The following is a 72,089-nucleotide window of genomic DNA, read 5'->3' as shown; positions in this document are numbered from 1 at the left end:
TCCCATTGGTCTATATTTCTATTTTTGTGCCAGTATCATACTGACTTGATGACTGTAGCTTTGTAGTATAATCTGAAGTCAGGAAGGTTGATTCATCCAGCTCCATTTTTCTTTCTCAAGACTGCATTGGCTATTTGGGGTCTTTATGTTTCCATATGATTTGTGACATTTTGTTCTAGTTCTGTGAAAAATGCCATTGGTAAGTTGATAGGGATCGCATTGAAAATCTGTAGATTGCATTTGGTAGTATAGTCATTTTCAAAATACTGATTCTTCCTACCCGGGAACGTGGAATATCTCTCCATCTGTTTATGTCATCTTTGATTTCTCTCATTAGTGTCTTATAATTTTCTGTGTACAGTCCTTTTGTCTCCTAAGGTAAGTTTGCTGCTACTGCTAAGTCGCATCAGTCATGTGCAACTCTGTGCGACCCCACAGATGGGGTCTAATCCCCTGTCCCTGGGATTCTCCAGGCAAGAACACTGGAGTGGGTTGCCATTTCCTTCTCCAGTATATTAAAGTGAAAAGTGAAAGTGAATTTGCTCAGTCGTGTCCAACTCTTCACGACCCCATGGACTGCAGCCTATCAGGCTCCTCCATCCATAGAATTTTTCAGGCAAGAGTACTGGTGGGGTGCCATTGCCTTCTCCGTAAGGTAAGTTTATTCCTGGATATTTAATTCTTTTTGTTACAATGGTGAATGGAATTGATTCCTTAATTTTATTTCTGATGTTTCATTATTAGTATACAGAAATGTAAGTGATTTCTTTGTATTGATTTTGTATCCTGCAACTTTGCTAAATTCACTGCTCAGTTCTAGTAATTTTCTGATACTATCTTTAAGGTTTTCTATGTACAGTATCATGTCAGCTTCAAACAGTGACTGCATTACTTCTTTCCGATCTGGATTCCTTTTATTTCTTTTTCTTCTCTGATTGCTGTAGGTAGGACTTTCAAAACTATGCTGAATAATAGTGGTGAAAGTGGACACCCTTGTCTTTTTCCTATCTTAGGTGGAATGCTTTCAGTTTTTCACCATTGAGAATAATGTTTACTGTAGGCTTATTATAATTGGCATCTACTATGTAGAGGTAGGTTCCTTTAATGCCCATTTTTTGAAGAGTTTTAATCATAAATGGGTACTGAATTTTGTCAAGGGCTTTTTCTGCATCTATTGAGATTGCCACATGGTTTTTATCTTTCAATTGTTTAATATGGTGTATCACATTGATTGATTTGCATATATTAAAGAATTCTTGTATCCCTGGAATAAACCCAACTTGATTATGGTGTATGAGTTTTTTGATGTGTTGCTGAATTCTGCTTGCTAAAATTTTGTTGAGAATTTTTGCATCTATGTTCTTCAGTGATATTGGCCTGTAGTTTTCTTTTTGTGTGTTGTTTCATCCGGTTTTGGTATCAGGGTGATGGTGGCCTCGGAAAATGAGTTTATAAGTGTTCCTTCCTCTGCAATTCTTTGAAAGAGTTTTAGAAGGATAGGCATTCTCTCTTCTCTAAATGCTTGATAGAATTCTCCTGTGAAGCCATTTGGTCCTGGGCTTTTGTTTTTTGGGGAGGTTTTTGATCACAGCTTCAATTTCAGTGCTTGTAATTGGGTTGTTCATGATTTCTATTTCTTCCTGGTTCAGTCTTGGAATGAATTTTTGTAAGAATCTGTCCATTTCTTCCATGTTATCCATTTTATTGCCATATGGTTGTTCATAATAGTCTCTTATAATCATTTGTATTTCTGCATTGTCTGTTGTAACCTCTCCTGTTTCATTTCTAATTTTGTTGACTTGATTGTTCTTTCTTTATGAGTCTGTCTAAAGGCTTTTCAATGTTTAACTTCTCAAAGAACCAGTTTTTACTTTTATTCATGTTTAATGCTGTTTCATTTCTTTTTCATTTATTGCTGCTCAGATCTTTATGATTTCTTTTCTTCTACTTTTTTTTTCCTGTTTTTGTTCTTTTTCCAGTTTTTTTGATGTAAAGTTAGGTTATCTATTTGATGTTTTTCTTATTTCTTGAGGTAGGATTGTATTGCTATAAACTTCCATCCTAGAAATGCTTTTGCTGCATTCCACAGTTTTTTTTTTTAATATTTATTTTCATGTATTTATTTATTTGGCTGCTCCAGGTCTTAGTTGCTGCATGTGGGATCTAGTTCCCTGACCAAGGATTGAATCTGGACCCCTTGCATTGAGAGCATGGAGTCTTAGCCTCTGGACCACCAGGGAAGTCCCCATCCCACCGTTTTTGAGTTGTTGTGTTTTCATTGTCATTTGTTTCCAGAAATTTTTTTATTTCCCTCTTGATTTCTTCAGTAACTTGTTGATTATTTAGAAATGTGATGCTTAATCTCTATGTGTTTGCATTTCTTATAGCTTTTTTCTTGTAAGTGATATCTAGTCTCATACCATTGCGGTCAAAGCAGATGTTTGATATGATTTCAATTTCTTAAATTTAGTGAGGTTTGATTTGTGACCCAAGATGTGGTCTACCCTGAAGAATGTTCCATATGTACTTGAGAAGAGGAGTATTCTTCTGCATTTGGATGGAATGTCCTGAAGATATCAATGAGATTCATTTTATCTAATGCATCAATTAAGACTTGGGTTTCCTTATTAATTTTCTGTTTTTATAATCTGTCCATTGGTATGATTGGGGTGTTAAAGTCTCCTACTATTATTGTGTTACTGCCAATGTCTCCTTCTATTATTGTGTTACTGTCAATGTCTCCTTTTACATGTTAGTATTTATCTTATGTATCGAGATGCTCCTATATTGGGTGCATAGATATTTACAATTGTTATGTCTTCCTCTTGGATTCATCCCTTGATCATTATGCAATGTCCTTCCTTATCTCTTGTAATATTCTCTATTTTAAGGTCTATTTTGTCTGATATGCCAACTGCTAGTCCAGCTTTCTTTTGCTTCCTATTTGCATGGAATATATTTTTCCATCCTTTCACTTTCAGTCTATATGTGTCTTTAGGTCTGAAGTGGGTTTAGTGCATATAGACAGCATATATGTGGGTCTTGTTTTTGTATCCATTCAGCCAGTCTGTGTTTTTTGGCTGGAGCATTTAGTCCATTTTCATTCAAAGTAATTATTGATATATATGTTCCTATAGCCATTTTCTCAATCATTTGGGGTTGAATTTTTATATCTTTTTTCTTCTCTTGTATTTATTGATTATATATAAGTCCCTTTAACATTGTTGTAAAGCTGGTTTGGTGGCAATGAGTTCTCTTAACTTTTGCTTGTCTGAAAAGCTTTTTGTTTCTTCATCAATTTTGAATGAAATCTTTGCCAGATATAGTAATCTTGGTTGTAGATTTTTCCCTTTCAGTAGTTTAAATATATCCTGCAATTCCCTTCTGGCCTGCAGAGTTTCTGCTGAAAGATCAGCTGTTGAGTGTACGGGGTTGCCCTTGTAGGTTACTTGTTGCTTCTCCCTTGCTGCTTTTAATTTTCTTTCTTTGTGTTTAGTCTTTGTTAGTTTGATTAGTATGTGTCTTGGCATATTTCTCCTTGGGTTTATCCTGTATGGGACTCTTTGTGCCTCTTGGACTGAATATTTCCTTTCCCATGTTGAGCAAATTTTCAACTATAATCTCTTCAAATTTTTTCTCATGCTCTTTCTTTTTCTCTTTTTCTTCTGGGACCCCTATAATTCGAATATTGGTGCATCTGATATTGTCCCAGAGGTCTCTGAGACTGTTCTCAGTTCTTTTCATTCTTTTTACTTTATTCTGCTCTTCGAAAGTTATTTCCACCATTTTATCTTCCAGCTTACGGATTTTTTCTTCTGCTTCAGATATTCCGCTATCAAATCCTTCTAGAGTATTTTTAATTTCAGTAATTGTGTTGTTTGTCTTTGTATGTTTATTCTTTAATTCTTCTAGGTCTTTGTTAATTGATACTTATATTTCCTCCATTCTGTTTTAAAGGTTTTGGATAATCTTTACTATCATTATTTTGAATTCATTTTCAGGTAGTTTGCCTATTTCCTCTTCATTTATTTGTACTTCTGTATTTCTAGTTTGTTCCTTCATCTGTGTAGCATTTCTCTGCCTTATTATTATTTTTTGTTTATCTTATTGTGTTTGAGGTCAACTTTTCCCAGGCTTTAAGGTTTAATTTGTTCTTCCTTTTCGTTTCTGCCCTCCTAAGGTTGATTCAGTTGTTTGTGTAAATTTTGTATATGATGAGATTTGTGCTGAGTTTTTTTAAAGTTTTTTCCTACTTGTTTTTGTTTTTCCTCTGATGGGCAAGGCTTAGTGAGGTGGTAATCTTGTCTGCTGATGATTGGGTTAGTATTTTTGTTTTGTTTGTTGTTTAGATGAGGAGTCCTGCACAGGGTGCTACTGGTGGTTGGGTGATGTCTGGTCTTGTATTCAAGGCTTCCTTTGTGTGAGTTCTCACTATTTCATCCTCCCTGGGATTAGTTCTCTGGTAGTCTAGGGTCTTGGAGTCAGTGCTCCCATTCCAAATGCCCAGGGCTTGATCTCTGGTCAGGAATGAAGATTCCACAAGTGGTTTGTTATGGAATTAAGTGAGATAAAACAAATATCCAAAAATGAGAATCCAAAGATGAACCCCAGACAAATGGCAGCTACAAAATCAGGCAAATCATAATTAAAATAATGGAATATATACATTTACACCCATGAGTGAAGTCAAAACAGTCCAACAAAAATAAAGTACAGTAGACTTATCCAGCAAACAAAGGAAATAAAAAATTATATTTATCAGTTAGGAACAAAACTAACTAAAGCATTAATTGGAAAACAAAACTAAAGCAAGTTGCCAAGTGGGGGAAAAGTTGCCAAGGTGAGTGAAGAAGAGTGGGCCTAAGTAAAAAATGTAATGGAATTCCTGAATATGTGATAACAATGTTGTTCTCTATGTCAATGGTAACATCTATGTACAGGTTTGTTAAGTAGTAAGATTCTGGTTTCATGAAATTCATCATGTTTTGACTCATGCATCAATATTTTGGAATTTGTCCTTCAACTACCTATTTTTATGCCAGTATTATTTTCATCTAGATGACAGTTGTTAATTTCACTCAAAGGGTTATTGCAGTCTCATGTCATTTAAAATAGCTTAAGTATAAAGTATTCATCAAGACATATTATACAAAATACATATAGACATAAGACTTACATAGAGAAAACTAATAATCATTATTGAGAGCAATTTTAAAAGATATACATAAGTGTAGATATATACAATCATCATACATCCAGTCTTGTTATTGTGAATTTCTATTCTAAGTACCTATTTATAAATATACACCCATTTTTCCTTGGAAGAAAAGCTATGACAAACCTAGACAACATATTAAAAAGAAGAGATGTTACTTTGTTGACAAAAGTCCATATAGTCAAAGCTATGGTTTTTCCAGTAGTCATGTATGGATGTGAGAGTTGGCCCATAAAGAAAGTTGACTGCCTTTAAACTGACACTTTTGAAGACAGGAGGAGAAGGGGACAACAGAGAATTGGATGGTTGGATGGCATCACCGACCCGAGGGGCATGAGTTTGAGCAAGCTCCGGGAGTTGGTGATGGACGGGAAGTCTGGCATGCAGCAGTCCATTGGGTTGCAAAGAGTCAGACATGACTGAGAAACTGAACTGAACTGGCTGATGATGGTTATGTCATAAAGCCATTCTATTTTCAACACGAAATATAGCTTATAATGACAACAACAACATTATCATTTACATGTGACAGTTATTCCTTAATTGCATCTTGAATTTCATTGTTCATAAAGGGAGAAAATGAAATCAAAACAAGAGTTTGTCTTGTGCTTAGAAGATACGTTGTGTAAATTTTTGTAAACCATACCAGACTTAGACTAAAAGGGATCTTACACATTATACTCACCTATTTGTATAGGTGAGAGTTAAATTTCTTAACTATATCATTCTGAGTACAATCAAAAACCTTTGACACTTGGGCACAAAGGTCAGAACTACTTCTAGTACTGCTTTTCTGATGCCCAGAAGCTATCCACTGCAGTGTTAAAACAAGTACAGAGACATACAGAAGTTAAATGTATGGTGGCCCAGAGAATATGGCATTTCAACTACTTCAGCTAATTCTATGGGTTTATTTTTTGGTTTGGTACTGAATTACTCAGGTTCAAATTTGGAATGTCATCAGTTGACTTTTCCACTGTATCTTAAACTTACTACTTGAGTAGAACTGGTTAGAGAATGTAGATTTTCTCCCTATTATCTAAAAAGAAAATATGTTTTATTTCAGGCCTAATAATAAATAAGATAGCAAAAATGTTTGTCATTGGGGATTCTCTTATTATACATTACTCACTCAATTTTCAATAACTATACAAGCAACAAGAATAGTCAATATTTGTGATGTGCTTACTATTACTCAGATACTATAACTAGCACTACAGTTCTATCAGTGATTGATACCTAATGGAGGTGATGCTGATCTTTAGGGATTATCTTGGAAATTTCTCTTTGTGTTTTGTTATTGTCATCAAAGTATTTGAGACATGACTAGATTTAGTGACTATAAACCAGAAAGAAACCTCCAATACATAGAATAATTCCTCCCAACCTCCCACCCTCCACAAAATGTCCTGTATATGAGAGAAATTTCAGATATGCAACTGCATATTGTGTAGTTAAAAAAACAAAAGCCTATATAGTATTCTGAATATAGAATTTCAACTTGCTTGTATTTGCTGTTATGAATGTAGATTTTTTCACTTTGCTTTACTAAAAATCAGAAATTACTTTTGTATGGTTTTAACAAGCAAATATATACTTGATATTACAGAAATATAACTATTCAAGAGAATGGTATATATTGTTTGTTAAGACTATTATCAGAAGTTATTAAATATTTTTGAAAATTACACCACCAACAGCAACAATAACATTTCTCATGGTGTCTGAGTAATCAGTGAAATACACTAAGATTCACTGATATTTATAACTTTCATATTTACAGTTATTCTATGCATAGGTAAAAGGGCTAATTATTATATCACCTAGTATTGTCATACACAAGTATACATGTTGCTAGTTTTACATTTATATTACTACTTGGGTATTATGTATTCTTTTAAATGTAACCATATTTGATTAAGGAGGATAGAGTAGACATTAGAAAACTTTTGTTACATAAAGGGGAATTTAGGCTGAGGTTTATTCCTCTAGCACAGATAAACTTCACTCTAAATCTCACACCTCAGACAACATAAGGTTTTGGAAAAAAATTTAGGAGAAAATCTTTATAACCCAGATTAGCCAATAAATTTCTTAGATATGACACTAAACCCTGATACACATAAGAAAAGAAAATATATTGGACCTGATTAAAATTATTTTGATATAAACTGTCATGACTTAACAAGTCCCAAAGACTATACCAAATACTAGCTTGGAAAGAAAAATAATAAAAATTAAACACTTTGCTCTAGTTTTTTTTACTTTCTGTGTATCTTTGATATTTGCTAATTTCCCTGAAATCAATATACTTACCAAGCTTTCTAGCTTGTATGAATCCAAGATTTAGCTGAAAAGTTTTTCACTTCAAGGTAATGCTGACTCATTTTCAACATTTCCTGTTTAATAAAACCCTTATCTCTGTTGATGATCTGGGGACTCACAAACTTTGCAAAGTTGAACACATTTGATTGTTAAGAATTTAAGGAATCCTTCCCTGATTCTTTTGGTTTTAACACCATAAATAATAGGATTCATCATGGGTGGAATGAGAAGGTATATATTGGCTATAAAAATGTGGACAGGTGGAGCAATGTGGTGACCAAACCTATGAGTGAGAAAAGAGAAAAAAGCTGGTGTATAAAACACCAAAATGACCCATACATGGGAGACACAGGTACTCAAGGTCTTGAGGCGGGCAGCTTTGGATGGGAGATTGAAGACTGTGAAAAGAATAAGGATGTAAGAACAGATGATCAGTATGAAATCCAATCCTCCTGTCAGGAATGCCACAATTAAGCTGTAGGCTCTACGAATCTTGGTCTCAGAGCAAACCAGCTTTATCAGGGCCATAAACTCACAGTAAGTATGGGAGATGGCATTAGTTTTGCAGTAGGAAAGCCATCTTAGTAGAAAGGGGTGTGGACTGAGAAGTACAGCTCCTCTGAAGACAATAAGCAAACCCAAGCCTACAATCACTGCAGGTGTTAAGATAGTGGAATGTCTTAGGGGGTGGCAGATAGCTACAAATCGGTCAAAAGCCATGGCCAAGATAAATCCAGATTCCATAGTAGACAGAGAATGGATAAAATACATTTGAGTAAGGCAGGCTTCAAAGTAGATCTCTCTGTCATTGAACCAGAAGAGACTGAGTATCTTGGGAAGTGTAGAAGAAGTAAGTGTCAAATCCGCAACTGAGAGCATGCATAGAAAGAGGTACATAGGTTCGTGCAGTTTGCGATCTGTCTTGATAATTAATAAAAGAGCAACATTCCCCATCAGTGACAGTAGGTAGACCAGACAGAAGGGGATGGAGATCCATAGGTGGGCATCCTCCAATCCTGGAATGCCAAGTAGCAGGAAGGTGGTAAGTTGAAGGTTGCTCCTGTTGTAGTCTAGCATTATCCAAAAAATGAGTATGCCGCGATCCTATTCAAATTAAAAATCACAAAGATTACAAAAACATGAAGACCCATTTTTTTTCATTGTTATGTATTGGAAAAGACACTGAAATCCAGTAACATACAACTGGCTATTGAAGGATTTCTTCAGTAATACAATATTTCAATTCATCAAATGCATGGAACTGTGCTTTTGGGCAGACAAAAAAATTGTACAAAGGTATTCTCTTTCCTTTTTTTCTATCTCCCTTGACTTTTTTTCAGAAGTGTCCAGTTAGCTAGATACATTTTAATCATAGTACAGCACTACAGAGTTAATAACTGATATATTGGTAAAAATGGAGATGTAACTTTCTACCATTTTAAACATTCAAAAAATTAAAAGTCCAGCCATCATGGATGAGATCAGACATCTGTATATTTAACTTCTCTTATCACATTCCCAATGATAGGGCTTATAGATAAAAGGAAAAGGAGACTTGAGAAATACTAAAGGACAACTGGGGGCAATGAAGTGGTGTGAAATAAAAATGATCTTATATTGAAAAGAAAGTCACTGAGTTGATAAATTTCATGATTTCATAAAATCATCCAAACTGAATGGTTAAAAAAATTATTTTACAAAGATAAGCCAATAGAGAAAATGACTATGTCTAGAAAACACGGGTGTTCAGGTTACTAGATATTTGTGCTCTACTGTAAATGACCAAGTCAAATTCTTCCAGAAGATGTATAATATATTCTTCAGTCATACAATACACATGAAGTTGATTTTTTGCTTTCCAAGTAAAATTGTTACTTCTTTAACTTTTAATTTAAAAAAATATATTGGAGTATAGTTGATTTACAATGTTGTGTTTGTTTCTGCTATATAGCAAAGGGAATTTTATATACATACACACACACACACACACACGTACACACACACACACACTCCTTTTTAAATTCTTTTCCCATATAGGCTATTACAGAGCATGGAGTAGAGTTCTCTGTGCTACACAGTGGGTCTTTCTTAGTTACTTATTTTATATAGAATAGTGGGTATACTTCAATCCCAGTCTCCCAGTTTATCCCTCTCACTCCCCGACTCCCTGGTAACTATAAGTTTTTTTTTTCTTTATATGTAACTCTATTTTTATTTTGTAGGTAAGTTCATTTGTAATCTTCTTTTAGATTCCACATATACCAAGTAAAATTGTAAATATAACTTTTGGCTCCCAGATATAAGCTGACCAGAAAGCATGATTATTTTGGAAAAGTATTCTAACAATACTAAATTTTAAATTGGTAAATCATTATTTTGGTTCCAGTATAAGTGTTATTATGAGCTCATATAATATGAGGCATCTACTTAGTCTGAATAAAAAAGTTTCATTAAAACAATGAGGTTTTGACCAATATAGTTCAGGATTAAATTCTAGGTCTAGGTTAACAAAAATTATCACAGGTTAAACATTTAACTTAATTTCCATCTATATTAATTTTGTTAATAAGAAGTTGAGCCATCTTTCAGACAACCACACTGGCTAAGTCCTCAGGACTTAGGACTTAACCTAGAACCTTTAACCTAGGTTCCAGCATTCCCTTCTGGTAGAAGCACTGAACTTGTTCTTTCCACCTCAGTCACAACTCTCCTGCCTATAACCTGATTATCCTACCTCTAACCAGATGATCTCACTTCTCAGACTGAGTCCCAGCATATTTACTATATCTACAGCAGGTGCCATTAAACTTCCTATCCTGGGGGACCTGAGGCCTGCAGGAATATCCTATAAAGAGCCTCTCCTGAGAATGCTAATCTCTCCAAGTGTCTCCAAGCACAATTTGGTCTCTTGGAGGGACTCAGTTTTATGGTCTCCTTGTTACCTCAGCTCTGAGCTTAAAAATCAATAGAATATGCCCTCTACTACAGGACTAATAGGATAATTTATTGTACCTAAAGCACACACAAGTGCAGTGAACTAAATGCTTTCTTACAACCTATGTGATGAGAGCTAGAAGAAATTTAAGATATGAATTAATCAGGGCAATCACTGTAATAACCCCACATGCCTCCAGATATTCTTAAGTAATTCACCTGAATCAGATTTACCTCTGAAAAACAATTAGAACTCCATGACATCACTTAGCCATGTTCCTATTCCTGCATCCCCCTAGACTTATCTATTTGGTCAAGTAAAATATATGAATTATTTTCATGTACAGGAGCATCCCTATTATAGGAGCATCCCTATTTCAGTTTTAGTTGGAATGTTATGCAAAGATTTGATATGCTTTCCTACAGATGTTCTTTTGCATCATTCTCTTCTGGTTCTGTAAATATCAGGAGCAGTGTGTTACTGAGTCCAAGCTAGCTCTGCTCTCTGTACGACAGGCCAATGAATCCAAGAGATAAGGTGCTGAGACAAGGAGGAGTCAGCTGACTGAAGAAATGGCAGGCTAGCATGTCAAAATAACCATCTCATCAGGGTGTGGATGCCAGGTTCTTTTGTAGAGTCAGAGAGAAAGCAATGCGGAAATAAAGTCAAAAGACAGAATGGAGAGGCAGAGGCTGTTCGGAAGCAAAGTGTCTTTAGTCTTGCAAAATATCTCCAAGGCAATGGCCAACCTTTGGAAGTGGTGTGCTCATCTCTTATATTCACAGGTGGGCAGGGACAGATTAGCTCTCTACGAACTGAACAAAGGCACTTTAGTTTAGAGTCAGGCATAGGGGCAGGGTCCTCTGAGGCAAGGAGGATTTCTTTGGAAGGAATGATGCTAAAGCTGAGACTTCAGTACTTTGGCCACCTCATGCGAAGAGTTGACTCATTGGAAAAGACTTTGATGCTGGGAGGGATTGGGGGCAGGAGGAGAAGAGGATGACAGAGGATGAGGTGGCTGGATGGCATCACTGACTCGATAGACGTGAATCTGAGTGAACTCCGGGAGTTGGTGATGGACAGGGAGGCCTGCCATGCTGTGATTCATGGGGTTGCAAAGAGTGGGACATGACTGAGTGACTGAACCGAACTGAACTGAAAGAAAGGAAAAGCAAGTTCAAGAAACAGTCTCTAACATGGAGATAGAATTGGCTTCCTCCCTGCAACAGGTGAACTTTACCAGCTATGTGTCCCAGGATCACAGATAATTTATATTTACTCTAAATTTGTTCAAAGAGTTGATGGGCAGGAAGATATTCAGGAAAGGAGGGAAAAGTAAAAATACTTCTCCCTATTTCTCACTTTCCTCAGCTGCATCTACTCTATGGTTCCAGATTCTGTTAGAGACCTCCATGGTCTTAGTTTCCACTGGGAGAATCTATATCTCTGGATTTGACAATAAATTTTGGATATGACACTAAAACAAAAGTAACAAAAGTAAAACTAGAGAAACTGATCTTCAATAAAATTGAAAACTTTTCTACATCAAAGGACATTATCACCAGAGTTAATAGGAAACCAGAAAATTATAGAAACCATAGTAAACCATATATCTGATAAGCAATTAATTTCCAAAATAAAGAAGCATAAAAATTCAACAAAAATAACTATATTAAAAAAATAGGCATATATAGGTCTTTAGTTTCTTTAGGTAGATATATTCCTAAGTATTTTATTCTTTTCGTTGCAATGGTGAATGGAATTGTTTCCTTAATTTCTTTTTCTACTTTCTCATTATTCGTGTATAGGAATGCAAGGGATTTCTGTGTGTTGATTTTATATCCTGCAACTTTACTATATTCATTGATTAGCTCTAGTAATTTTCTGGTCAAAGAGGACACTAATAGATGGAGAAATATACCATGTTCATGGATCGGAAGAATCAATATAGTGAAAATGACTATACTACCCAAAGCAATTTACAAATTCAATGCAATCCCTATCAAGCTACCAGCCACATTTTTCACAGAACTAGAACAAATCATTTCAAGATTTGTATGGAAATACAAAAACCTCGAATAGCCAAAGCAATCTTGAGAAAGAAGAATGGAACTGGAGGGATCAACTTGCCTGACTTCAGGCTCTACTACAAAGCCACAGTCATCAAGACAGTATGGTACTGGCACAAAGACAGACATATAGATCAATGGAACAAAATAGAAAGCCCAGAGATAAATCCACACACATATGGACACCTTATCTTTGACAAAGGAGGCAAGAATATACAATGGAGTAAAGACAATCTCTTTAACAAGTGGTGCTGGGAAAACTGGTCAACCACTTGTAAAAGAATGAAACTAGATCACTTTCTAACACCACACACAAAAATAAACTCAAAATGGATTAAAGATCTAAATGTAAGATCAGAAACTATAAAACTCCTAGAGGAGAACATAGGCAAAACACTCTCAGACATAAATCACAGCAGGATCCTCTATGATCCACCTCCCAGAATTCTGGAAATAAAAGCAAAAATAAACAATTGGGATCTAATTAAAATTAAAAGCTTCTGCACAACAAAGGAAAATATAAGCAAGGTGAAAAGACAGCCTTCAGAATGGGAGAAAATAATAGCAAATGAAGCAACTGACAAACAACTCATCTCAAAAATATACAAGCAACTTATGCAGCTCAATTCCAGACAAATAAACGACCCAATCAAAAAATGGGCCAAAGAACTAAATAGACATTTCTCCAAAGAAGACATACGGATGGCTAACAAACACATGAAAAGATGCTCAACATCACTCATTATTAGAGAAATGCAAATCAAAACCACAATGAGGTACCACTTCACACCAGTCAGAATGGCTGCGATCCAAAAATCTGCAAGCAATAAATGCTGGAGAGGGTGTGGAGAAAAGGGAACCCTCCTACACTGTTGGTGGGAATGCAAACTAGTACAGCCACTATGGAGAACAGTGTGGAGATTCCTTAAAAAATGCAAATAGAACTACCTTATGACCCAGCAATCCCACTGCTGGGCATACACACTGAGGAAACCAGAATTGAAAGAGACACATGTACCCCAATGTTCATTGCAGCACTGTTTATAATAGCCAGGACATGGAAACAACCTAGATGTCCATCAGCAGATGAATGGATAAGAAAGCTGTGGTACATATACACAATGGAGTATTACTCAGCCGGTAAAAAGAATTCATTTGAATCAGTTCTGATAAGATGGATGAAACTGGAGCTGATTATACAGAGTGAAGTAAGCCAGAAAGAAAAACACCAATACAGTATACTAACACATATATATGGAATTTAGGAAGATGGCAATGACGACCCTGTATGCAAGACAGGAAAAAAGACACAGATGTGTATAATGGACTTTTGGACTCAGAGGGAGAGGGAGAGGGTGGCATGATTTGGGAGAATGGGAATTCTAACATGTATACTATCATGTAAGAATTGAATCGCCAGTCTATGTCTGACGCAGGATACAGCATGCTTGGGGGCTGGTGCATGGGGATGACCCAGAGAAATGTTATGGGGAGGGAGGTGGGAGGAGGGTTCATGTTTGGGAACGCATTTAAGAATTAAAGATTTTAAAATTTAAAAAATAAAAACTAAAAAAAAAAAACAAAAAAGAAAAAAAATAGGCAAAGGACTTGCACAGACATTTGTCTAAAGAATATTTCAAATGGCCAACAAGCACATGAAAAGATGTTTAGCCATATTAACTATTGTGTGTTGCTAAGTTGCTTCAGTTGTGTCTGACCTCTGCAATACTCTGTTGGATTATAGCCACTATAGTCTCCTACAGGTGCCTCTGTCCATGGGATTCTCCAGGCAACAATAATGGACTGGGTTGCCAAGCCTTCCTCCAGGGACTCTTCCAGACTCCGGGATTAAGCCTGCATCTCTTATGCCTCCTGCATTGGCAGGAGGGATCTTTACTACTAGTGTCACCTGGGAAGCCCAAGAAGGAATGCAAAAAATGCAGCTGCTGTGTCAAGCATCATTGCAATAGAATTAACATAAGTACCATTGATTTCACAATTCCACTTTTTGGTATATATTGCAAAGAAGTGAAAACAAAGATTGGAACAGACATTTGTACACACATGTTCATAACAGCATTATAATATTAAAAAAGAAGGAAATTCAAACATATGATAGAATTTAGGTGAACCTCAAAGACAGTGAAATGAAAAGATTTTTACTCTATGCTCTACCAGTAAACAGTCAGTTCATCAATTCAGTTACTCAATCGTGTCCAATTCTTTGTGACCCCATGGACTGCAGCACATCAGGCTCCCCTGTCCATCACCAACTGCTAGAGATTGTTCAAACATGTCCATTGAGTCAGTGATGCCATCCAACCATCTCATCCTCTGTCGTCCCCTTCTCTTCCCGTCTTCAATCTTTCCCATCATCAGGGTCTTTTCCAATGAGTCAGTTCTTGGCATTAGGTGGCCAAAGTACTGGAACTTCAGCTTCAGCATCAATACTTCCAATGAATACTCAGGACTGATTCCCTTTAGGATTGACTTTTTTGATCTCTTTGCAGTCCATTGGATTCTGAAGAGTTTTCTCCAACACCACATTTCAAAAGAATCAGTTCTTTGGTGCTCAGCTTTATGGTCCAACTCTCACATCCATACATGACTACTGGAAAAACCATAGCTTTGACTAGATGGACCTTTGTCAGCAAAGAAATGTCTCTGTTTTTTAATACGCCATCTAGGTTGATCATAGCTTTTCTCCCAAGGAGCAAATGTCTTTTAATTTCATGGCTGCAGTCACCATATGTAGTAATTTTGGAGCCCAGGTAAATAAAGTCTTTCACTGTTTCCGTTTTCTCCCATCTATCTGCCATGAAGTGATGGATCAGATGCAATGATCTTCATTTTTTGAATATTGAGTTTTAAGCCAGCTTTTTCACTCTCTCCTTTCACTTTCATCAGGAGGCTCTTTAGTTACCCTTGGCTTTCTGCCATAAGGGTGGTGTCATCTGCATATCTGAGGTTATTGATATTGAAATCTTAACTCAAGCCTGTGGTTCATCCAGCCCAGAATTTCACATGATGTACTCTGCATGTAAGTTAAGTATGCAAGGTGACAATAAGCAACCTTAATGTACTCCTTTCCCAGTTTTGAACCAGTCCGTTGTTCCATGTCTGGTTCTAGCTATTGCTCCCTGACCTGCATACAGATTTCTCAGGAGGCAGGTAAGGTGGTCTCGTATTTCCATCTCTTGAAGAATTTTCCAGTTTGTTGTGATCCACACAAAGGCTTTAGCGTAGTCAATGGAGCAGTAGAGGTTTTTCTGGAATTCTCTTGATTTTTCCATGATCAAATGAATGTTGGCAAACTAATATCTGATTGCTCTGCTTTTTCTTGGGCTTCCCTGGTGGCTCAGAGGTTAAAGAATCTGCCTGCAATGTGGGAGACTTGGGTTCGATCCCTGGGTTGGGAATATCCCCTGGAGAAGGAAATGGCAACCCACTCCAGTATTCTTGCCTGGAGAATCCCATGGACGGAGGAGCCTGGTGGGCTAGAGTCCACGGGGTCTCAAGGAGTCGGACACAACTGAGCAACTTCACTTCCCTTCTGCTTTTTCTAAATCCAACTTGAACATCTGTAAGTTCTCAATTCACGTACTGTTGAAACCTAGCTTGGAGAATTTTGAGCATTACTTTGCTAGCACAAGTGTGTGGTAGACTCAACATTCTTTGGCATTGACTTTCTTTGGGATTGGAATGAAAACTGACCTTTTCCAGTCCTGCGGCCACTGCTGAGTTTTCCAAATTTGCTGGCATATTGAGTGCAGCACTTTTATAGCATCATCTTTCAGGATTTGAAACAGCTCAACTGGAATTCCATCACCTCCACTAGCTTTGTTCGTAGTGATGCTTTCTAAGGCCCACTTAATTTCACATTCCAGGATGTCTGGCTCTAGGTGAGTGATCACACCATCATGATTATCTGGGTCTTGAAGATCTTTTTTGTACAGTTCTTTTGTGTATTCTTGCCACTTCTTCTTAATATCTTCTTCTGTTAGGTCTATACCATTTCTGTTCTTTATCGAGCCCATCTTTGCATGAAATGTTCCTTTGGTATCTCTAATTTTCTTGAAGAGATCTATAGTCTTTCCCATTCTGTAGTTTTCCTCTATTTGTTTGTATTGATCGCTGAAGAAGGCTTTCTTATCTCTTCTTGCTATTCTTTGGAACTCTGCATTCAGGTGCTTATATCTTTCCTTTTCTCCTTTCCTTTTCACTTCGCTTCTTTCTCAGATATTTGTAAGCTCTCCTTAAACAACTGTCTTGACTTTTTGCATTTCTTCTTCTTGGGGATGGGTTTGATCACCACCTCCTATACAATGTTATTAACCTCCATCCATAGTTCTTCAGGTACTCTATCAGATGCAATCCCTTGAATCTATTTGTCACTTCCACCGTATAATCATAAGGGTTTTATTTAGGTCATACCTGAGTGGTCTAGAGGTTTTCCCTACTTTCTTCAATTTAAATCTGAATTTTGCAATAAGAAGTTCATGATCTGAGCTTCTGTGGAGGAGGAAATGGCAACCCACTCCAGTATTTTCATGTGTGAAATCCCTATAGTCCATTGGGTTGGAAGAGTTGGGCATAACTGAGCAACTAACACACAAGAGGGAAAGCCAAATTTATCATATGGAGAGATTTAGTGATCTTCTTTGTATGGGAAGATGCAAGTGTATGGGCTTGCTGAAATAGTTTCTTTCATATGCATCTAATTATCTGGGGCCAATCTTGCTTTATTTATTGTTCACATACTAATTCCTTGTTTACCAGAAGGTAATGGCAAATGTGGTAGATGCCTGCCTTTCACATCCCTCCTTGTTGCAGTAACAAGTCTTTTCCAAATGCAAATTTCTGAGCCCAGGTGAAATAAAGCCACTCATTTGGAAGTCATCAGCTACTTTCTCCCTTGAGGATCTGGAGGGATGTGAAAGGTGGCCATCCACCACATTTGCCATCTCTTCTGGTAAACAAGTTATTAGTATGTGAACAATAAAGAAAGCAGAATTGGCCCCAGATAAGCTAGATGCATATGAAAGAAATTATTTCAACAAGCCCATATACCTGCATCCTCCTGTACATAGAAGATCACTAAATCTTTTCATATGAGAAATTTGTTTTTTTCTTTTGTGTGTTACTTGCTCAATCATGTCCAACTCTTTCCAACCATATGGACTATAGGGATTCCCAGGCAAACATATTAAAGTGGGTGGCCATTTCCTCCTCCAGGGAATCTTCCCAACCTGGGAATTAAAGCCAGGTCTCCTGCATTGCAGACTAAATCTTTATCATCTGAGCCACCAGGGGTTTTCTCTTAATTAACAATAATCTTTTAATATTAAGATTACCTGCCCCATGATACAAACTTATATATAGGTTATATATATAACCCTGCCTCCTCAGAGTTAGCTCTCTCAGAGCCAGCTGAGATCCTGTCTATTGGGCTCAAATAAACTGTAACTTTCAGGTTGTAGGTGGCACATATTCCTTTAGAAGACAGTATGCTAAGTGAAATAGCCAGTCACAAAAGGACAAATATTGATTGGTTCCTTGCATGATATACATAGAGTAGCCAAATTCATAGAGACAGTAGTAGAATGATAATAGTCAGAGAATGTGAGGAAGAGGGAATGGGGAGCTAGTGTTTTCCCATATGTGGAGTTTGAACTGGGGAAAGGTAAAAAGCTCTGAAGCTGAATGCACAGCAATATGAATTATCAACTACAAATTGGCACTTGCCGAGAGTATTGGCCAACAAACTGAACAACAATAACAACAAGGGTGTTTGCCACCTGCCTCTATAGAGATTGAACCTTGTGCTGCTGTGGCTGTTGACATTCAACACCCCCTGAGTTCAGGGTGGAGTGAGGCACTCTGTTCTCTAGGGAATCTGGTGGGACAGGTCTTTAGATAGTTGGATGTTTTTAAAAACAGGTTTTATGATCTCAATCCTTTCATCTCCTCATGTCTAAAAAAAGCACTAAATCCTTTCATGGTGACATCAGATCCTTGTGACTAGCAGAAAGATTTCTGTAAAACAAGTGCCTAATGGTATAACACTCCCTTCACCAAAACCTTATATACTGACCTTCCCCCACTGCCTCTTTGGAGCAGTCTCTCAGAGCTATCTGAGGTACTGCCTCCCAGGGCTGCAGTCCTCATTTTGCCCCCAAATAAAACTTAACTCACAACTCTCAAGTTGTACATCTTTTTTTACTCAACAGACTGTACTAATGTCATTGAACTCTACAGTTTAAAACAGTTAAAATGATAAATTTTATTTTCTGTAAAATTTAACACACAAGCTACCAGTGAATTGTCCTTTAGTTACATCCCATACTAACTCTAAAAACATGAGCGTTGATATTGCTAGATCAATCTTTATGTACTTTTCCTTAGTATTAACATAAAAATAAACATTAACAAAGAGAAACATAAGAAGGCTTCTTTCAGTTGTACAATGAGCCGTTCTATAAATAGGAGTGGGAAGGTTATAACAATGATATTTCACAGAAAAGGTATTTGAGAAAAAATGAGAATAGCACTTGAGAATATGTAAGTACTATAAAACAAAATAGACCCTGTTGTCATTAAAATTTAGTGATAGAACCCTAATTTGATCCTATATCCTTAATTCATTTGATAAAACAAGAGAAAGGATGCCCTGAGCAATCAGAGAAAACGGTAGAAACCCTGTATTCACAGATGAGTGAGGTAGTTTACAATGTTGCCAAATTCATTTGGTAGCAAAAGATTCTAAATAACTTAATTATGTATTCTTAATTATGGATTCTTCATGCAAATTTCTTCAAGAAAAAGAGAAAAAAAGAGCATTACTTATTAATGATGGAAGAAGTCTCAGTGTTGCAAAAATTAGTCCATTTAAATCTAATCCAATTAAAAGGGCAGTCACTGAACACATTTTACAAATGAACGAATGAATGACTAAATGATTGTATCAAAAGAAGAAATGAAGAGCAACTGCTATGTTCTCATAACTATTCTATTGCACTCCAATAACATTATATTATTCTTCAGGACTTTAGTAAAGTCTTCAACATATGATATAATATTAAGCAACATACATTACAGAAAATTAAAAAAATATTTTTTCTCAAGATATTTTCTAAATTTAGCAAAATTTAGCTAACAGTGAATAGAATCAAACATATTTATTATATAAATACAAAAATACAAATACATTTGCAGACATATTCAATAAGATATAATGAGTATTTCCTAAAACATTTTAAACAAAAAGAGTGGAGAATATAAGAAATTATAATTACTGGGGAAGTATAAAAATAACATACAGAGCATTTTTTTCTGTGCCACTTCACTGATCTTCTTTACATGTCTCATTTGATCATCACACAATCATATGAAGTAGGTTTTTATATTTTTCATTTTTAAATACCAGGAAACTGAGGTGAAGAATTAAATAGCAGTAAAATTAGCCAGGCACATGATATTGGACTTGAACCCTGGCAGGCTAACTAGTTAATTGATCTTTTTAACCTTTTTTATTATTAAGTTTCTGTAGTTATCCTCCAAAAGACACAGGACATCAATCTCTTCTCCAATTTTAAGAGATACAGATGTATAGAACAGCCTTTTGGACTCTGTGGGAGATGCAGAGGGTGGGATGATTTGGGAGAATGGCACTGAAACATGTATAATATCAGATATGAAACGAATCACCAGTCCAGGTTTGATGCAGGATACTGGATGCTTGGGGCTGATGCACTGGGAAGACTCAGAGGAATGGCACCGGGAGGGAGGAGGGAGGGGGGTCCAGGATGGGGAACACGTGTATACCTGTGGTGGATTCATGTTGATGTATGGCAAAACCAATACAATATTGTAATTAGCCTCCAATTAAAATAAATAAATTTATATTTTAAAAAAATAATGAAAAAGCTAAAATGACTTATTGAGTTAGAAATTTTAGAATTTGTAGACATCTAGTAAATAAAAGATCTTTCAGGTGGCAAATGTATTTCAGTTTGTGGGAGTAGGAGCAATTCTTACATAATCTCTTGTACTTTCATTTATTTTTGAACCATTTCTTTTATTGATCTAACTACAATCAGACAACTTTGACCACTAGTGTCTTAAGAACGTGTTCTCATATTTTATTGGTCCTTACTCCATACACAATGGAGTTGAGAAAAGAGGGCACCAAAAGATACATATTTGCAATAAAAATGTGGATATGTGCAGGTATATTTTTCCCAAAACGGTGAGTGAAAAAGGGAAAACCAGCGGTGCAGCAGAAGATAAGAATAACACAGACATGGGACCCACATGTGCCTTAAAGCTAGCTTCTCGGGATGGTGGGCGGAGTACAGAGCGGAGGATGAAGACACAGGATATAGCAATGAGAACCGCATCACATGAGCCAACGATAGTAGCCATACTGAGGCTATAACGCTTAGTGGCCCCTGTGTCCATACACGCCAGCTTCACACGGCCATGAACTCACCATAGGTGTGGACAATGATTCGTGTTCTGCAGTAAGGCAGCTGTTTGAGCAGAACGGGGTGTAGAGAAAAGAAAGCAACTCCCCAAATCACCACAATAATACCCATTATAGTGATGTGAGTGAGGGTGAGAATAGTCGTGCGGCACAGTGGATGACAAATGGCCACATAACGGTCGATGGCCATGGACAAAAAGAAGCCTGATTCCAAAGCAGTAAAACTACGAATGAAGAACATTTGGGTCAGGCAGGCATCAAAGGCAATGTTATGGGCTCTAAGACAGAAGAGACAGAGCATGCGAGGCAGTGTAGACGTGGAGAGGACCAGGTCAGTGATGGAGGGAAGGCACAAAAAGAGAAACATAGGCTTACAGAGGCTTCACTCTGCCCTAATCACAGCTAGAACGGTCACATTCCCCACCACCACCACCACCACATACATGGAGCAGAAGGGAATCCCAATCCAGACATTGCATGGTATTTCAGTCCAAGAAGGTGACAGGAGAGGGATGTGAAGTGTTGAGAGGAGGCATGATGGTTTTTTCTTTGATTGTTATCAGGTCTTCTGAAGATAAAGTTACCATGCCAAGATGACCACAACCAGATGCCGCAAACACAGAGATTTATTATTTCAGGAAGATCCTTAATGACTATTGTTAAAAACAGTTTAAATTCATACTCAGGCTTATTTAAATGCCTGAGATTCAGATTAATAAAATGAGTCACAACATGCCAAATTATCGTGTTTTCTGAAATACACAAAGATAATAATTATATCATTTCATATTACCTCAAGGACCTATGTATCACTTTGTCCCTTTGTTTCCAGTAAAAGGTTTCATCTGTAATCACACTTGTACTTAACTGAAAAAATATTTCAGTTTTGTGCAGTTTTATGCTTCTCCATTGAGTTCTCATTCAGTATTCCTCCCATGTCACTGAATTTTTCATAAGTGAAAGTGACCAAGCAGAGGCCATATGGAAATTTCAGGAAATTATTTAAAGGAGGCTTAGTGGAGGAATAGAAAGAATGGTCCCTGTGTCTTTCCATATGATACTGAATTCTTTGGCATAACTTTTAGAATCAGTAAGTCAGTCTATGATTTCACCCTTTCCTTTGCCACTCTGTGTGACTAATCTTACAAATAAAATATTCTGAAGTTTTATAATTTTTTATATTTCTGGGCTTTATTACAGTGAAAAATGATTGATAATGCAAATATGGCTTTTTTTCATTATTTAGCTTTAAATGTGTAAATTACTCCTTAGCCTTATGCAAGTAACTTATAAGACAAAAAATTAAACCAGAGGGGAGAGAAGGATAAGTTATGTAGAAATGATAGCAAGGAATAAAATTAAGTGTAATAAGTCAAGAAAAGTCTTCTTGAGTACATGACACTTAGACTAGAATGTGAATAATTTATGACTTCATCCTATGGGAACTGAACATATAGGTAATAGACAGATAATAGACAGATAGATAATTCATATCTATCTATTGTTTGATCTATCTATCTCCACACACATGTACATAAACACAAAGAAAGTAAAGGGGCATAAACAAAGTTCTATTAGGAAGGATAATCATGACTTAATGAATTAAAATAGGTGTAGGTGGAATTAAAGATTACAAAAGTCATTCAAGTGAGATGAGATTCTATGATTAAACAAACACCTAACAAACAGGACATTTTACAACCCAATCTCTAGAACAGTGGCTATCACTCAATAGCATATGTTGGGGTATAGATACAATACAAAGCAGTGCAAGAACAGAACTGGAAAATATATACACTCACAGATACATACAATTGTTTGAAAAACACTTTTTTTTATACACATAATACTATAATCTATGATATCATTTCCCAAAAAATGCCAACCTGTAGTAGAGTCCAAAAATCATGAGATATCCATATTGTTGTTCCTTCAATAGATTCATGCAATATGAAATATGGACAAAATAAGAGCTAACACTCTCTACTATAATATCCTTAAAAGAAGATCTTTACTCCTTAGAAAAGCTATTTTTTTTAAATTTATTTCATCCAAGGAGATTGAAAAATGTCGATTCCCTTTGTTTTAAAGAATTATATCTTCTTCCTTGAATCAAGGTCATTTGGAAAACAATAAGATGTCGTTTAAGGGCATTCAGTGTTCTTCAAAGTTTCCTTGATCACTGAGACCAGACTGTCTCTTTCATTATATCATTCTCAAGGTCAAGAAGCAATCTAGACATGTACCTTCTATATGTAGCAGCTTAAGTATGGCAATCTCAGAGGATAAGCAGGAATGACCTCTGACAAAACACAGTTCCTTAAGGAATCACTGGAAGAAGGGGGTATGTTTGTATTGTTGATGAGGATTCAGTTCAGTTCAGTTGCTCAGTCGTGTCTGACTCTTTGCGACCCCATGAATCGCAGCACGCCAGGCCTCCCTGTTCATCACCAACTCCCAGAGTTCACTCAGACTCGCATCCATCGAGTCAGTGATGCCATCCAGCCATCTCATCCTCTATCGTCCCCTTCTTCTCCTGTCCCCAATCCCTCCCAGCATCAAAGTCTTTTCCAATGAGTCAACTCTTCACATGAGGTGGCCAAAGTACTGGAGCTTCAGCTTTAGCACCATTCCTTCAAAAGAAATACCTACAGCAAATTCCCATTGGCTATCTATTTTACATATGGGAATGTAAGTTTCTTGTTACTCTTTCCATACATCTCACCCTCCCCTCCCCTCTCCCTATGTCCATTAGTCTATTCTCTATGTCTGTTTCTCCATTGCTGCTCTGTAAATAAATTCTTCAGAACCATTTTTCTAGGTTCCACATATGTGTGTTAGAATACGATATTTATCTTTCTCTTTATGACTCACTTCACTCTGTATAATAGATTCTAAGTTCATCCACCTTATCAGAACTGACTCAAATGTGTTCCTGTTTATGGCTGAGTAATATGCCATCGTGTAAATGAACCACAACTTCTTTATCCATTCATCCATCAATGGACATCTAGGTAGCTTCCATGTTCTTGCTATCGTAAATAGTGCTGCAATGAACAACGGGATACTTGTGTCTTTTTCAACCCTAGTTTCCTCAGGATATATGCCTAGGAATGGGGTTGCTGGGTCATATGGTGGTTTTATTCCTAGTTTTTAAGGAATCTCCATACCGTCTTCTATAATGGCTGTATCAATTTACATTCCCACCAACAGTGCAAGAGTGTTCCCAATTTCTGCACACCCTCTTCAGTATTTATCACGTATCAACTTTTTGATGATGGCCATCATGATGATGTGATCACTAATCTGGAGCCAGACATCTTGGAATGTGAAGTCAAGTGGACCTTAGAAAGCATCACTACAAACAAAGCTAGTGGAGGTGATGGAATTCCAGTTGAGCAGTTTCAAATCCTGAAAGATGATGCTGTGAAAGTGCTGCACTCAATATGCCAGCAAATTTGGAAAACTCAGCAGTGGCCACAGGACTGAAAAATGTCAGTTTTCATTCCAATTCCAAAGAAAGGCAATGCCAAAGAATGCTCAAACTACCACACAATTGCACTCTTCTCACACGCTAGTAAAGTAATGCTCAAAATTCTCCAAGGCAGGCTTCGGCAATACGTGATCCGTAAACTCCCTGATGTTCAAGCTGGTTTTAGAAAAGGCAGAGGAACCAGAGGTCAAATTTCCAACATCTGCTGGATCATGGAAAAAGCAAGAGAGTTCCGGAAAAACATCTATCTGCTTTATTGACTATGCCAAAGCCTTTGACCATGTGGATCACAAGAAACTGTGGAAAATTATGAGAGAGATGTGAATACCAGACCACCTAACCTGCCTCTTGAGAAATCTGTATGCAGGTCAGGAAGCAACAGTTAGAACTGGACATGGAACAACAGACTGGTTCCAAATAGGAAAAGGAGTATGTCAAGGCTGTATATTGTCACCCTGCTTATTTATCTTATATGCAGAGTACATCATGAGTAACGCTGGACTATAAGAAACACAAGCTGGAATCAAGATTGCCGGGAGAAATACCAATAACCTCAGATAAGCAGATGACATCACCCTTATGGCAGAAAGTGAAGAGGAGCTAAAAAGCCCCTTGATGAAAGTGAAAGAAGAGAGCGAGAAAGTTGGCTTAAAGCTCAACATTCAGAAAACAAAGATCATGACATCCGGTCCCATCACTTCATGGGAAATAGATGGGAAACAGTAGAAACAGTATCAGACTTTATTTTTTTGGGTCCAAAATCACTGCAGATGGTGACTGCAGCCATGAAATTAAAAGACGCTTACTCCTTGGAAGAAAAGTTATGACCAACGTAGATAGTATACTCAAAAGCAGAGACATTACCTTTCTGACTAAGGTCTGTCTAGTCAAGGCTGTGGTTTTTCCTGTGGTCATGTATGGATGTGAGAGTTGGACTGTGAAGAAGACTGAGTGCTGAAGAAGGCTGAGTGCCGAAGAATTGATGCTTTTGAACTGTGGTGTTGGAGAAGACTCTTGAGAGTCCCTTGGACTGCAAGGAGATCCAACCAGTCCATTCTGAAGGAGACCAACCCTGGAATTTCTTTTGAAGGAATGATGCTAAAGCTGAAGCTCCAGTACTTTGGCCACCTCATGCGAAGAGTTGACTCACTGGAAAAGACTCTGATGCTGGGAGGGATTGAGGGCAGGAGGAGAAGGGGACGCCCGAGGATGAGATGGCTGGATGGCATCATGGACTCGATGGACGTGAGTCTGAGTGAACTCCGGGAGTTGGTGATGAACAGGGAGGCCTGGCATGCTGTGATTCATGGGGTTGCAAAGAGTCAGACACGACTGAGCGACTGAACTGAACTGAACTGATTCTGATCTGTGTGAGGTGATATCTCATTTTAGATTTGATTTGCATTTCTCTAATAATGAGTGATGTTGAGCATCTTTTCATGTACTTGTTAGGCATCTGTATGTCTTCTTTGGAGAAATGTCTGTTTAGGTGTTTTCCCCACTTTTTGATTGGGTTGTTCGTTTTCCTGGTATTGAGTTATATGAGCTGGTTGTATATTTTGGAAATTAATCCTTTGTCAGTTGTTTCATTAGCTATTATTTTCTCCTATTCTGAGGGTTGCCTTTTTTACTTTGCTTATAGTTTCTTTTGCTCTGCAAAAGTTTTTAAATTTAATCAGGTCCCACTTGTTTACTTTTGTTTTTATTTCCGTTACTTTAGAAGGTGGGTCAATATGGGATCTTGCTTTGATTTATGTCATCGAGTGTTCTGCCTATGTTTTCCTCTAAGAGTTTTATAGTGTCTGATCTCACATTTAGGTCTTTAATCCATTTTGAATTTACCTTTGTATATGGTGTTAGGAAGTGTTCTAATTTCATTCTTTTACATGTAGCTGTCCAGTTTTCCCAGCACCATTTACTGAAGAGACTGTCTTTGCCCCACTGCACATAATTGCCTCATTGTCAAAAATAAGGTACCCATAGGTGTGTGGGTTTATTTCTGGGCTTTCTATCTTGCTCCATTAGTCTAAATTTCTGTTTTTCTGCCTGTACCATACTGTCTTGATGACTTTAGCTTCGTACTATAATCTGAAGTCAGGAAAGTTGAATCCTCCAGCTCCATACTTCTTTCTCAAGACCGCTTTGGCTATTTGGGGTCTTTTGTGTTTCCATATGAATTTTGAATTTTTTTCTTCTAGTTCTGTGAGAAATGCCACTGATAATTTGATAGGGATTTCATTGAATTGTAGATTTCACTATTTACGAAAATAGTCATTTTCACAATATTGATTCATCCTACCCAGAAATGTTGTATATCTCTGCATCTGTTTATGTCATCTTTGATTTCTTTCATCAGCGTCTTGCAGTTTTTGTGTACAGTTCTTTTGTCATCTTGGATAAGTTTATTCCTAGATATTTAATTCTTTTTGTTGCAATGGTGAATGGAATTGATTTCTTAATTTTTCTTTCTGGTTTTTCATTGTAAGTATAAAGAAATGCATGTGATTTCTGTATATTGATTTTGTGTCCTGCAACTTTGCTAAATTCACTGATTAGCTCTAGTAATTTTCTGATAGTATCTTTAGGGATTTCCATGTACAGTATCATGTCATCTGCAAACAGTGAGAGCTTTACTTCTTTTTCAATCTGGATTCCTTTTATTTATTTATTTATTTCTTCTCTGATTGCTGTGGCTAGGGTTTCCAGAACTTTGTTGAATAATAGTGGTGAAACTGGACCCCGTTGTCTTGTTCCTGATCTTAGGGGGATTGCTTTCAGTTTCTCATCATTGAGAATAATGTTTGCTGTAGGCTTATCATATATGGCCTTTACTATGTTGAGGTAGGTTCCTTCTATGCCCACGTTTTGAAGAGTTTTAACCATAAATGGGTGCTGAATTTTGTCAAGGGCCTTTTCTGCATCTATTGAGATGACCGTATGGCTTTTATCTTTCAGCTTGTTAATATGGTGTATCACATTGATCGCATATACTGAAGAACCCTTGCATCCCTGGAATAAACCCAACTTGATTATGGTGTATGAGCTTTTTGATGTGTTGCTGAATTATGTTTGCTTAAATTTTGTTGGGGATTTTTGCATCTATGTTCATCTGTGATACTGGCTTGTAGTTTTCTTTTTTTGTGCTGTCTTTGGTTTTGGTATCAGGGTGATGGTGGCATCAGAGAAAGAGTTTGGAAGTGTTGTTTCCTCTGCAATTCTTTGAAATAATTTTAGAAGGATAGGCATTAGCTCTTCTCTAAATGTTTGACAGAATTCTCCTGTGAAGCCATCTGATCCTGGGCTTTTGTTTTTGGGGAGATTTTTTGTCACAGCTTTAATTTCAGTGCTTGTAATTGGGTTGTTCATAATTTCTATTTCTCCCTGGTTCAGTCATGGCAGGTTGAACTTCTCTAAGAATCTGTCCATTTCTTCCAGGTTATCCATTTTATTGCCATATGGTTGTTCATAATAGTCTCTTATGTTCCTTTGTATTTTGCATTGTCCATTTAAATCTCTTTTTCATTTCTAATTTTGTTGATCTTCTGTCTTGTTTTCTTGATGAGTCTGGCCAAAGCTTGTAAATTCTGTTTATCTTTTCCAAGAACAAGCTTTTAGTTGTATTAATCTTTACTCTTATTTCTTTCATTTCTTTTTCATTTATTTCTGTTGGGATCTTTATGATTTCTTCTCTTCACTTAAATTTTGTTGTTGTTGTTGTTTTTCTTCTTTTTCAAAAATATTTTTTTATTTTAAAGGATTTAAAAGCCAAAAACACAAACATTATAAATACGTTATTGGTTACATAGCATATAAAGATGTAATTTGTGGTTGCTGCTGCTGCTGCTGCTACTCAGTTGCTTCAATCATGTCTGAATCTGTGTGACCCCATAGACAGCAGCCCACCAGGCTCCCCTGTCCCTGGGATTCTCCAGGCAAGAACACTGGATTGGGCTGCCATTGCCTTCTCCATTGTGGTTGCTAAGCTCTAACAAAGAAGAGATTTTATATGTCTTTGAAGATATACAGATCACATTGTGAGAAGTGCTGGGCTGAATGAAGGAAAAGCTGAAATCAAGATTTCTTGGAGAAATATCAATAACCTCAGATATGGAGATGACACCACTCTTATGGCAGAAAGTGAAGAACTAAAGCGCCTCTTGATGAAAGTGAAAGAGGAGAGTGAAAAGTTGGTTTAAAACTCAACATTCAGAAAACTAAGATCATGGCATCTGTTCCCATCACTTCATGGCAGATAGATGGGGAAACACTAGAAACAGTGACTCACTTTATTTTGGCAGACTCCAAAATAACAGTAGATACAGTGACTGACTTTATTTTTCTAGGCTCCAAAATCACTGCAGATGGTGATTGCAGCCATGAAATTAAAAAACACTTACTCCTTGGAAGGAAAGTTTTGATCAACCTAGACAGCATATAAAAAACAGAGACATTACTTTGCCAACAGAGGTCCATCTAGTCAAGTCTATGGTTTTTCCAGTGGTGATGTAAGGATGCAAGAGTTGGACTATAAAGAAAGCTGAGCACTGAAGAATTGATGCTTTGAACTGCGGTGTTAGAGAAGACTCTTGAGATTCCCTTGGACTGCAAGGAGATCCAACCAGTCCATCCTAAAGGGGATCAATTCTGGATGTTCATTGGAAGGACTGATGTTGAAGCTGAAACTTCAATACTTTGGCCACCTGGTGCAAAGAGCTGACTCATTTGAAAAGAGCTTGATGCTGGGAAAGATTGAGGGCAGGAGGAGAAGGGAACAACAGAGAATGAGATTGTTGGATGGCATCACCGACTCGATGGACATGGGTTTGTGTGAACTCCAGGAGTTGGTGATGGACAGGGAGGCCTGGAGTGCTGTGGTTCATGGGGTCACAAAGATTCGGACATGACTGAACTGAAAATCACTGCAGACAGTGACTACGCCATGAAATTAAAAGATGCTTTCGTATTGAAAGAAAAGTTATGACCAACCTAGACAGCATATTAAAAAGCAGAGACATTACTTTGCCAACAAAGGTCCATCTAGTCAACGCTATTATATTTCCAGTAAGGATATGCATGGATGTGAGCACTGGACTACAAAGAAAGCTGAGTGCCAAAGAATTGATGCTTTTGAACTGTGGTGTTGGAGAAGACTCTCAAGAGTCCCTTGGATTGCAAGGAGATCCAACCAGTCCATCCTAAAGGAAATCAGTCTTGAATATTCATTGGAAGGACTGATGCTGAAGCTCCAATACTTTGGCGACCTTATGCCAAGAAGTGACTCATTGGAAAGGACCCTGATGCTGGAAAAGATTGAAGGCAGGAAGAGAAGGGGATGACAGAGGATGAGATGATTGGATGGCATCACTGACTCGATGGACATAAGTTTGAGTAAATATTGGGAGTTGGTGATAGAAAAGGAAGCCTGGCATGCTGCAGTCCATGGAGTCACAAAGAGTCGGACATGATTGAGCCACTGAACTGAAGATATATTATTATTAATTATGAATATCCTGCTATAAGTTTAAAAGGCTATATGCAATCCTTTTACATATATAAGGATATGTATATCCCCTTTTATATAGAGAAATAACCATAAAGAAAATGTTTATAAAATATATATGAAATGATAAGGAATCAAAAAGTGTCAGTAGAAATATCAGCTGAAAACAAAGGAAGACTGAGGGAGAAACAAGGAACAAAAAGGAGTAAAAATACATACAAACACAACAAAAATGGCAAGAATATGTCCTTCTTATGAACAGTTAAATGTTAATGGTTTAAACTCCCCAGTCAAAACACATAGAGTGAAAGAATGAATTTAAATAACAGAATTTAGATATGGATCAAGGTGGTAGAGTAAGAGAATGTAGAGTTCACCTCCCTCAACAAACACATCAAAAATACATCTTTATGTGGAACAATTTTCACTGTAAACAAAATGGAAACTAACTATACTCCTTCACAATCAAGGTTGTATGAAAGATTCATGTAATCATATAGGAAGGGAAGAAAAGTGATGGGGCTAGGACCATGTTCCTGGGAAAGAACACTGAGGAACAGGGAGAATTTATGGATAAGACCCCCACCATGGGAGTTAGGCAGTAAATGCCACAGATTGGGTAGCCCAGTCCTGGGGTCCTGTGAACAGGAGAAGAGCCCTGTTGGCTGGTTGGAGAATGACTGGCACTAATGGGAGTGTGTAGGAAGCATGTGTGAGGAGCGTGTGTGCACTTAGCTTGCCTGGAAGGCAAGATGGACGGAAGTCTGCTCTATGGGTTGCCATGTTTCTCAAGACCACCTTGGCATGTGCTCCAGATCAAGCTGAGTGAACACGCTGGCCCTAATCACTCCATGCCACAGAGCAGCACTGGATGTGGGTAACTATGACCCACAACCAGGTGGGGGCAGTTGTGGTAGAGGCTGGGGGCAGTAATTGGCTGTGAGGGACAAAGGGGCTTGCACCTGAGGCTGAGACTGATCAAAGTGAGGAAAGCAATTATGGGAAACTGCACAGAAAGCATTATCTTCCCTAGCGGCTCAGCAATAAAGAATCTGCCTACAATGCAGGAGATGCAGGAAATATGGGTTCAGTCCCCTGGGTTGGGAACATCCCCTGGAGGAGGGCGTGACAACATACTCCAATATTCTTGCCTGGAGAATCCCATAGGCAGAGGAACCTGGTGGTCTACAGTCCATAGCGCTGCACTGAGTCGGACAGAACTGAAGAGACTTAGCATACATGCATGCATGCATAGAGAGTACAGTTTGGATCCCTGTGTACAGCCAACATGAGTCAAGAGACAGCATGGGCCCCAATAGCTTCACCACTCTCCCATCTCTGGGTTAAGTGTCTAAGTGCAAAGAGAGGGAAAAACACACATTAAAAGGGAATAGGAACCAGCTTGGCTGTAAACAACTTGGAATTAACCTCCAACCCTGATAGGGTGGGTAACGGTCACTGAGCAGAAAGAATGTCCCACATCACAACTAGCTCCGCTCTAGCTTATACATTTCCAGTTTCAACGTCTAAACAACAAATGGATCACTGAAGAAAAAAAAAAATGAAAGAAAAATTTTAAAATGCCTGGGGAAGAAAAAAATCACACACACACACAAAAATGAATCAAAAACTATGAGACACAGGAAAAGCAGTTTTAAGAAGGAAGTTTGCAGTGATACAAGCTTACCTCAGGAAACTAGAAAATTTTCAAATAAGCAACCTAACCCTACAGCTAAAGAAACAAGAAAATGAAGAACAAGTCAAAACCAAACCAAAAATATACATTAAAAAAAAATCAAACTCCAAAAAACATTAGTAGAAAGAAAGAAAGATCAGAGGAGAAATAAATGGAGGCAAAGGAAAGAAAGAATCGGTGAAACTATGAGCTGGTTCTGATAAACAAAATTGATAAATCTATAGCCAGACTTATCGAGAAAAAATGAAAGAGGGCCCAAATGCATAAATCAGAAATAAAGAAGGAAAATTAATAAACAGTACAACAGACATACAAAGTATCATTAAGATATTACTACTAACAACTGTAGGGTAATAAAAAGGACAATCTAGAAGAAATGGACAAATTCCTAGAAATGTATAATTTCTGAAATAGAAAATGTGAACAGATAAATTATCAGTACTGAAATTTAATCAATATTTACAAATTCTCAACAAACATTATTTCAGGACCAAATGACTTCACAATTGAATTCTACCAAACATTTAAAGAAAAGTTACTACCTGTCCTCAAACTAGTCCACAAAACTGAGGAGAAAGGAACACTTCTTAGCTCATTCTGTGTGGTCAGCATTCCCTTAATACCAAATCCAAACACATTATTAAAACAAACAAACAAAAACAAAAAAAACCCTACAGATCAGCATCTGTTATATACAGATATAAAAAAATTCTAAAGAAAATATTAGCAAATCAAATCAACAATGTATAAAAAGAATTATAGACCATAACCAATACAAATTGTTCAAAGATAAAGAAAAAGGATAAGGAAAACTATGACATGATCAAATCAAGAATATATGCAGACAAAGCATTTCACAATACCCAAAATTCATTAATGATACAAAATTCTCAGAAAACCAGAAACAGAGGAAAACTAGCTCAATTTGATGAAGCGTATCTTAAAAAAAATTTTAAAAAACCCTATAGTTAGTACAATTGACAGTGTGAAATTCAAAACATTCACTAGGATCAGGAACAAGGCAAAGATGTTCCCTCTCTCTACTGTTTTTCAACTTAATATTGAAAGAAAGTCTTAGCTAATGCAATAATGAAAGAAAAGAAAAGGAATTGAGTTTGGGAAAGAAGAAACAAAATTATCTTTGATCACAGATATTGCAATGGTCTATGTAGAAAAATCCAAAAGAATTGACAAAAATTTCTGTAATTAAGCAATTATAGCCAGGTTTCATGATACAAGGTTAATATACAAAAGTCTATCTCATTCCTACATACAGCAATAAAAAAATATAATTTAAATTAAAATATATTACCATTTATAATAGTACTTAAATAAAATACCTAGGTATAAATCTTATATATATGAGTTCTGTATGAGGGGAAAGTAAAATATATACATTGTATATTTTTATATATTTTATTGTATGTATGTATATTTATTGTATTGTATGTATGTATACAATATGTATATTGTATATATATATATATATATAACAAAATACATGAGTTGGAAGACTTTCCAAGCCTATAAGTCTATAAGTAGTAAATTTCAAAATTGTCAAGTTGTTAGTTTTTCTAGCTTGATGTATGCTGCTGCTGCTGCATTGCTCCAGTCGTGTCCGACTCTGTGCAGTCCTATGGACGGCAGCCCACCAGGCTCCTCTGTCCATGGGATTTTCCAGGCAAGAGTACTGGAGTGGGGTGCCATTGCCTTCTCCAGGGGATCTTCCCAACCCAGGGGTTGAAGCCAGGTCTCCTGCACTGCAGGCAGACTCTTTACTGTCTGAAAAACCAGGGAAGCTCAAAGGTACCTGTAAAGGTACATTTACCTGTTGCTTAATTTCTCTACATCTTTTCATATATAAATTTAAAGACAAAATTGCCAATACTTGGTAGTCAAGTGTCTCAATTTAAGACACTCAGAGAACTTAGGTTTGGAGACTAAAATAACCCACAAATATATGAAAAGTTCAGAATTTTTTAAAACCTAGAAAATAAAACTATATTTTGTGCTTCTTTAGCATCCTTCCGAACCACTGTCCCTCATATGTCTCTTGTTCCAACTGATCTGACATGATCAATCTCTGGTAGACTGAATAAATTCATTCAAGCTCAACATTGTAGAGCTTCAAATTATGCCATCCTTCAAACTCCATTCCCAAGGTAATAACTATCAACACCATTAATCAGAAAGTGTAACTGGAGGTGATCCTTCTACAAATTGTAAATGGGAACCAGTACGTAAATCAAATCCCCTTCAAGTAACAGTCATGAGATACAGTTTCTAAACAATGGTCTCATAAGATAGAGAACGTTGTTACATTTAGCAGCAGCCAGCTCTGTAAAGAATCATAATCAAGGATCTCCTACTACTTTGGTCCCTTACAGTCATTAATATATTGTTGTTGTTCAGTAACCCAGTCCTGTCCAACTCTTTGCAACCCCATGGGCTGCAGGACTCCAGGAAGTCTAACATGTAAAGTAGGATATGTGATTTTAGAGATCAAGAAATCTAGGGATCCACTGATCCTGAACCTCAGGAACAAACCATTATTTTGCTAATCTAACTTCAGAGTGTGTCTAAACTAGCCAGATCCTGCATGTATATATAATGTATAATAAAAAATAATATTATATAATATAACAACAAAAACAGCCTATCTATTCCATACTTCTATTCTTTCCTATTCTGCTCAACAGATCAAACCTAAACATAAATGAGCCTTAATTTACTTAGAGAACCAACCTTACCTGTCTGTGTCTGAGAGAAGACCACTCTTTTCAAATTTGCATACCAGGTCACATTTAGTGTCCCAAAAAACAGTAGTTTGTTTGATATTTATTGAATGAGATAATTTAAGAACAGTGAAATCTATTCTGACAAATTCCATTTGAGAACAAACTCTAGGAATAAACAACTCACTCACTGGGACCAAAAGTAGGGTGGCTAATACTGAAGGTTCCCATAGGATTAAGTACTAACACTCACAGGACAACAGAAACAAGATTTCTTCTGGGACTCCAAGCCACCCAGAAGAATAATCAACTGCTGTGAAAATAGGAGGGCATTTGGAAGAAGATAAAGAAGAAACTCTGAATGCTGACTTTTCAGGCAAACAAAATAAGAACTCAAGGAAGATGCCAAAGATTGATGCTCTCCATTTCATAATTTTCATTTCCACAAGAGCTAAGAGCTATATCAAGAATACTGAAACTTCCATTTTCCACTTCTGATAAAGCTGTTGTATGATTGCTTGCTTCTGTCATTTGGCATGTATTATAGAACCTCAAAAAATTTTGTCTAAACTGCTATCCAAAGCACTGAACGGATGCTCAGTATGGTTGAATGATAAAGGTTGAATGAAAGTGAAGCCTGAACAATTCTAACTTCCTATCCAAGTTTTCTTCTGCACTTATCATAATCAGTGGTGAGAAGACAGAATACCAACCTCTATGGCATCCATTAACATGTCATATTTGAACCCCAGAACTGTAATCTTGATTGGAATTCCTGGACTACAACATATGCAGTTTTGGATTGGGTTTCCTTTTTTTGCTGTGTGCCTGGTGGGTCTTTTGGGAAACATCATTTTACTGATCATAATCCCTATGGAACGCAGCCTACACCAGCCCATGTACATCTTCCTGGCAGTGTTGGCAGCCACTGACATAGGACTCTGTGCAGCCATTGCTCCCAAGATGTTGGCTATCTTCTGGTTCAGGTCTTACTCCATGGCCTTTGACACCTGCTTAGCCCAGCTGTTCTTCATTCATGCCTTGCAGTGCATGGAGTCTGGTATTCTGTTGGCCATGGCGTTGGACCGCTATATTGCCATCTGTGATCCTCTGAGGCACACATCCATTCTCACACCTTCAATTCTGGGTCGCATGATGGTGATAGTGGCAATTCGAGCTACAGTGTTGGTGGGTCTCTTACCCATTCTAATCAAAAGATTGCACCTTTTCCATTCCACTGTAATTGCCCACTCCTACTGTGAGCACATGGCTGTGGTCAAGCTGGCTGCAGAAGACATCCGTGTCAATAACACATGTGGTCTTTTCGTAGGTTTTGCAATTCTGGGATTTGATATGATTTTCATCCTCATTTCCTATACCCTTATTTTCCAGGCTGTTTTTCGTCTACACCAAAAGGAAGCACGGCTCAAAGCATTCAACACATGCACAGCTCACATTTTTGTTTTCCTTGAGTTTTATATTCTTGCCTTCTTCTCCTTCTTCAGCCATCGTTTTGGACACGTTGTCCCTTCTACTCATATTCTTCTGTCTACCATTTACCTTCTTGTACCACCTGCACTGAACCCTATTGTCTATGGGGTAAAAAATAAGGTAATTTGTAAGCGTGTGGCACAGGTTTTTCTTCTGAAACATGGATCCCAACAGTGATCTATCAAATGTCCCTGGACATGTAGAGAATATTTTATTTCCTACAAGGGATAGAGTTCAGACTCTGCTTGTTAACTGTTGGGGTTTTATATCCTCATGCTCTATCTTCAGAGCATTTATTTCCAAGACGACAGCTAAGTTGACACAAGAAGTGGTCAGGTTAACACTGATATTATCTCTCTATCTCTAATATCTTTCTCTTCTAATATAATCTTTCTCATTCCTTTCCTTGTTTTTAATTTGTAGTTAATTTAGTTCTTCACAAGAGATCATTCTTTGATTTCAGTTTTTGAACTTTTGGTACTGGAATACCATCCAACCATTTCATCCTCTGTCACACCCTTCTTCTCCTGCCTTCAATCTTTCCCAGCATCAGGGGGGTCTTTTCCAATGAGTCAGCTCTTCATATCAGGCGACCAAAGTACTGTAACTTCAACTTTGGCACCAGTCCTCCAGTGAATATTCAGAGCTGATTTCCTTTAGGATTGACTGGTTTGATCTTCCTGCTGTTCAAGGGACTCTCGAGAGTCTTCTCCAGCACCACAGCTGGAAAGCATCAATTCTTTAGTTCTCAGCCTTCTTTATGGTCCAACTCTCACATTTGTACATGAATACTAGAGAAACAACAGCTTGGACTATTTGGACATTTGTCACAAAGTGATATCTCGACTTTGTAATAGCTGTCTAGGTTTGTTATAGCTTTTCTTCCAATGAGCAAGCATCTTTTAATTTTGTGACCATTCACAGTGATTTTTGGGGTCCAAAAAAATAAAATCTAAAAATAAAATATTTCCACATTTTCCCCATCTATTTGCCATGAAGTGATGGGATTGGATACCATGATTTTAGTTTTTGGCATGTTGAATTTTAAACCAGTTTTTTCACTCTCCTCTTTTACCTTCAAGAGGCTCCTTAGTTCCTCTTCTCTTTCTGCCATTTAAGTGGTATCATCTGCATATCTGAGGTTACTGATAGTTCTCCTGGCAATCTTGATTTTGTTTTGTGAGTCATTCAGCCTGGCATTTCTCATGATGTACAATATATAATATAGAGTGACAATATACAGCCTTGACATACTCCTTTCCTGATTTTGAACCAGGCTGTTGTTCCATACAAGGTTCTAACTGTTGCCTCTTGTCCTGAATACAGGTTTATTGGGAGACAGGTGAGGTGGTCTGGTATTCCCATCTCTTTAAGAATTTTTCACAGTTTGTTGTCACCCACACAAAGTCTTTAATGTAGTCAATGAAGCAGAAGTAGATTTTTTTCTCTCTCTCTTTTTTTTTTTCCTGAATTGCCTTGATTTTTGTATGAAACGATGGATGCTGGCAATTTGATATCTGGTTCCTTTGCCTTTTATAAGTCCTGTTTTTATATCCAGAAGTTCTTGGTTCACTGCTGAAATCTAGCTTGAAGAATTCTGAGCATAATTTTGTTAGCATGTGAAGATATGAGGTGCATGATTTCCAAATATTTAAAACCTTTAATAATAATTTCTTAATTTAGCTATATTGTATTCAGAGAATGTGCTTTTTATAATATTAAACATTTGAAATCTGTTAAGACTTGAATTATGGCCCAGTTTAAGGTCTATTTTGTATATTCTGGAATGAATGTGCATTATATAGTTATTGAAAAGTGAGAAAAACAATAACAAATTAAATACAAATAAGTTGAAAGATGGAAATGATTATGATAGAAAATACATTAATAAAACATGAAGCAAATTACAGGAAAAAAGGCAGAGAAAGAGAGAATATAAATCACCAACACAAGGAAAGAACAAAGTCTTAATTCTATATGCTATATACATTAAAATATTAATAATGATATATTGAGAATTACTACCAATGAATTTGACTATGTAAACAGAATAAACCCAATTCTTGAAAAATATAAATTACAAAAATTATAAAGCAAAACATACAAAACCTGAGTATCTGTAAAGATATGAAATTTTATATCTGTAAAACAACTGAATGTTTAGAATTTTTCTTAATTGTTTTTGAAAAAAATTGTATATATAGAATAGATGTTAAATACACAAACAGACAATTTAAAAATTATACACATACATACACACACTGAAAATATTACCACAAGAAAAGTAACATATCCATCTTCTCATACAGTTACTTTTTGTGTGTGAGGGGAGAACACTGAAGATCTGCCTTATTAGCAATCAAGTGTACAACACAGTATTATTGACTACAGTTCACCGTGTTGTGCATTAGGTTTCTTGAATATATTTCTCTTACAACTGGAAGTTTATACCCTTTGATCAAAAGCTCCCTTTTCCCCCTATGGTACAGCCTCTGGTAACCATCATTCTTTTCTCCACTATGAGTTTATGAGTTTTTTTTAACATTCAATATATAAATGAGATCATATTTGTCCTTCTGTATCTGGCTTATTTCACTTAGAGTAAAGTAATCCAGCTACATTTATGTTGTAACAAATGGCAGGATTTCCTTCTTTTTTAAAGCCATAATACATAGTTATGTATCATATTTTTTATATACACATTTATCTTTCAATAGACACAGGTTACTTCCATATCCTGGTTACTATGAATAATGACACAATAAACATGGGAGTGCAGATAGCTCCATGAAATACAAATATTATTTCCTTGGGATATGTACCCAGAAGCAGGACTGCTGAATTATATGGTAGCTCTATTTTTAATTTTTTTAAAATACCACCATACTTTTTTTCATAATGGCAATATCAACTTACATTCTCACCAACAGTGAACAAGGGTTCCTTTTTCTCCACATCCTTACCAACATTTGTAATCTTTAGACTTTTTGATAATAGCTCTTCTAACAGATGTGAGATAATGATCATTGTGGTTTTGATTTGTCTTTCACTAATGATTAGTGATGGTGAATACCTTTTCATGTATCCTTATCTTAGGGGAAAATTTTTCAGTGTTTTACCATTGTGCATGAAGTTAGCCGTAGAATTTTCCCTCTACTTCTAGCTTTCTGAGCACTTTTATCATGAGAGGGTGTTAGACTTTGTTAAATGTTTTTCTGCACAAGCTAAGATGGCCGTGTGTTTTTGTTTGTTGTGTGATTTTTCTCTGTTTGCTTGCTTGCTTCTTTTGTTCCATTAATGTGGTGTTTCATACTGATTTTTGTTATTGTTGAGCCATACTTGCATTCCTGAAATATATCCCAACATGGTCATGGTTTATCTTTTATTATGCTACTGGATTCAGTTAACTAGTATTTTGCTGAGAAATTTTGCATCTATATTCATTAAGGATATTGGTCTGAAATTTTATTCTTGTTATATCTTTATTCAGCTTTGATAGTCTAAGTCCAGCCACACAGAATGAGTATCCAGTCCTGAATATGTGCTACCTACCACATTCCATGATATATACAGTGGTCCTTGTGAGCCTGCCCATATAACCCCAAGAAACATTTTCCTTCATATCCTTGTGGGGTGTTGGAACTGTTTGCTGTTTGTCTTAACTCCTGTCCTTTACTCTAGGTGAACGTAAAGCAGTGTTTATCTTTAAATCTTTTTGACAAGCCCTCCTTCCTCCCACAAAGCTACTCTAGTCTAAGTGGTTGGGAACAAAAGTGGTGCTCTGTGCTGGTTTTTCAGTGAACCAACAGATAGGTCAAAATGCACACTTACAGTGTTTTTAGAAGCATTCATATTATCTCCTGGCACTTGCAAGGTACACCAGAAATTTGGGCCCCCATTTCCACAGCTACTGCTGAACTGTGAAATGGAAGATGGTAAGTGAATGACCAAAAATGCCATAAAACTTTCTTCCAAAATTCAGCTGCTTTCCCCCCTTCCTCATTAAACAGGTCCCTGGTGGTTGTCATATTTTGATTAGATCTTGACATTCTAAAAAATGTTTATTTTGTCAGTTTTTGAAAAGTTCATTGTTGTTTGAGTAGAGTAGCTTGATTCTTTGAGTTCCTTACTCCATCATTTTTCATGACATAATTCTTAGTCCTTGTCTTTAACCAATGTTTATAAAGGATTATTGAGTTACATAGAAAACCATTAATGAAGAAATACCAAATGTATATCCTTACATCCATTTTAATGATAACCAAATCCTTCAGTATAACTATTTATCCCAAATCAGCTTAAGGAAGCTATTACTGGGTTTTATAAATCTTTTCAACGTTGCAATTCTTTGTGATATATATGACAAAAATCACACTTTTTGCTTAAAAGTTTGCTTGAAACTCAACATTCAGAAAACTAAGATCATGGCATCCAGTCCCATCACTTCATGGCAAATAGATGGGGAAACAGTGGAAACAGTGACAGACTTTATCTTTTTTTGGCTCCAAAAGCACTGCAGATGGTGACTGCAGCCATGAAATTAAAAGACACCTGGTCCTTGGAAGAAGAGCTATGACCAAACTAGACAGCACATTAAAAAGCAGAGACATTACTTTGCTGACAAAGGTCCATCTAGTCAAAGCAATGGTTTTTCCAGGAATCATGCATGGATGTGAGTGTTGAATTATAAAGAAAGCTGAGCACCGAAGAATTGATGCTTTTGAACTGTGGTATTGGAGAAGATTATTGAGAGTCCCCTGGACTGCAAGGAGATCAAGTCAGTCAATCCTAAAGGAAATCAGTCCTGAATATTCATTGGAAGGACTGATGCTGAAGCTGAAACTCCAATACTTTGGCCACCTGATGCAAAGAACTGACTCATTGGAAAAGACCTTGATGCTGGGAAAGATTGAAGGGAGGAGGAGAAGGGGATGACAGAAGATGAAATGGTTGGATGGCATCACCGACTCGATGGATATGAGTCTGAGCGGCTCCAGGAGTTGGTGGACAGGGAAGCCTGGCATGTTGCAGTCCAGGGTCAGACACGACTGAGTGACTGAACTGAACTGATGACGATAATTATCCATGAGTTTCCAGGCAAATGTGTATTTAAATCCTGAAAAGCAGCCTAATTCTAAAAGTGATTCATTTTTTTTGTATTTTTCAATTTTTCATCAAGCAATGCAATAACATAATAAATATGAGTTAACAATACAGACAATAAGTAAAAAATATATACTGACCATTTCATTATAAAAACTTAAATATTCTAGAAATCAATTTGGAAAGAGAATATCATGTTGTTCTAACCACAGTCACTTGAATAAATACAGAGTGAAGTGATACTTAAACAGGACAAATTTGCAAATTTGAAGGATTTAATTCATTGCAAATATCAAGTGGCAGTAATTTGAATTCAACCACTAATATAATTTAACACCATTTTGTAAATATTTCAAAATAGCCATTAAAGATGCACACACGTATCAAATTCTATCTCCTCACAGTGCAGCTTTGTCTATGTATCTTTCTGAGCCTGACTGAAAGCAAAAAACCAGACAGTGTTTGACAGAAAAAGTTTAATTTAAATAATTATTCACTTTAACTTGGGATTGAACTAATGAGGGACAGGCTAGTAAGAAAGGAAGAAAATTCTAAAGGACGTAAAAACAGCAGATATAAGACTGCCACTACCCCGAGGAAGGATTGAGATAGAGTACCTAAGAGGGGAGCCTCCCTTTTCTGATCCGAAATTCAGACCTTATTAGAGAAGGTGCAGGCTTGGATCACTGAAAGACAGAAATGTTCCTGTGATGCTGATCCAGTGCCACCTGCCAGATATCCACCTTCTAGAGGGTGCCAGGAAAAGCTGCTCATGGGTTCCTGAGGAAGCAGCCGGCTGCTAGGTGCTGCTTACTTCATGCACTGTAGAACCTGGGCCCTGGAACAGCTGGCAAGAGTTGCAGGAGCCTGTTGGAGACTAGAGATGGCAACCAAACTATGTCTTTGAAATGAGTACGTAGGATGTTGTTAGTCGTTTAGTCATGTCCAACTCTTTGCAATCGTATGGACTGTAGCCTGTCAGGCTCTTGTGTCCATGGAATTCTCCAGGCAAGAATACTAGAGTGGGTTACCATCCCCTTCTCCAGGGGATCTTCCCTACCCAGGGATCAAACCTGGATCTTCTGCATTGCAGGCAAATTCTTTACCGTCTGAGCCAGCAGGGAAACTCAAAGGATTAGAGTTAAGAGCTAAATCTCCATCTGCCAGGATATCTGAATTTGTGTGTGTGTTAGTCGCTCAGTCATATCTGATTCTGAATCTGGAAGCAAAACTCTTTTCCCACAGTGCCTCACTAGTGCCCTCAACTGACAAAGTTTATCATTGTACCGGCTGGTAAAAAGGAAAAAAAAAAAAAAGGAGCGGGTGTGGGGAGCCATGGCACATTTTCACAAACAAGGAAAAGTGAATTTAGAGCTGAATTAAAACAATTCTTAATTGCAGCACAGGCTACAGGGCAAGTAATATAGTGGTGGGCATATGCAACTATAAACAGAGCATACAAGCAGGGTCATGTCTTCAGTGAATGTAGTGCTCAAAGTGGTCCTTACCTACATAGATGACCCCCTAAAATTCTCTTTAATATCTGTTTTAAAAAATCCCGGAATATGGAATAGACAAACAGAAGTCCATTTTGTTCTGATATTTTGCCAGCAATAGGGAGAGGAAGTACAGATCAAGAGTGAATACTCAACACCCTTAAAATCCAAGGTGAGCGAATTGGAAAATTTGGAGTTGGGGGCACTGCAAGGGAACTGCATTTATTAATTGGGTATCGATCACAAAAAATAAGTGTTCTGCTGTCTCCATGACTAGAGGCTGTTTTACAATTAGAGCACAGACATACCAAGGTTAGGCTCCTACCTCCCCATAGAGACTGGATGTGAGATGCACTGCCTTCCTTGAAGAATAAATTTCAAAGGGGATGGTTACCAGGTCCTTGAGAAAGACATTTCTATGCTGTCAAACTCTCAGAGACTTTTAAATGACTTACATCTCAAAAGAGAAGAAAAATAATCTAACAGTTAAAATTTTTCTAAAGTAAATGCTCTACAAGAAGAAAGAATAGTATGGTAAATACAGATTCACTGTAGTTTTGACACTCTAGAATCCACAATATCCAATATATTTTTGCAGAGCGCATGAGAATAGCTTTCAGGGAAATGAAGGAGGAGTTCTGTTACTACAGATACTAAATAAGAAAAGTCCAAGTTCCCTGTTTACCACATAACTAAAATTCTTTAGAGAAGGTCTACTCCCCATGTAATTTACCAATCAGGATTGTATTTTCCCCATTTTGTCTTTTCTCCTTCCTTCCTCCCTACCTACCTTTTTTTTCTCTCTCTCTATCCTTTTTTCCTTTCTTTCAATGCAGCTGCGGGTCCATATAGAATTATCTAGATTAGATTTATAAAGTTAATCTAAGGAAAATCCCTCCTTACATCTTGTGACCTTTGGTCATAATCTTATAAATAATAATAACAGATCATGTACTTGATGAAAAGCATTTGTATCACTTAGAAAGTCACTGATATCCTCTCTATAACCTGAACAATCAGGCTGTTGCTTTGCCCAAATAATTCATCTAAGTCCTCGACAGATTTTAAGTTTCACAAGCAAGTTCCCAAGGAGTATTAAAAAAGAATTTAATACATCAAATCATAGAACAGTATCATTTTTATCACTTTTAGAATAAGTAACACATGTACTGATACCATTATTAAAATCAGGGTTTTACCAAGTCTTATAACACAGTTATATTTAAGTCATAAAATAGTAAAGTGTGATGCATATCTTGCACCTGGAACTTTTAAATCGCCACATTCAGTTCAGTTCAGTCCCTTAGTCGTATACGACTCTTTGCAACCCCATGAATCGCAGCACGCCAGGCCTCCCTGTCCATCACCAACTCCCGGAGTTCACTCAGACCCATGTCCATCGAGTCAGTGATGCCATCCAGCCATCTTATCCTCGGTCGTTCCCTTCTCCTCCTGCCCCCAATCCCTCCCAGCATCAGAGTCTTTTCCAATGAGTCAACTGTTCGCATGAGGTGGCCAAAGTACTGGAGTTTCAGCTTTAGCACCATTCCTTCCAAAGAACACCCAGGACTGATCTCCTTTAGAATGGACTGGCTGGATCTCCTTGCGGTCCAAGGGACTCTCAAGAGTCTTCTCCAACACCACAGTTCAAAGCATCAATTCTTCTGCACTCAGCTTTCTTCACAGTCCAACTCTCACATCTATACATGACTACTGGAAAAACCGTAGCCTTGACTAGATGGATGTTTGTTGGCAAAGTAATGTCTCTGCTTTTGAATATGCTCTCTAGGTTAGTCATAACTTTCCTTCCAAGGCATAAGGATCTTTTAATTACATGGCTGCAATTGGGTCTCACATTTTGGAAGTTTTGTGAATCTGTATTCCCAATAGTTCTTAGTAGATGATAGCAAAGAACTCTGGTTACAGTCTAATAGTGGGTATAGTTGTGCAGCAATTGTTGCCAAAGATGCTGTGGTGTAGGTGCATGGATATTAACATATCTGGGGGGCTGTTGCATTGACATTACCCTTGTAGCCCCGACAGCATCGCCTAGATTCAACTCCACTACCATTACTATAGCTGTTATTGGAGTTTAGCTACTCTCCAGACACTCTGGGCACTCAGATGGGCACGTAGAAATTCTCAGGTGATTCTCCACTAGCCACAATTCTCATTGGATGAGCGGATAGCTATTAATACATTTCCAAGTTCAAATCCTGTCAGAGAAGAGCTGTTCCACTGATTTACATCCTAGCCAGGTATCCGTTTTTCTTGGTGAGTTTCTTCTCCATGAATTGGAACCTATGTTCCAACTGAAAACATTGTTTTCAATTTTAGCAAATTTTAAAAAGAAATGGAGAGGAGAGAATCAGGTGATCTTAAACTTTCTTTTGGCATGCCACCTTTCCCCCACTCTGATCCAAGTTTTTTTTTTTTTTGGTTTGTTTGTTTTTTAATCATTGATAGGAGAGATGAAAGAGATTCATGTCATTTAGAGACATAAGAGATGAAACAGTAATCTAGTATCAGCCTCTTAACTACATGGGGAGAAAACTCAGAACTGACACATCCCAGCTACTTAGTGTCAGGACAATATCAAAATAAGGTTTCACACTCCTCAACAAGTGTTTACCTACAAGCACTCTAACACCGCTTGTTTTATTAAAATAAGAAGATACAGTTTATGGTTTGGAAAGTTGTCTGTGTGTGGGTGTGCATGCATGTATATTTGTAATTTAAGCAGGAAAACTTAAAAGATGTGGAGAGATGGTGAAAGATAGAGGCATCCTGTTGCTTTTAATATCTTTGATGTCTGGTCTTGTCATTGTGACTACAGCTCATATCCTATCCCCTGAAATACAGTCTTCTCTTTATCTGGGTGCATTAAAGTCTCATATTTTTGACTCTTGTTTCTTAGACTTTATGCTACTTTCATTGAAGGCATCTTCCTATTCCTTTTTCTTTCTCTTTCATTTAGAGATCAGGAATGAACATTGTCTGCTTAGATTATCATAGAGAGAAAATTGCATAGAAGGCATGCCTTTGCTGTCCTAGAAGCATTTTTAATCTAAACTTGTTTCAGAAAACTGGTTTTCCTAATCATGTGTTTTCCATCTACTTGGAATAATTTAAAGGAGGATATGATTATTTCTCCAATGAAGTAGAAACATCAATTTAAATAAGTGAAATTTATTGACTCCACCAAGTTCTATACATCATTGGGAAATAATTTTTCTATTGTAACCATGATCATTTCACTTGCTTACATAAATGTCCAATCTTATGGACTGACTTGAGGAAGGTTATTCAGCTCCAGAAAATTTATTGCCTCATGGAATTTTAGTCAATTCTTTCTTTATAATGTTTCCTTGTTTGTGTATTTTAATTTTACACTTCCTCAAGAAGTAATAATGTGTCTCTGTCACACAGAAGTTTTCTGCAGATTCTGACAGCATGAGCTACCAGAGACTGAGGGCTTATTTTCTCCCCCTTTGGTGTTGAATTTTTTACATATAAATTCATTTAGCCTTCCCACTAATTCAATGAATTAAGCAATATTATTATTTCTATTTGGGTTTCCCAAGGCACTAATAGTAAAGAACCCACCTGCCAATGTAGGAGACTTAAGAGATGTATGTTTAGTCCTTAGATCAGGAAGATCCCCTGGAGGAAGGCATGGCAACCCACTCCAGTATTCTTGCCTTGAGAATCCCATGGACAGAAGAGCCTGGCGGCTACAGTCCATGGATTACAAAGAGTTGGACACGACTGAAGTGCTTAGCTCTCATGCACATTATTTCTGTTTATAGTTGAGTGAACTTAAGGAACTAAATAAGATTTCTCTTGAGCTAAATGTTAGAATCAGCATTTTAGATAATATGTCATATTTCTAAATTTCTATACCATGTTTCACATATTATATTTTATATTTTTATGAGATAATCAACCAGGTGTGGCCACAAGAGAAAAGAGACAGGCTCAGGGAAACAATAGTTATTATACTAATTGGTCCTAATAGAGACAAGAGGCATAGCAGGTCTTGCAGAGCCAAATGGAGAGTAATCAGGGTAAGTGGGGGGCAAAAGACAGGAGGAGGAAGTGGGGGCAGGGAAGAACTTGGGTGCTTAGAACAAGGCTTTAATTGGGATTTCCATAGGAAAGTCATGACAGGGAAGGGTGAACAGGTTAGGATTCACTGCTTTGAAAAACTTTTGTGGGTTTTGAATATAGAGATGATCTCTGTTGCCCCTGGATGTTCAAGGCAGAAAAATACTGCCTCCTGGAGTTTGTGGGCCAGATAAAGGATGAATTCATTTGCAGACCAAAGATTTGCTGCTGGCTAGGCATTTTGCTGTCACCCAGACAGAGACAGCCTCTTCCCAACCAGAAAGGTTTTCTTAAGATGTCAAAACATAATATGCATAAACATAAAACATAAAATTGTATATATATAATGTATAGAAAACTATGTTACACTTTTATATTTATAATATAAAGTATAAATAAATATATTTGTATATTACAGCAGGAATCCCTCTAGTTTCCTATCAAATAAAAATATATAAAATCTCATTCAGAGTGGTATTCTCTATTCAATGTATTTGCCTATGACAAAAATCATACACAGAATAAAACTTGTGGATGATTTTAAGTTTGTATAATAATTGATGAAAAAGAAAAAAGAGTATATAAAGTCGCCTTAAGTTTTTTGAGTAGATTTCTAAAGAAAGAGAAGAGGGAAATTATAAAAATTCTAGAAGTTTGGGTTGGGTGTGAAGCAAGGTAATTTGATCAAAAATATCAGAAATGATTTTCATTGCCAACAGAAAATACTAAAATGACAGAAAACATCTAGGTTAGACTGAGCTCCGTTATAAACAGTAGAGTGGCCCACAGGCAACTCTGTCCTTTTGCATCTGAAACATGATCATAACCAAAATATTTAAGCTACAGGGGTTACCCAATAGGTCAATTTTTATATGTTACCATCATATCCTAATTTACTGTGACTTTTATTCAATTGACTTTCCATTTATTGTCTCAACTTTGTTTTCTTTAAGATCTGTAAGGATTTACATTGCCTTCTATCCCATTCTACTTACATATCCATTTTGAAGTTAATGGGCCAGAATTTTCTCAGTAACTCGTTTTCCTCCACTACTGATAAAAGGACACCACTTCCATATAAATTCCAAAACCTGGATAAGAACCTGCACATGGGCCAACCATTTTTTTCTGGAGAGAACAAACCTCCTCACTGTCTCACCTGAGAGTCAATTCCAAGGTTTGTGAGTAGGTATATTTCCTAAACCAGAGTAAATGTGAACCCTGGGAAAAGCTGCCACTTTCTGGAGATTCAAAGTTTCAAACAAAGTAGACGGGGCTATCAGTTTGAGGAGCTAGTCTACGACTTCAATTGTCACAGAGGAATTTCACCTAATCTGAAAGATGTCTGGAGTTTAGAACTGGATATAGACAAAAAAATTAATGTTGTCATCTGTGGCACCATCTGAGACCACTTCAAAAACTAGTAAGGTCAATGCCCTTAGAATCATAATTTTGATTTCTACAATTTCTAGGTGAGGAACACTGGACTTGTCTTACTTTTCCATAAATATCCATACTGGCATTTGTAAAAGGTATTCCAAATTTTACTATCATGCTGATTTAAGCTGATTTCCAAATATTTATGTCATGTGGCCTTATTTCCATCCATTTTTTTCATGATCTACAAGGAATGACAAAGAGAATTCCCTTCTTCCTTCCTATCCATAATTTGTCTGTGAAGAGGTATCAGGATCAGTCGTGAGGAAAGGATTCATGAGCCTTATGGGATCTACTAACATGTCATATCTGAACCCGAAGACAGTGATTCTGATTGGGATCCCTGGACTAGAGCATGTGCAGTTTTGGATTGGATTTCCCTTCTTTAGTGTGTGCCTGGTGGCTCTGCTGGGGAATGTCATTTTAATAATCATTATTGCAACAGAACGCAGTCTTCACCAACCCATGTACATCTTCTTGGCAGTGTTGGCAGCCACTGACCTAGGACTCTGTGCAGCCATTGCTCCCAAGATGTTGGCTATCTTCTGGTTTGGCTCCCATTCCATGGCTTTTGAGGCTTGCCTCACCCAACTCTTCTTCATCCACGCTTTGCAGGGCATGGAATCTGGCATACTGTTAGCCATGGCCTTTGACCGCTATATTGCCATCTGTGATCCTCTGAGGCATGCATCCATCTTCACACCTCTCTTTCTAGTCCAGATAGTACTGATGGTGGCATTTCGGACAACAGTGCTTGTTGGGATTTTACCCATTCTACTAAAACGACTGCACATTTTCCAATCGGTGGTTATTGCCCATGCCTACTGTGAGCACATGGCTGTGGTCAAGTTGGCTGTGGAAGATGTCCACATTAACAAATCATATGGGCTTTTTGTGGCCTTTGCAATTCTGGGTTTTGACCTGATTTTTGTCTTCATTTCCTACATTCTTATTTTTCGAGCTGTTTCTCATCTTCCTCAGAAGGAGGCACGATTCAAAGCATTCAATACCTGCAGTTCCCATATTGTCATCTTCCTAGAGTTTTATATCCTTGCTTTTTTTTCCTTCTTCAGCCACCGTTTTGGACATGTATCACCCTATACTCATATATTCTTATCTAACCATCTATCTGCTTGTTCCCCCTGCCCTTAACCCCATTGTCTATGGTGTGAAGACCACGGAGATCCGCAGACGAGTTTCTCAGATTTGTATTATGGAGCATGACTCCTGGTAGTAATCCAAAAATAATATTATACAGGAAAAAATATATTTTTAGGTTTAAGATGAAAACTTCTTCTACCATGTCTATTTTGATGAGATTTTACATCATAATGATCTCCACTAAAGAATGCATATTCCAAAACAGGAACAAATCAGACTATGAGATCAACTTAGGTGAAAAAAATATATGTATCTCATATCTTCTTACCTCCCTCATATCTTCATCTCTCTTTCTTCATCTTTTTGCCTTCCTTCCATCATTCTTTTCTCTTTTTTCCCTTTCTTTTCTTGTTTACAAGGAAACAAGACATAAGAGTCCTTGTATCTTCCTGTAGTATCAACAGGCAGTTTATCTTTTGGATGTGTAAGATTGACACAGATATATCCATTATTTAAAAAGAATAAATCTAATTTTACTTAAGCTATGCTAAGATAAGAATAAAAGATTTCAGTTCACACGTGAGAAGCAATTACTTTAGATTTTTTTAGGGAATCAGAGAGGATCTCATATAGACAGTCATGGAAAATGTGAGATTTGAATAATGTTTCATTTAAAATGATGAAATTGTGTTAAACATAACTCAGTTTTTAAAACACTATAACTTAGGTAGTTATGGAGGAGTATGTGCAGATATGTGTGAATCTAACTTCCTTGAGCATTTGATTCATGAAAAGCAGAATCAAATATGCCTTCACCAGTTCTTCAGGCCAGAATACTGGAGTGGGTAGTCATTCCCTTCTCCAGGGGATCTTCCCAACGCAGCAATCAAACCCAGGTCTCCTGCAATGCAAGTGGATTCTTTACCAGCTGAGCTACTAGGGGAGCCCCTCATCAGTGATCAACATTATACAAATCATTCTACATTATGAAGTTATGTATTAACATCCAAGTAATATGATACTTGACACCATTTAACAGCCCAAACGCAGTCCTTTTTATTGGGTAGGTGAACAATTCCTCTTTTCAAAGTTCCCATTGACTAGCATCGCTTGTGATGGTTTTAGAAGGAGTTCATTTTCTGTCTGTATTGTTGCAACTCACTAAGAACTTATTTTTTTCCAAAAGGTCATTAGGAGACCCCGACAAATTTTGAGATGCTGCCCATTAACCTGAGCCAGTTCTGTGATGATGCACATGGAACAGTTTCTTTTTTCCCCACTCTTTTTATAGATACAGCTCAAAAAATATTACAAAAAGCCCCCTAATACTCTGTTTAAGCCATCTCTCCCTTAGTCTCATTTTCATATCATACCTTCCTGTCCAGTGTCTACAGCTTGAGAGCATATATGCCACCACATGAACACCAATAAGTTTTAGCTCAGGTTTGTCATCAACCACAGTTGTTTGTCTCCTTCCCCTTGATGGCCAAGGTAAGTTCAGTTCAGTTGCTCAGTCATGTCTGAGTCTCTGCAACCCCATGGACTGCAGCACACCAGGCCTCCCTGTCCATTACTAACTCCCGGAGTTTACTCAAACTCATGTCCATTGAGTTGGTGATACCATCTGACCATCTCATCCTCTGTCATCCCCTTCTCCTCCCGCCTTCAATCTTTCCCAGCATCAGGGTCTTTTCAAATGAGTCAGTTCTTTGTATCAGGTGGCCAAAATGTTGGAGTTTCAGCTTCAGCATCAGTCCTTCCAATGAATATTCAGGGCTGATTTCATTTAGGATGGACTGGTTGGATCTCTTTGTAGTCCAAGGACTCTCAAGAGTCTTCTCCAACACCACAGTTCAAAAGCATCAATTCTTCGGTGCTCAGGTTTCTTTATAGACCAACTCTCATATCCATACATAACTACTGGAAAAACCATAGCTTTGACTAGATGGACCTTTGTTGGCAAAGTAATATCTTTGTTTTTTAATATGTTGTCTAGGTTGACCGTAACTTTTCTTCAAAGGAACAAGTGTCTTTTAATTTCAAGGCTGAAGTCACCATCTGCAGTGATTTTGGAGGCCCAAAAGATAAAGTCTGTCATTGTTTCCACTATTTCCCCATCTATTTCTCATGAAGTGATAGGACAAGATGCCACAGTCTTAGTTTTCTGAATGCTGAGTTTCAAGCCAACTTTTTCACTCTCTCTTTCACTTTCATTAAGAGGTTCTTTAGTTCTTCTTCACTTTCTGCCATAAGGGTGTTGTCATTTGCATATCTGAGGTTATTGATATTGATCAAGGTAATGACCTATACTATTTCTTGGAGAAGGAATAAAAGATCAAAGTTTTATTACCTTACAATGGGCTCAAACAATAAACAGGTAAGTATGACATTAGAATGGCCCTATCAAGAGTTCTCCCCAAAGCAAACCAAAGCTAGAATTTTAGTGTATGTGGTATAACTGGGGATTGATACATGAAAAATCTTGCGAGAGAGGAAGCAAGTAAGACAGTGAAGAGAAGAAGCTAATAAAGTAATCATGACTGAGCATATTACTGCTGTAGATTGCCAGGGCTTTTTCCTGCTAGGGGTACAGGAAAAATGTAAGAAACCCACCTACAAATTGTTCCAATGGGGGACCAGAAACATGGGATATTTATTTAACAATCTCCAACTGGTTCCAAATAGGAAAAGGAGTATGTCAAGGCTGTATATTGTCACCCTGCTTATTTAATTTATATGCAGAGTACATCATGAGAAATGCTGGGCTGGAAGAAGCACAAGCTGGAATCAAGATTGCCAGGAGAAATATCAATAACCTCAATATGCAGATGATATCACCCTTATGGCAAAAAGTGAAAAGGGACTAAAAAGCCTCTTGATGAAAGTGAAAGAGGACAGTGAAAAAGCTGGCTTAAAGCTCAACATTTAGAAAACTAAGATCATGGCATCTGGTCCCATTACTTCATGGTAAATAGGTGGGAAACAGTGTCAGACTATTTTGGGGGGCTCCAAAATCACTGCAGATGGTGATTGCAGCCATGAAATTAAAAGACACTTACTCCTTGGAAGAAAAGTTATGACCAACCTAGATAGCATATTCAAAAGCAGAGACATTACTTGGCCAACTAAGGTCCGTCTAGTCAAGGCTAGGTTTTTCCTTTGGTCATGTATGGATGTGAGATTTGGACTGTGAAGAAACCTGAGCACCGAAGAACCGATGCTTTTGAACTGTGGTGTTGGAGAAGACTCTTGAGAGTCCCTTCGACTATAAGGAGATGCAACCAGTCCATTCTGAAGGAGATCAGCCCTGGGATTTCTTTGGAGGGAATGATGCTAAAGCTGAAACTCAAATACCTTGGCCACCTCATGCGAAGAGTTGACTCACTGGAAAAGACTCTGATGCTGGGAGGGATTGAGGGCAGGAGGAGAAGGGGACGACAGAGGATGAGATGGCTGGGTGGCATCACCGACTCAATGGACATAAGTTTGGGTAAACTCCAGGAATTGGTGATGGACAGGGAGGCCTGGCGTGCTGCTATTCATGGGATCACAAAGAGTCAGACACTACTGAGTGACTGAACTGAACTGAACTGAACTCTCCATATAAGAAAAACACAGAAGCTTTAAGTATTACCACAAGCTGGGTTGAGTGAAAAGTATCAGAAACGATTGCCAGCAATTAATTTATTTTTACTAGTTCTACAGACACTGTCTGTCATAAAATATAGAGTGGAAAGATATCACATTCTACAGAATGTTATTATTGGCAGATGCCGACAATGGTTATAATTATTTTTTGTAGATGAGAATATGAACTGATAAATGAACAGTTTGGGGAGTATTTAATTAGAGAAAAATGCTTCTTTCTTCTATATAACTTACCATTCCATACCTGTTCCCAATCCACTTTTTTTTCTGGTATACTACCTGGAATGGATTTAGATTTTTCACAGTTGAGCATGGTCCAGATGAGAACCTAACCTCTTAAATTAAGAGAGGAGGAAATTGCTGTTGTGCAGTGTGTTGTCTTGGAAAGGAAAAGATGTATTTGTGTGTCCTGGCTCTCTCATCAATTCCTATTAATTCCTGTATACATAAGTGAAGGTGTATTAACTACCTTAGAATCTCTATAGAAACAAACAAACAATTCAAAAAACTGAGAGTAGACTATATATATGAGATTAATGTGGGAAGCACTGAAAATAATCATTGGAGACAATGCTGAAAATGTTTGGGACCATAACATAGAACCTTTGATAGGGGGTTAATAGTGGTTTTGCATATCTACTGATGATGTAACTGGTGTGTACATCAGATATATGTGCATACAGAAGTTCCTATGAATGTATGCATATTTCAGGTGAGGTGTATAGATAAATACAAATATGCATACATTATCATATTCCAGAAAAAAGGAGTTTATAGACAAATAAGATGATTGCAAGGCTGTATATGAATGAAATAGCATGTCTATTTGTATATATTTATGTGAGTAAATATCATCTGTGTGATATTTATTCTAAACAGATTTGAAGGTGTCTATATTATAAACATTAGAGGTATGAAGATGGGTATGATTTGCATGTATAAGTCCCTTGGTTTATGAATTGGTGTTTAATAATGTTTTTTAAAAAGCTAAGACAAGGGTTTAGAACTGGTTTGCATGAGGTGAAAAGTTCAATTTCTGGGCATGCCATTGCCCTTAAAGAAATGTCAATGTAAGAGGGATAGGGTGGAGAGGAAGGTGAGTTCAGGATGGAAGGAACATATGTATACCTGTGGCTGATTCCTGTCGACATAAGGCAAAAACCATCACAATATTACAAAGCAATTATCCTTCAAAAAATAAATTAATTAAAAATAAAGGTAAACAGTGCAGACTAAAATTGAACTATAGAACAGATCACAGATGACTAAACACCAAAGAAACTGGCAGTACCGACTGGCACATATTGTTTGAAGATAAGCGTTAAGGAAAACAAACTGAAGAAAGTCTCTTGAGGTGGGAAGAATTTTGACTAAGATCAAGGAAAATGCTTTCTAAGTAGCAGGAGAATGAGCTAAAACAGCAGTAATGTGTTATTTCTTTACAAATAAAGCAGTCAGGTTTGGCTAGACTGATGCCTAGTCAGTGATTTAGTGAAAGTAAAACACCAGGCATGGCAGTTTGAAATCAAGTAATGTACAACTTGAATGCCATGCTATGGAGTTAAGCCATTATCTTAAGGAACAGGCTGTTGAAGATTTTAACTAGACAAAATGAGACATCTGTTTGAAAAAGATGACTCCAGATGGGTGCAGAGTTAATGAAAATTTTGAATATGAGAGAAATTGAATATAGGCAGATTAGTTAGAATTTTCTGCACAGAGACTGAAAGTAATGAAAATATAAGACAGAAAAAAGACAAAGGAGATGTGCAAAGAAATATTGGTCATTGGTTGGATAACAGGTAGGAAATAGGTAATTCAAAGGTTGTGTATTTAGTTTAATTCAGGTCAAAAGAACAATAGTGAAGGCTACAGAGGAACAATCTAGCTGATAAGGAGATAAGGAATTATTTTGAAAGACTTACATTTAAGGTGCATATGAAGAGAAGAGTGGTTCACAACACTGTTGCAATGTTTTCTGGAACACAGCTATAACTCAGGGTTAAAGACATAGATCTGGGTGTTCTGGTTTGTGAAAACCTGTGAGGTTGGATAGGTGGAAGGAAAAAAGTGAAGCTAGATAAAAAAAATAGCTTCTTTGAGTCACTTAAAAGTTGGTTTATAACATTATATAAGGTGTGCATGTACAATATTATATTTCATGTTCTGTATACACTACAGTGTGCTCACCACTTAATACTTATTTTCTGCCCGTCATCATACAGCTGACCTTTGCCTATTTCACCCTTCACCCACCCTTGTTCCTTCTGGTAACCACTACTCTGTTCTCTGTATTTGTTTGTTTTTGTTTTCATTTTATTTACTCATTTATTCATCTATGAATAAATATATTCCTCATATGAATGAAACAATATAGTATTTTTCTTTTTTTCTTTGCCTTATTTCACTGAGCATAATACCTTCAAGATCCATCCATGTTGTCACAAATAAAAAGATTTCACCCTTCTTTTTTAACTGAAAATGTTTGACTATAGGTATGTGTGTACATGTGTATGTGTATATATATACACACCATATCTTTATCCATTCATTTGTTGATAGACACAGGCTGCTTCCATGTCTTGGTTATTGTAAATAATGCTGTGATGAACATGGGATGCATATGTAGCTTTTAATTAGCATCTTCATATTTCTCTGATAAATACCCAGAATGGCTGGACCGCATGGCAGATGGCCAACAGGCACATGAAAAGACGTTCAACATCACTAATTCTATGGGGAATATGAGTCAAAACCATAATGAGACACTACCTCATACTAATCAGAATGTATATTATCAAAAAGGCAAGAGATAATAAGTGTTGGTGAGGATATGAAGAAAAGATAACCCTCATACACTGCTGGTGGGAATGTAAATTGGTGGAACACTATGGAAAAAAGTATGGAAATGGAGGTTACTAAAAAAACTAAGGCTGTCTTTTCTTTTTTTTTTCCATCTGTAAAATCTATCAAGTCCAATCTACTGTATATTGGTTCTATGTTCTGACACTGAGTAACTCTCTAAGGATGACACTTCTCTATTAAAACCCTTTAGACAAAAAAAGGAGCTCAGTATTTATTGATTTGGTCATGGATACTTATACATATTTATTTCAAATAGGATTATTTTCAATGATATATAATTCTGTTGGCGAAATATCTGACAAATAAATGTGGAAGAAAAACCATTATATCAACAAAAACTTTGGATAATTGTTTTTATCCACAGGTCTTAAGATACATGCCTAAATTCATTTTACCTCATTTGAAAAAAAATTTCCAATTTATGTTATGTGATGGAAGTAGATAAACAATAAAATTAATTACAAAATTTTCTCCTGTTTTATTACACATAAGCATTTAGGGAGGATTGCTTGTCATGAAGGTTTCATAACAACTACATTTGATGGAAAGGACATGCCCCTGCTACATTCCCACACTGACCAAGTCCTTCTCTTGCCTTGGTTTATACCTTTCCTCACTAAGCCGAATTCAGACAGGAATTCTCTCTACCTACAACCTAACATGATTTCCAGCTCCATAGGTACCAACATCAATCTCCTTGACAATGGAAGATTCTTAGCACCCACTCCCGCATTTGCTTGGTCCGAGCCCCATAAATCAAAGGGTTGATCATGGGAGGCACCAAGAAGTAGAGATTGTCAATGATAATCTGTAGGTGGGGAGCCATACGATAGCCTAGAATCTGGGCCAAGACAGAAAAGATAACAGGGGAATAAAAGAGAGCAATGACACAAAGATGAGAGCCACATGTGCTGAAAGCTTTGCCCCGTGCCTCCCAAGAGGGTATCCGAAAGACAGCATGAAGGATCAGGCCATATGACAGAATGATAAAAAACAGATCAAATCCCACAGACGCTACAATAACCATAAGGCCATAGACAATGTGATCAGAGATGTCTCCGCAGGCTATTTGCACCACAGCCATGTAGGCACAGTATGAGTATGCAATGACGTGAGTTTGGAAGCTTTCCAGTCTTTTCACCAGGATGGGTGCTGGGGTCAGCACTGCCACTGCCCTTGCCAGGACAGCCAGTGCCATCTTCACAAGCAGGTTGTTACTAAGGACAGTTGTATATCTCAGAGGATGCCAGATAGCCACAAATCTGTCAAAAGCCATAGCCAGAAGGACCCCAGACTCCATGACATAAAATGATGGGATGAAAAACATCTGTGTGAGGCAGGCATTAAAGCTGATTTCCTTGGCATTCATCCAGAAGATACCCAGCATGCGGGGCACAGTGACACCGACAAGAGACAGGTCAACAACTGACAGCATGGCCAAGAGGAGAAACATGGGCTCGTGAAGACTCTTCTCCACCCTGATGATACATAAAATGGTGGCATTGCCAATGACAGCAACAACAAATACCAAGAAAAAAGGCACAGAGAACCAGCCGTGGGAAGATTCCAGTCCAGGAATTCCAGCCAGGACAAATATCAAAGGCTGAGGGATGGAGTTGTTGCAAGAGGACATCCCTCGCCAGACCTCCTCAAGGTCTGATTCCTAGAGAGAAAGAAAGGAGGGACATTTTGAAATCACTGCATCATTTGAAGCTAAAATGCTGGGTACTATAGTAGTTTATGGGGATAAGCAAAATTTACCAACTAGTGAACAAATAAATGTTGCAGCTAATGGAGTTAAGGAGAGAGATAATTCTCAGTTACTTTCTCTGCAGGAGAGAGAAGCAGTCTCAGGGAAAAATTCTCAATAAAAACATACCAACTCTGCTGTGTAAATTCTCCTGTTGACCTGAGCCTGTTTAATATTCAATGTATATAAACTTATAGGAGAGTTTTTTTTTTTCTTCCCTCAGAGAACAGAACCTGAAAGGAGACCCAATATATTCATTACAGGCATGACGTGGGGATGTGGATGAGCTAGAAAGCATGGTTTTCACTCAAGAAGTTGAATTTCATCCATCTGAAGCTCCTCAGTTCTTGAGACTGGATTTGGTGCTTTAGAATTCTTCTCTGGAGTGTTATTTTCACAAATAACCAAGGAAATTTGCTGATCTTATATCTAAAAAATATGGTTTTCTGGAGGAATAACTGATATTTTGAAGGTCTAAGGTAGAGTCAAAAATACGTCAATAGATAATGATTTCATATTAAAATTATACATATATATGTATTTATGTATAGCAATCATATTTAGAAGTTAATGGTAACATATTTCTATATAAATAAGATTCAGTTTAGTTCAGTTCAGTCACTCAGTCATGTACGACTCTTCACGACCCCATGAATCGCAGCATGCCAGGCCTCCCTGTCCATCACCAACTCCCAGAGTTCACTCAGACTCACGTCCATCGAGTCCCTGATGCCATACAGCCATCTCATCCTCAGTCGTCCCCTTCTCCTCCTGTCCCCAATCCCTCCCAGCATCAGAGTCTTTTCCAATGAGTTAACTCTTCGCATGAGTTGGCCAAAGTACTGGAGCTTCAGCTTTAGCATCATTCCTTCCAAAGAAATTCCAGGGTTGATCTCCTTCAGAATGGACTGGTTGGATCTCCTTGCAGTCCAAGGGACTCTCAAGAGTCTTCTCCAACACCACAGTTCAAAAGCATCAATTCTCCGGCGCTCAGTCTTCTTCACAGTTCAACTCTCACATCCATACATGACCACAGGAAAAACCATAGCCTTGACTAGACGGACCTTAGTCAGGAAAGTAATGTCTCTGCTTTTCAATATACTATCTAGGTTGGTCATAACTTTTCTTCCAAGGAGTAAGCGTCTTTTAATTTCATGGCTGCAGTCACCATCTGCAGTGATTTTGGAGCCCAAAAAAATAAAGTCTGACACTGTTTCTACTGTTTACCCATCTATTTCCCATGAAGTGATGGGACCAGATGCCATGATCTTAGTTTCCTGAATGTTGAGCTTTAAGCCAACTTTTTCGCTCTCCTTTTCACTTTCATCAAGAAGCTTTTTAGTTCTTCTTCACTTTCTGCCATAAGGGTGGTGTCATCTGCATATCTGAGGTGATTGATATTTCTCCTGGCAATCTTGATTCCAGCTTGTGCTTCTTCCAGTCCAGCATTTCTCATGATATACTCTGCATAGAAGTTAAATAAGCAGGGTGACAATATACAGCCTTGACGTACTCCTTTTCCTCTTTGGAACCAGTCTGTTGTTCCATGTCCAGTTCTAACTGTTGCTTCCTGACCTGTGTACAGATTTCTGAAGAGGCAGGTCAGGTGGTCTGGTATTCCCATCTCTTTCAGAATTTTCCACACTTTATTGTGATCCACACAGTCAAGGCTTTGGAATAGTCAATAACGCAGAAATAGATGTTTTTCTGGAACTCTCTTGCTTTTTCAATGATCCAATACTAAATTTCACAATTAAGGTCTGGACTTCACATTTCATTAGCAATATTCCAATTATATAGTAGTTATAAAAGGCAATCACAGAAAAAATAGAAGCTTCAACAAATGCTTAAAATACAGAGATGGAAAAACAAAACACAAAGTTGCTTTAAAAAATAAAAGTACATGGCATGGGGGAGTGGGAGGGAGGTTCTAGAGGAAGGGAAATATGTATATATACAGTCCATGAAATTCTCCAAGCCAGCATACTGGAGTGGGTAGCCTATTCCTTTTCCAGCAGATCTTCCTGACCCAGGAATTGAACCGAGGTCTCCTGCATTGCAGGTCAATTCTTTACTAACTGAGCTATCAGGGAATCCCATGTATACATATAGCTGATACATACTGACGCACAGTAGAAGCCAACACAACATTGCAGAACAACTATACCACAATAAAAAAGTACAGTAATATCAATACTGTACCCTTTTTTGTTTTGACACACTTGGATTATTTTTCTTTTTGCCAATTAATTTACTCTAAATACTTAAGACCCCAAAACAGAGTGGCAAAAAGTACACAGCTTTAATACATCATAAATTGAGTTATGAAGACCTAAGTATTTCATGTATCAACCACCTTTGGTAAAAGGCAAGCTACAGCCAAATGACAGGCAGGTCTCCTAGCAGGTAACTTGGTATAGTAAAAATAACAAGGTCTTTAGATAAATGTGGCTGTGATACAATTTCAACCCTGCCACTAATTTTATGTGACTTGACCATAAAGTGTTCAAGGCTTTGAGCCTCTTTCCTCATCTCAAAAATGAGATGAGGTTTACCTTACAAAACTTGCTGTGAGAATTAAGTCCATCATTAAATCCCAACATTGTATAAAATGTACAATGTTTCTGGCCTAATTCTTTTAATGTTTCTGTGCTCTACAAATGCAAATTTTCTTCTTTTTCAATAAAGTACAAAGATTAAGTGAGATACACTGAAAATAAAGTCCTTTTTTCTTTGTGGTTTTCTTGGAAAGAACAGTAATGAGGATAATAACTGGTCTTAAATGGATACCATAAGAAGGAATATGTGATGGTCCTGATAAAATATGTAGTTTTATCTTAAATCTTTTTTTCCCCTTAGAAGGGTATTTATTTTACCATAGCTATTATCACTAGGTTCTAACGAAGTACAAATAATTTGTCAGCCTGTAAAATCCCATTTCCAAGACATCTTTCTAAAAAAACATTTTAGACAAGGTTGGAAGGGCCATAAACTTACATTCAACCTATGTACTTTTCTACCATAGTGTGTTTCCATAAATAACCTTTAATCAGTACTTTATGGATCCTTACCAGAAAGTCATTTCTTCCTGGTCTTAGCAATCCATCTCTAATACAATAGGAGACCTCATCTGAAAGCTTGAGTACACTAGAAAGCCAGAACCCAGAAACCTGGCAGCGATAATGGAAAAGACAGTGTACTTTAAGCACCATGTCAATTTATCAGCATCCAAGAGAAGGTGATTTGAAAGTTTTCATTTTGCTCATGGCCCCTGAGGTCATTAAACATTTCATAGAACTGCCCCAAAGTAGCCTTCTCTAACAACTTTTCATAAATCTGTCCAGTTCAATGTGTTCAAAATAAGAACTGTGCATTCTATGTCTCTACTCAGTGTTACTGAAAAACATCTTTTGAAAGTGCATTGGTGGTTTTAAAAATACACAGAGAAAAAAAATTGAAACATACGTTTTCCAAGAAAAATGATATTAAAGAGTTTGTCTTTTTTAAAATTAAAGTATAGTTGATTTATATTATTTAGTTTCAGGTGTACAGCCAAGTGATTCAGTTATATGTCCATATATATCCATATATATATATTTTTTTATCCATTTTTACATATTCCTGTTCCTTATAAGTGAGTTCATTATAGATTATTATAAAATATTGAGTATAGTCCCCCATGATGTTTTGATTCATTACCTGCTATAGGGAAAATATATATATTTAGTGTCACCAGACATAGATACCTGGCCAAATAAAGGAGGTTAAAATATTTTTAAAGGTGCATTTTAGTTCAGTAGGGGAAAGAGATCTACCACAAACTCAAAAGAAAACACAGCCCTGTGAAATTAGACGCTCACTATCAGTGGGAGTTTTCAGGTAGAATTTAAATGGTCATCTACCCGGAATAGTATAAATAAAAATTATCCATGTGCTGGTGGCATTAGGATATTATTTGAGCTTTAAGTACTGCCAGCAACAACTATATAAATATTAATCTGAGTAAAGGAAGCATAAATTTAGATTTAAAAATTAGGAAGATACTACTTATTATTTTCTAATGAATGTCATTGGGCAATCTAAACATTACAGATCTCAACCATAACTATGCAAGGGTTAGTGACTATGGTATTTAGATGAAAAGATTTGAGACTCTCTTAATCCTATATGACTGTGCATCTCAGGATTTTGTACTCTTTTCCCTCCCCATTTTTCTCTCTTTGCCTAGCACAGTACCTGTAGATGGCTGAGAATTTGGTCATAGGAGGACTGGGACCAGCAAAGCCACTGTCCTCTTGAGGTGTGAGGAAGATCTGTTGATGTCCAGAACAAGATGACCGTCTGAGCTAGAGGCAGATTTATGCTGGTTTGTCCTGGCCCTCCTGAGTCCTTACTGGCCTCTCTGTTAATCAAGGGACATTATTTAGCTTTGCTATTCTGGAGAACAAATCCTAGAGCCAATTAGTGAGGAGAGTACAGATGGATAAGAATTGTTCAGAAGCACTGTAAAACTAATTGCCGGTGTGTTGTGGCATGTGGTATGGTGTGGTTTAGGAAGCCCAGGGAGGAGTAAGGATTGAATTATTTAGAATGGAAATTAAAGAACACCTGGGGCAACAACAGGCAGGGTCAAATGCGACTATAATTATATATAAATTACTATGGTTTGCTTCAAAACCAACAGTTTAAATCATTTTAATTTCCAGTGGCACTGGGACCTCCACAGACAAAACTGAAACTGAAATTAGAAGTCTTGATTCCCTAGATAAAAAAATGGATCCATAAAAAGCTGGCAAAAAGTATGCAGTAAATAAAATATTTCATTGACTAAATTAAGACCATTGTTTGGTAAATGAGATATGTGGAAAGAAAAATAACATAGAGAAGTGAGATTCAAGTAGAAGAAAGAGATGAGCTTTATAAAAAAATTGCACAATACTAGGTTTAGAAGAGACTGAATTTCAGAAGTACTCTTGGCAGAAGTCAAAATCTCAACTTGAGAGTAAATATAAAAGCGGAATAAATTGCTAACAACTATTTTGTTGCAGGATGTAGTCAAATGTAAATATCCTGGAGACAATGACCGGGGTGCTGTTTGTTCACTATTTCCCCACTGCCTGGCAAATTGTATAAGTCTTCAAATATGTTTTAAATCAGTAAATGCACCACACACACACACACACACACACACACACACACACACACACACATAAATACACAAGGGTTCTTCATCAATCATCCACTCTAAACTTTAGGCTTAGGGTAAGCAACAGTCATAAAATGTGTGAGCTTGTCAAAGTCTTCATCAAGCCAAATTCTAAAGTATATTCAGGGTACTCAAATCAGTTTAATTCTTTTCATCATGGTGACCATCAACATGGATCAAGTTATCATCATATTGTCCTTGAAAACTTTATAACCTCCTAAAAGTTTTTCTCTAGTCATTCCTTCTACTGTCTCAACCCATTTTCTTCATTGCAGCCACAATGATCATTTTAAAACACAAACCTGATTATGTCACTCCTGTGCATAAAATTCCTTTTGTTTTTAGGATAAAATTGTGAATTCTCAGCATGCCTACCCCACGCTCTCATGATACTCTCTTAGCTGTCCTCAGCACTCTTCATTCCACTCTGTACTCCATCCCATGAATGGACCTCCTTCAGTTCTTCAAATGTAAGATGACTCTGCCTATCTAAATATTTATCTTAAAATCTACCTTAAATCCACACATGTTCACATATACTGTTCTCTCTCTCTTTAACACCACCCCAACATTTTCTCTTGTGTCCCTCAGCTAGTTATCTCCCATTCAACACTCACATAAATGTCTTGTTAAAGGAAACTCCTTGATTCCCCTGCTGCTGCTGCTGCTGCTAAGTCGCCTCAGTCGTGTCCAACTCTGTGCTACCCCATAGACGGCAGCCCACCAGGCTCCCCCATCCCTGGGATTCTTCAGGCAAGAACACTGGAGTGGGTTGCCATTTCCTTCTCCAATGCCTGAAAGTGAAAAGTGAAAGTGAAGTTGCTCAGTCGTGTCCGACTCTTAGCGACCCCATGGACTGCAGCCCACCTTGATTCCCTTAGACCAGATCAAAACTGATGTTAGCTGCCTTTATAAAAATATATGTTTCTACTTGAATAGCACTTGATATCCAATGTAGCTATGCATTTGAACATTACTTACTTAAGTCGTGTCACCTCAACCAGAATATAAACTCCCTGACACATGGATTTCTTTTTTGCTCACCTCTCATTAGAATCTATCACAACCTGGCACATTTTAGCCACTCCATATACTTTTATTGTATGAATATATGAATAAGCTGTATATCTTCTCCCCACTGACTAGAATTTAATGCAGGGATCTTGGCTATATAATTGTGTGGTTGTTATTATCTTATAGACATATGCCCCAGGAAATAAACTCACTCAGAAGGACAGTGTGGATAGTGGAGTACAGTTTATTACACCGGTGGCTCCAAGGCAGAGTTTCCTCTTTAGCCAGGGACCCTGACTGACTTTTATGAAAACCTTATATACCTTAAGTGTACTGCGCAAGCCCACATCCCCAAATTCCTTAAACCTAGGCTGGAAAGTGTTAAATGGAGATTCAATCAGGTTACAGCCATGATTCATAATCAGAAGGGTCAGCTGGTTATATATTGTAGCCTACAGCAATGGGAGCCATAGAGATTACAAAGGTGATTGACTAGATAGCGGATTATTACATTCTTTTTGGTGACGGGAAATCTTGGTATGGAATCTGGTGTTGATCAGTCCAGGAGGCCAGTTCGGCCATAGGTATGTTATCCCCATGGCTACCAGGCATGTAGTCCAAAGTTCACTGAAACTGCAAGATGGAATTTCCTTCTTTTTCAGGATGGAGTCAGTTTGGCCTGTTCCTTTCCTCTTTCAATTATTGTTGAACATCTGCAATTTGAGAGCCATTGGTAGATAACCTATACAAGCTAACTGCTTAGTTCATATTTCCCAGTCTAACATATAAACAACCTTGTTTAACATATAAAAAATATATTACCTTATCAGGAAATATATTTTAATTAGATTCAATGATACATCATACTACAAAATTTAATTTAAAAAATACAACTTGAAGGTCCAGACTTTGAAATTTACCTTTTGGAAATATCCAACATAATCACAGTCTTAAAGATTAAATTTCCCTAGAGATTCTCTTAAGCCTTGGAGAGACCTCTTTGTCATTGAAATTTTCTCCATTATCTTACAAAAATATCATTAAAACCTATCTTTATGTTTTTAATTCAGTAATTTAATTATAACTATCACAAAACTAGGAGCTCTGAAATATGACAAGTGAATTCCACATCTTATGGCTTCATTGATTAAGAAACATTCATTGAACACACATGTTCATAGGACACTGCGAGGTGTTAGAGATAAAAAGTAAATAAAGGATAGCCTTTAACCATGGGATTAACTACTTTCATTTTTTAAAAAATATATACTTCACCACTTTATCAATAGGTGATGTTGAGAAAATTACTTAATCTCTCTAAGTCTAAATTCCTCATTTGTGAAATCAGACTAACATTCTGATGATTATGGTGATAATTATATAATTCAAATTATATATATGTGTGTGCAAACATGTATATATATAATGTAAATATTAACAATATATTATATATATATATATATTTATTTATTGCAGTTGTTTTAGTTGTTAAATTGTGTCGAACTCTTTTACAACCCCATGGACTGTAGCCCACCAGGTTCCTCTGTCCATGGGATTTCCCAGGCAAGAATACTGGAATGGGTTGCCATTTCCTTCTCCAAGGGATCTTCCTGACCCAGGAATTGAACCCACATCTTCTGTATTTTTACCACTGTGCCACTAGGGAAGCATATATATATGTATATGCATGTGTGTGTGTGTGTGTATGCATATATTTAAATGAGACATATACATCTCACAAAGTCAGGCATTCAATATACAAAAATTATACATCTCTGTATAATCCACAATGTTAACTGATGTATGTTTATTAAAAGCTTACTGTGTGATACTATTTAATGTATCTTACATGCTTTCACTCATTCAATCCTTAAAACTTTATGGAGAAGGCAATGTCATGATCCCTGTTTTATTATGAAAACAAAGCCCAGAAAGTTTTAGCAAAGTGTCTGGGTACACGAAGATAGCAAGTGGTAAAGCTGAAACATGAACCCAGGCACTCTCATTCTAGAGTCAATGCATTTAACCTCTAACTATACTGTGAGTTGAAATGGCAAAAGTACAACATATCATTTCATTTTTTACAATAATGATAGGGAGAATTTCTGTTTAGTTTGATTCAAGGAAACAATCTTTCTGAGGAGTTTAAACAGGAGCTGTATCTTTAAAGATAACTGAATTCTCTCCAGGTAAGAAAGAGGATGGGACAGAGAGAAACATTCTCAGCAAAAAAACAAAGATACTACTGTTTGAATAAAAGTGAGAGTTTTATTTTTTTATTTTTTTTTTAATATTTTAGTGTATTTTATTTAAAGATAAATAATTCTTTCAGTTTTCAAGCTAAATGGTCTATAGTGAATTTATCAAGTGAAGCCATGAGAGAGTCAATTCCTAGGGAGGTTGATAAGAAATCTAGGGGTCCCTGAGGAGAGGGGTTTAGGGCTCTCCAGGAGAAAAGGACAAACTTTTTTTTTAAGTGAGAGTTTTAATGAATAGTATAAAGAGTATACGCGATATATAAGAAGGATAAGAGAAACAGTAGAAAAGGTAATTCATAAAGCTCTGCTTTGCCGTCCTGGAGCTTCATGGGTCTGACACAATTACTCGTTTGTTTTAAATTGTTAGGAAGAGAACTGTGGTCTCCATGTAGAGAATGTATTGAACATAGTAATCAAAAGTTAGTTCCTTGAAGATATCAGTGGAAACTGTTGAAATGATACAATGGAAATGATAAAAGCTTAAACAATTGCATTTAATAGTCAAAGAGGAATGGAGAGGAACGGAGAACTTAGATGATAACCTCTATGAAGCTCTGAGACTAAAGAGATGGCAAATAGTGAGAAAAGAAAAAAAGTACAAATAATCCTTTAGGAGTAGTAAATCACAGAGAAACCTGGTCAGGGAAGTTCACCATGTAACTCTAAGTACCTCTGTTACCAAACCAAACTCGAGTCCACTTACACACAAGCAGTAAAATCAATCTACAGACACCAGGTTGCGGTGAAGAAAGCATTTATTGTAGGGCACCAAACAAGGAGTCTGCGACAGTTAACGTTCAAACATCAGCAAAGAAACTCAGGAAATGTGCATTAGATACTGTTATCTAGGTACTTCTGAGAGGATCTAAAGTAGAGGATATGGGGGAAGGGTCTACCCTAGAAGGCCCCACAAGGTACTGCTCAGTTACACCTCTAGAGTAATTTCCATTTTTTTTTGTAAGCCAAGAAGTGAAGGAATGAAAAGCAACAAATATTTAATTTTTTCCAGTAAATTATTTATATTCCTTTTAATAATTTCATTTTCAATATCAGCAGTAGCATAATCACTACAAATTTAAATTGAGTTATTTGTAATAATAGACTTCGTTTCTGAACAAGGACTTGTTACATATAAACACCAGCATACTTGAATCTAGCTTAGTGGGCTGCCTATGCCCTGGGCAAACTCCCAAGTATGTAACATCAAACATAAAGCGATTTTGTTTTCAGGATAAAGGCTTAGAAATCCCATGTTGGTTCAGGTAACAAAATAATTGCAGACACGTTACTCTTGGTGGAGAGAGAATACTCTATGAGCAATACAATGCTGACAGATCTGTGGACCTGATTATTTATAGCAATGCTGAACTTTTCCACATTTCTATTTGACAGCTTGTCTAGTTTGTCAATTCATAGGAATAAAACACAATTACTTGTTGTATTCAGAAGACATCAACCCTGATATATTACCTCTTCTATGGATATTTACAGTCATAATTAATTTTTCAATCACCTATACTTTATGTGGAATTCTTTGAGGTCCTCATGGATTTCCTTCCTTTCAAAAATCACTCCCTATTTGAAAATAAATTACTACCCCAGTTAACACCACAAACAATCACTGAAATTGAAATCACTCAGTCGTGTCCAACTCTTTTGGGACCCCGTGGACTGTAGCCCACCAGGCTCCTCTGTCCATGGGATTCTTCAGGCAAGAATACTGGAGTGGGTTGCCATTTCCTTCTCCAGGGGATCTTCCCAACCCTGGGATCGAACCCAGGTCTCCCACATTGCAGGCAGATGCTTTAACCCCTGAGCTACCAGGGAAGCCTAGTAGCATACCAGGAAATGATCACTAGCAGCATAGAAAGAGGAGAGTCCCTTGAAGTTTATCAGGTTCTAAGCAAGCTCCCCAAAATTCAAAGGCACACAGAATATATTGTGTACTACTTTAATTAGAATTGAGAAATTTCTATCATGTATGGTCATTTGTCCCCATTAAAATCTGGTAAGACGTCTGATACTATTGCAGGAAGGGGGACCCTTTCCAGGGCCCGAAACTGGGTTCTTGTCTAGCAGTTGGAAATGAATTGTCCAAGGAGACACATGTGCTGACAAAGCAAGAGATTTTATTGGGAAAGGGCACCCGGGTGAAGAGCAGTAGGGTAAGGGAACCCAGGAGAACTGCTCTGCCATGTGGCTCGCAGTCTCGGGTTTTATGGTAATGGGATTAGTTTCTGGGTGGTCTTTGGCTAATCACTCTAATTCAGAGTCTTTCCCAGTGGCGCACACATCCCTCAGCCAAGATGGATGCTAGTGAGAGGGATTCTGGGAAGTGGACAGACACGCAGTGTCTCCTTTCAACCTTTCCTGAACTCTTCCAGTTGGTGGTGGCTTATCAGTTCCATGGAGAAGGCAATGGCACCCCACTCCAGTACTCTTGCGTGGAAAATCCCATGGACAGAGAAGCCTGGTAGGCTGGAGTCCATGGGGTCCCTAAGAGTTGGACATGACTGAGTGACTTCACTTTCACTTTTCACTTTCATGCATTGGAGAAGAAAATGGCAACCCACTCCAGTGTTCTTGCCTGGAGAATCCCAGGGATGAGGGACCCTACTGGGCTTCCGTCTGTGGGGTCGCACAGAGTCAGACACGACTGAAGCGACTTGGCAGTAGCAGTAGTAGTATTAGTTCCATATTCCTTATCAGGATCTCCTGTCATAAAACAACTCATGTAAATGGTTACTATGGTGCCTGGCCAGGGTGGGCAGTTTCAATCAGTGTGCCTCCACTAACAATACCAGTGGAAAAAGGCATCATGTCAGTTATGAAAAAGGGATAAGTCATTTATATTCTTCCCTCCTTATTCTTATACCATCTTTGCAAACAATTTCAATGTAATCAAGCAACCTTTACCATTAGAGAACTAAGAACATGGTCTCGAATTTTCTTGGTCCTTATACCATAAACAATGGGGTTAAGAAAAGGTGGTACCAGAAGGTATATATTGGCAATGAAGATATGAATTTGGGGAGCCACATTGTGGCCAAAACGGTGAGTGAGGAAGGTAAAGACAGCTGTGGAGTAGAAAACGAGAATGACACAAACATGGGAGCCACAAGTGCCTAGAGCTTTAAGACTTGCTTCCCGTGATGGAAGACGAAAGACTGCACGAAGGATTAGGACATAAGACACAGCAATGAATAACCCATCACAGGAGCCAATGACAGAGGCCACACTGAGGCTATAACGCTTGGTGGGCCCTGTGTCCACACATGCCAGCTTCACCACAGCCATGAACTCACAGTAGGTGTGGGCAACGATTCGAGTCCTGCAGTAGGGCAGCTGTCTGAGCAGGATAGGATGTGGGGAAAAGAAGGCCACGCCCCGCAGTACCACAGAAGCTCCCATTTTAGCAATGCGAGTGTGGGTGAGAATGGTGGTGTGGCGCAGTGGATGACAAATGGCCACATAACGGTCAATGGCCATGGACAAAAAGAAGCCTGATTCCATAGCAGTAAAACTATGAATGAAGAACATTTGGGTCAGGCAGGCATCAAAGGCAATGTCCTGGGCTCCGAGCCAGAAGAGACAGAGCATGCGAGGCAGTGTAGATGTGGAGAGGACCAGGTCGGTGACAGAGAGCATGCACAGAAAGAGGAACATAGGCTCGTGGAGGCTTCGCTCTGTCCTCACCACGGCCAGAATGGTCATATTCCCCACCACAGCCACCACATACATGGAGCAGAAGGGAATCCCAATCCAGACATGTAGGTGCTCTAGTCCTGGGATGCCCATCAGCAAGAAAGTGTCTGGAGATGTTTGGGATTTATTGGCTGGTCCCATTGCTCTGCTGCTTTCTGTCTCTTGCTGATAGAATCCTCCTTTTTACAACAAAAGCTTTGTGCCAAGATCATCACAACCAAATCTGACAACAAATGAAAAACAAGTCTGGAAGATCCCAAAGCATCACATTAGAAAACATCCAAGGTTACACTCCAGGGTGAAAAAATTTAGTAACACTAATTACTAAAATAAAAACCTTGCAACCAGACACAAAGTACTAATTCTAAATCAAGTCATGAATCTCACACATTTAAGAACAAAACAAACTTAAATCTGTTAACAATCTATGTATAATAAAATTCAATACTACTTTTTAAATTCACAATTTGCTTTCAACTTAAGTCAAATTATCCTTTGATGAACAATATCAGACATTATAAATGGAAACGATCTAAGATCTCATCTAACCCAACTTTCTTAGTATCATTCTGAGATATAATATTCTAGGATATGTCTGAAGTACTCTCTGAGAGTACATACGCTCAGGTATGATTACTCATTTCCTAGTCCATTACACATGTTCCAGTACTGTCACAGAACCTATCCTCAGGAGGTGTGAAACAGTACTGCCCTTTCCATGGAGCTCTACAGATTTATCTGTCTTGACATAAAAGTCTTCACTAAATTTGAGCTTTAACAGTCATACCTTCATTAAGTTCTCTCCTTTTCAGTGAAAAAGTCCCAATTGACATATCTGCTTATTTTAAGCTTAATTTTGAAAAATCCTAACTTTCTACCTTAATTCTTCTGTACATGCCCCAATATGCCTTGTTTCTTACTTTGATCACTTATATCTGAACATACTAATCACTACAAAGATCCACGCACTTGGTACCACTTTTGATTCGTACATTATTAGTGTGATTTCCGTTACTATAATTGTTTAAGTGAAATAAGAAAGTAAAACTTAGTGATCCTAACATGAAAAAATATATATATTTTCCTGGAATCTTTGTATATGTTCATTTGTAGCTGGAAAAGCAATATAAGCTAAATATCATTTTTCAAATTTTATCAATTAAAACATAGTACCCCAGAGTGTTATGGATAATGCAATAGCCTCATAGAAAGAATGGCTGAGACATCAGAATTCTAACATAACTCTGTATGACTGCAAAGTTCACATTATTTCCATTACACCAAAATCAGTATTTGCTGTCACAGATGTTAAGTAATAGTAAAATAAAACCAACAAAAATTTTTCATAATTTTAAAGTCATATTTGTTAAGACACCTTTGAGCATTTCAACATTTGCCTTTTTCATTAAACTTGATAATCTATAGAGTATTATTTTATATATTACTTTAAATAACCATTGTTTTTATTTTATTATTATTAAGCACCTATCAATATTCACACCCTGAATTAAATGATTATTATCTATCAGTTTTAAAGGTATTTATTCTACATCTACAATGAAGCAATTGAAATCTAATTTTGAAATAAGAATAGACCAATAACAAGATTCTTTTTATCATCCTATAAAATTGTGTTTAACCACTCTAATATACTCTACATAATATCCATAAATTAGAAATGGATCTGTTGAGATAAATGTAATTACAAATATTGAGTCTTATTTACTTCATAACCTCAGATATGCAGATGACACCATGCTTATGGCAGAAAGGGAAAAGGAACTAAAAAGCCTCTTGATGAAAGTGAAAGTGGAGAGTGAAAAAGCTGGCCTAAAGCTCAACATTCAGAAAACAAAGATCATGGCATCCAGTCCCATCACTTCATGGGAAACAGATGGGGAAACAGTGGAAACAGTGTCAGACTTTATTTCGGGGGGCTCCAAAATCACTGCAGATGGTGATTGCAGCCATGAAATTAAAAGACACTTACTCCTTGGAAGAAAAGCTATGACCAACCTAGATAGCATATTCAAAAGCAGAGACATTACTTTGCCAACTAAGGTCCGTCTAGTCAACGCTATGGTTTTTCCTGTGGTCACGTTTGGATGTGAGAGTTGGACTGTGAAGAAAGCTGAGCGCCGAAGAATTGATGCTTTTGAACTGTGGTGTTGGAGAAGACTCTTGAGAGTCCCTTGGACTGCAAGGAGATCCAACCAGTCCATTCTGAAGGAGATCAGCCCTGGGTGTTCTTTGGAAGGAATGATGCTAAAGCTGAAACTCCAGTAGTCTGGCCACCTCATGCGAAGAGTTGACTCATTGGCAAAGACTCTGATGCTGGGAGGGATTGGGGGCAGGAGGAGAAGGGGACGATAGAGGATGAGATGGCTGGATGGCATCACTGACTCTATGGACATGAGTCTGAGTGAACTCCGGGAGTTGGTGATGGACAGGGAGG

The 72,089-nt window shown here is 37.4% G+C and overlaps 5 protein-coding genes and 1 pseudogene across 5 annotated transcripts; 2 read left to right on the top strand and 4 right to left on the bottom strand.

The window, feature by feature from the left end:
• Positions 1 to 7,630: 7,630 nt before the first annotated feature.
• Positions 7,631 to 8,617, bottom strand: LOC101113698 (olfactory receptor 52K2-like). Its single transcript, XM_004016678.4, has one exon. The coding sequence runs from the start codon at positions 8,615 to 8,617 to the stop codon at positions 7,631 to 7,633; it is 987 nt and encodes a 328-aa protein (XP_004016727.3).
• A 12,022-nt stretch (positions 8,618 to 20,639) lies between these two features.
• Positions 20,640 to 21,565, bottom strand: LOC101113434 (olfactory receptor 52D1-like; annotated as a pseudogene).
• Positions 21,566 to 35,170: 13,605 nt separating this feature from the next.
• On the top strand, positions 35,171 to 36,121 carry LOC101113172 (olfactory receptor 52A5-like). The gene has a single exon (XM_004016677.5). The coding sequence runs from the start codon at positions 35,171 to 35,173 to the stop codon at positions 36,119 to 36,121; it is 951 nt and encodes a 316-aa protein (XP_004016726.3).
• Positions 36,122 to 48,363: 12,242 nt separating this feature from the next.
• On the top strand, positions 48,364 to 49,239 carry LOC101112924 (olfactory receptor 52A1-like). Its single transcript, XM_042232795.1, has one exon. The coding sequence runs from the start codon at positions 48,364 to 48,366 to the stop codon at positions 49,237 to 49,239; it is 876 nt and encodes a 291-aa protein (XP_042088729.1).
• A 6,929-nt stretch (positions 49,240 to 56,168) lies between these two features.
• Positions 56,169 to 57,357, bottom strand: LOC101112672 (olfactory receptor 52K1-like). Its single transcript, XM_015100855.3, has one exon. The coding sequence runs from the start codon at positions 57,332 to 57,334 to the stop codon at positions 56,390 to 56,392; it is 945 nt and encodes a 314-aa protein (XP_014956341.2). The 5' UTR covers positions 57,335 to 57,357; the 3' UTR covers positions 56,169 to 56,389.
• An 11,473-nt stretch (positions 57,358 to 68,830) lies between these two features.
• On the bottom strand, positions 68,831 to 69,775 carry LOC101106711 (olfactory receptor 52P1-like). The gene has a single exon (XM_004016243.4). It carries the CDS (start codon positions 69,773 to 69,775, stop codon positions 68,831 to 68,833), a length of 945 nt encoding a protein of 314 aa, XP_004016292.2.
• Between the last annotated feature and the right edge of the window lie 2,314 nt (positions 69,776 to 72,089).

Source organism: Ovis aries, chromosome 15 (genome assembly GCF_016772045.2).
Source record: "Ovis aries strain OAR_USU_Benz2616 breed Rambouillet chromosome 15, ARS-UI_Ramb_v3.0, whole genome shotgun sequence".
NCBI classification, from domain to species: Eukaryota; Metazoa; Chordata; class Mammalia; order Artiodactyla; family Bovidae; genus Ovis; species Ovis aries.
Note: the sequence above shows the minus strand (reverse complement) of the source record. Positions and strands in the feature narration are given on the sequence as shown.

What these genes read in the sequence shown, in the direction of transcription:
- LOC101113698 (XM_004016678.4), bottom strand. Translation starts at nt 8,617, where the DNA reads ATGCTAGACTACAACAGGAGCAACCTTCAACTTACCACCTTCCTGCTA.
- LOC101113172 (XM_004016677.5), top strand. Translation starts at nt 35,171, where the DNA reads ATGGCATCCATTAACATGTCATATTTGAACCCCAGAACTGTAATCTTG.
- LOC101112924 (XM_042232795.1), top strand. Translation starts at nt 48,364, where the DNA reads ATGAGCCTTATGGGATCTACTAACATGTCATATCTGAACCCGAAGACA.
- LOC101112672 (XM_015100855.3), bottom strand. Translation starts at nt 57,334, where the DNA reads ATGTCCTCTTGCAACAACTCCATCCCTCAGCCTTTGATATTTGTCCTG.
- LOC101106711 (XM_004016243.4), bottom strand. Translation starts at nt 69,775, where the DNA reads ATGGGACCAGCCAATAAATCCCAAACATCTCCAGACACTTTCTTGCTG.